The 61,123-nt window shown below is 42.9% G+C and overlaps 1 protein-coding gene across 1 annotated transcript; it reads left to right on the top strand.

Annotated features, from left to right (window-relative positions):
* The first annotated feature begins 740 nt into the window (after window positions 1-740).
* LOC138371774 (calponin homology domain-containing protein DDB_G0272472-like) lies at window positions 741-34,397 on the top strand. The gene is made up of 7 exons (XM_069336796.1): window positions 741-795; window positions 2,139-2,252; window positions 2,335-2,727; window positions 3,072-3,259; window positions 3,695-3,989; window positions 12,259-12,402; window positions 34,249-34,397. The coding sequence occupies exons 1-7, from the start codon at window positions 741-743 to the stop codon at window positions 34,395-34,397; spliced, it is 1,338 nt and encodes a 445-aa protein (XP_069192897.1).
* Window positions 34,398-61,123: the final 26,726 nt, after the last annotated feature.

The raw sequence follows: 61,123 nt of genomic DNA, 5'->3' as shown, positions 1-61,123 counted from the left end.
TTGGTAAAATGCTATGCCCAAGATTACTATCCGAGTGCCGGCGGTGGGGTGGTTCAAATAGCCTCGGCTATCACCTCATTTTGTCCGGTCGTGATGGTCAAGTGGATTAAGGCGTCTTGTACATACCAGTTGCGTGGCATCTGGGAGTATGGGTTCGAGTCACTTCTAGGGTGTGAGTTTTCAGTTGCATATTGTCCTGGGGACCATTCAGGCTTGTTCGCATTTGTGTTCCTCACGTGTGCCCCAAAGAATGAGGTGATTTGGTAAAATGCTATGCCCAAGATTACTATCCGAGTGCCGGCGGTGGGGTGGTTCAAATAGCCTCGGCTATCACCTCATTTTGTCCGGTCGTGATGGTCAAGTGGATTAAGGCGTCTTGTACATACCAGTTGCGTGGCATCTGGGAGTATGGGTTCGAGTCACTTCTGGGGTGTGAGTTTTCAGTTATATATATATATATATATATATATATATATATATATATATATATTTATATATATATATATATATATATATATATATATATATATATATATATATATATATATTTATTTATTTATTGTGACAATAATCTCCTTGAAGAGAGATTTGGCCTGCTCTTTCCTACATCATGGTACTTCAGTACATCTACAACATCTAGATACTACAATCAAGAGTAATATATATTTAGTAGAATACGTTTCTACAAAGGGTATACGTACCCTACACTCGCTCTCTACCTCCCCCTACTCGCTGTCGCCATGCCACCTGCGTCGATTACCAAACTACCTCTTCCAGCCAACACGCTTCCCATTGGTGAGTCGGTGACTCCACTCGACTTCACCGCTATCTGCATAGCCGATGACTAAGCATGCACAAGCATTTGGATTTAGAATATGCTGTTCTCTCAAGGCTGATACATCTATCTAGTATACGCTCTGTGTAATAGTAGAGGTTTTCAGCCAGCCAATATTCTCAGCACCTTTTAATTCATTTTTTGTCTTGTTCATTGTAGAGTAACGTAACCATTGCTTTATTTTATAGTATTTTTTGACTTTGTAATTTTGTTTACTCGCACTGTACATAGCCAAGGGATTATGTTTGTTCATATTTGTTCTCAAGTCAATTAAAGTTTCATTGTTCATACGATTTGTTTTGCGTGTTTTCCCTTTTACTTGACCACAGGAGGCAACAGCCATGCAGTCAAATTTTTTTCTCTTTTTCTTTTTTTTGTAAATGTGATTGGCATTGACACCAGCCATTAGGGAAAATGCCGTACACCTACAATTTTTTCCATCACATTTAATGGGGGCCTGTCCTAGGAGCCTCACCAAATATTTGGTTTGATACAGTTGGTTTTCAATATTTTCATAACTTGTAATATTTATGTGGTGCTGTATATTTTGTGCATTCCGAGGGTAACATATTGTGAGTGTTGGATAACTGTGGATTATGTGGTAACTGGAGGCCTCAGTCACGCTCTTAATTGATCGTTCATCCCTCAGTATTATTACTCGTGTATTCCCCCTTTTTCGTCCCTAGGAGACGAAACTTTAGTTTGTCTTCGGGCCACGTACCCTATCTTCTGCAATCAGACCGAAGGAGGATAAAGAGGGCCATATTTCCTCTAGCACGGACTACGCTATTGAGTTGGGACCTCAACAGCAGTTCTCGTCACCAGTTGACACTCGCACCCCTACACGTCGGTCAGAGTTTATGATATTTACTCAGGTAGGGAATTGGGTTTCTTTTTCAGAGCACTAAGAACACTAATTCTGTAAGTATCATCTAGTTAAGTAGGAAACCCCTTGCTTCTGTCCTATAGAGATCCGGCAAGGTATCCATAAAATTCTTGGACTACCCTTTCCCTTTTGAAACAATCAAAAGTTTCATTTGTTTTCGAAACTATCAGTTTCATTTATTTAGTAGGATTTTCGTGCCCTTATTCGCGTATATTGAGTGCCGGGTACAAGATTTCCTGCGATCTTGATCGAATTATCACTTAACATCTAATATTAACGTTAATTGTTTTAACAATAACGATTGAATTTCCACAGGATAGTCACCAGTTACCATTTCATCCTGTTACTGACATTTATAATATCACAGGTATATTCGCTATACATTTATTTGCTATCTCAAAATGTTTCGTCTCTCAGCATTTCTTAGTGATCCAGCAAGTGAAGTAGGGAACTTTATTCATGCCAAGAGGACAGAATTACAAACTCTAGCACTTGAGTATCAACTAGATGTTCCCCATGGAGCCAACAAAAGTGAATTGCACAACATTTTCCTGGACCACCTTTTAGATGAAGGAATTATCGACTGATTCTCACGAGAACTATTCTATTGCAGATCGGCAAGCTCTGGCAGCTATGAAATTAAAGCTAGAACTAGCGAAAGTAGAACGAGAACGCCAAAAAGAAGCTTTTCAACTCGCTAATGCCGAACGTGAACAACAGAAAGAAGCTCTCCAGATAAAGAAAGACGAGGCTTCCCTAAGGAAGGAAGAACAGGCACGTGAGGCTGCCCTAAAGAAACGTGATGCTGCCCTACAGCGTGAGCGTAAGAGGGAACAGCTTGAAGCAAGAAAACGTCACCTGGAGATGCAACGTGAGCACGATAAGAAGCAAGCCGATAGTGTTCTAGAATACCGTAGACGAGAACTCGACTTGGAAATTACACACCACACTCAGCGCCAACAAGCTACAGCCAGTCTTCCAGTAAGCTTCATTGTCTGCCAAGCAAGTAAGTTAATGCCACCATTCGTTGAGACAGAGATAGATGTGTTTTTACTACTTTTGAGGCTCTAGCTAAAAGACTTAGCTGGCCTGAAGATCAATAGTCTATACTTCTCAGAGTGCATCTAACAGGTAGAGCTGCGATTACTCTCGGTACCTTAGCGTCTGAATATGACTACCAGAACCTATAGCAAGCAGTTTTAGACGCCTACCCTCTCTCCACCAAAAGCTACAGACGAAAATTCCGTGATTATCTAAAGGCAAGTGCTACCACCTATTTAGAATTTGCCAATAATAAGAAAAGATATTTCATGAAATGGCTTGAAGCAGCCCATGTTTCTACATTTTCAGACCTTGTCAACCTTATTCTAATCGAAGAATTCTTTCGACGTATTCCTGCTTCCATCCGTCTTCACTTAGCGGATAAGGAGGAAACCGACTACATCAGATGTGCGAAGTCAGCTGACACCTACAGCCTTATACACAGGTTGACAACTGACACATCTTCCAGTAAGAAATCTTGGCCTGATTATGACAATGTGAGTACCCATCAAGCAACTTCTCAATTATATTGTAAGTATTGCAAGCTCTATGGACATACCATAGATAAATATGGAAAAGCCCAATACAAAGGCTACAGTGAAACTCCTAAACCCAAACCGACTACTACTAAGTCCGATAAGCCTATGATGAATGTTGGTGTTCCTGTTAATGATCTTTCTCTCTTCAGCAAACACCTATACCCTGGAACTGTCTCTGCCAACAGTACAGATCCGGAGGGATGTTCTAAAGTGAAGATCTCGAGGGACACGGCTGCTCTTCAGTCTATCATTTTGAAATCGGCTGTGCCTAACATCACCTACACCGGGGAGATGGTCCTTATCACTGACCTCACTGCTACCACTCCGTATCCACTCGCCAGAGTCCACCTGGATTGTCCTTTCGTACAAGGTGAAGTCCAAGTCGCCATCCAGGAAAAGCCTTTTCCCATGAAAGGGGTACAACTTCCTCTGGGCAACGACTTGACCGAAGATCTGGAACCTTCCAACATGATCATCATGGACAAACCCCAGGTATGTGACTCGGTCGTGGAAAACTCCATCTTGAAGTATGTTCCAGCAGAGGTCCAAGAAAATGATGAAGTCTCTCCTCCGGTTTTGGTGACAACCCGTGTGCAAGCTGCCCGCCCACAACCAGCTGACTCTACTGCAACAGCTGTCCCTCAAGACCATCAGAATCTACCACCGAATCTTACTATGTTGGAGTTCCGTTAGTTACAGAGAGAGGATGCTTCATTAACAACATTATTCTTCCAGGCCGAGACTCAACCTGATAGTATTCCTGGGTTCTTCCTAGATAACCAATTGCTCTACCGGAGGTACGGGCCCAGTAAACTAACGGAGGATGACGATTGGGCTAATGTCGACCAACTAGTAGTTCCCACCAGCCTACGGCCCGATATTCTACACCTGGCCCATGGAGCACTTTCTCACTATGGTTTTAATAAAACCTATCACGGAATCAGACAAGACTACTACTGGCCAGGTATGATTAAAGATGTAAAAATTTATGTACAACAGTGTCATACATGTCAGATGGCAGGAAAACCAAACACCCCGATTCCCAAGGCTCCTATGATTCCTATGCCAATGCCTTCGGAACCTTTTCACAGACTCATCATAGACTGTGTTGGTCCTTTACCCTGGACCAGGTCTGGCAACGTATATATACTAACCATCCTGTGTCCAACCACCAGATTCCCCATAGCAGTTTCTGTAAAGAACATTACGGCTGCTACGGTGGTGAAACAACTATTGAAGATCTTTACCCAATATGGATTTCCTCGGGAGATTCAAAGTAACTGTGGCACTAACTTCACCAGTGACCTCTTCAAGAAGACACTGGAAGAATTCAACATCACTCAGGTATTGTCCAGCCCCTGTCATCCTGCTTCACAGGGTTCTCTTGAACGTAGTCATCAAACGATAAAATCATTCCTTAAAAAATTTTGCAATGAAACCATGAAAGACTGGGATAAACAACTTGACATCATCATGTGCATTTTCAGAAGTCTCCCAAATGAGTCTCTAGGAGTGCCTCCTTATGAGATGCTCTACGGACGTAAGTGCCGTACTCCTCTTAAAGCTTTTAAAGACTCTCTACGCAGTGCCACCTTCAGTGACCCTCAGTATGTGACTCAGTTTCTTCAAAACTTAAAGCACATTCTAGAGAGAGTACGTAAATTTGCCAATGATAATTTATTGAAAGCTCAAGATAGGATGAAGACTCATTTTGACAAACGCAGCAAAATCAGGAAATTTAAACCAGGAGACTTCATATATTTTGGCATATTTTCCGATCCCAGGTTCTCCATTGCAAAATAAGTTTTCAGGACCCTACCGCATCAAGGAGTGCAGAAACAACCATAACTACGTTCTTGAGACTCCAGATAGGCGGCGGAGGACCCAGTTGTGCCACGTCAATCTTTTGAAGGAGTATAAAGGTATACCCCCCACTGTGCTAATATCTCTCTACACTTTTAAAGATCAATACCTCCACAGGGAGACCTTCCCTGCTTCTCCTCCCGAAAGCACTAACTCTGAGTCGGTGCCTTCCAACTCGGAAATCCTTACTGATCTTCCTAAATATTTACAGGACTGTAATAGTGCTCCTCTCATCAAAGTTCTTAAAGAACATCAGAAGTTGTTCAGCGATGATCCCCAGGAGTGTAATGTGGTTCAGCACGACATTCAGCTGCTTCCTGATACCCGGCCGATTCGTCAACCCTTCTACCGTATCAGCCCGTACAAAAAGGAAGTTATGCATGCTGAAATACAGTACCTTCTGGATCATGGGCTGGCCACCCCTTGTGAGTCCCCTTGGACCTCACCCTGCATCTTGGTGCCAAAACCTCACGGTAAAGTACGACTATGTACCGACTATAGGAAACTAAACCTAGTGACCGTCAAGGATGCTTACCGTTTACCTCGTATAGATGATATCCTTGACGCAGTAGGTAATGCTAATTATTTGTCCCAAATTGATTTATTAAAGGGCTATTACCAAATCAGCCTGAGAGTGAGCTAAGGAAATATCTGCCTTCACCACTCCTTTTGGCCTGTACAGATATGAACGCCTTCCTTTTGGACTGTGTAACGCCCCAGCCACCTTCCAGCGAGCTGTCAACCGCGTCATCTACGGCCTAGATCACACTTACGCCTACTTGGATGACATCATTGTGGCAACTAACACCTGGAGCGAACATCTGCTCCAGCTGCCACGATTGTTCTCCAAGCTCCTGACAGCTGACCATACCATCAACTTGGGCAAGTCCACCTTTGCTAAAGGTAAAGTGCGTTATCTTGGTCATGTGATAGGGAGTGGCAGCATAGCTCCTTTAACCATTCTAACTCAGGCCATTCAGCATTACCCACAACCTACAACCAGGAAGCAGCTCCTGCGCTTCCTTGGCCTTGCATCTTACTATCGTAGGTTTGTGAAAATTTTTAGTATGGTAGGGACACCATTGATTAATATGACCAGCCCCAAGCAACGGTATCAATGGACCATTCACCAGACCGTTGGCTGTTACTTCTTTTAGGGGTCTGATGGTGTAGTGGGTTAAAGCGTACTAGTTATGGCAGCTACTGGAAGGTAGTTGTGCTTTCTGGGTTCGAGGCCCACTGATGGGTGTTGTCCAAAGATTGTTAATCTTCACTTGTGGTTTAAGCAAGTATGGGCTCATACACACATATATATATATATATATATATATATATATATATATATATATATATATATATATATATATATATATATATATATATATATATATATATATATATATATTGTGACGGTAAAGTGTTGGAGTGTTAATGTTCGGCTGTTTCAATAGCTGGGGGCAGGGCCTCGTCACATTACAGAAAAAAAAGAAGATCGTTTGCCCGTTTGTCTGTGGTAAGGTAATGGGAAGACACACAAAACATAAAGTATAAACAATGAAATTTTAATTACTCTAGAAAACAAGATATGAATAAAGACAATCTCTTGGCTTACGTAAAATTCAAAACAAGTCAACAAACAAAACAACATGAATAATTAATGGCAGTGAAATTTACTCTAAGACAAAAGGGAAAGTAATAGTAATAGTAATATAAATCAGGTGCTGAGAATACTGGCTTCAAGCTGCCACCTCTCTTAGTACACGACAGCCAGAGCTTTGTCTACTAGCGAGAGATGTCAACTCCATGGAGCACAGAGATATTCTGAGGAGTACGGCGTGTGCTGGACCAGACGTCGACTCAGGTAGTGGCGTGAGTGCAGGTGCGGCGACACACCAGCCAATCAGGAACAGGCAGGCGGAGAATTAGTAGTTTCCTGGTTTGACGGCGGGCGGGAGCCGGTGTGTCTGTTGGTGCAAGGTACGCATTGCTTCCTGGGCAAAACGTTTGGCGATACTGGTGGATGTATCTTCAATATAGTATCTTGTACTTGAATGACGTAAATGTTGTAGGGAAGAGTAGGCTCAATCTCTCTTGAAAGAGATTATCGTCACAACTCTCCCCCGAAGCCTGCGGTTCTGGAAGAAGTTACGTCTTCATGTGGTAGAGTGATAGTTGGAGTTGCTTTTACTTCATAGACTCTGGAGAGGGCGTCGGCTATGATGTTGTCAGAACCCTTAATATAGCAGATCTCCAGGTTGAAATCTTGCAGATATAAAGCCCATCGTAGAAGACGTTGGTTATTGAATTGGGTTTGATGTAAGAAGCGGAGAGGATTGTGGTCTGAGTAGATGGTGGTAGACCTAGCACCTTGTAGGTATGGAGCAAAGTGCTGGAGATTCAGGACGATGGAGAGTAGAGTAGCTCCTTCTCGATAGTGCTGTAGTTCCTCTGGTGGGGTTTCAACTTGTAGCTGTAGTAGCTGACAGGTAGAACCTCCTCGCCTCGTTGCTGAATCAGGACACCCCCGATGCCGGTACCACTGGCGTCGACATGAAGGATGAAAGGCTTGGTGATATCTGGCGAGGCGAGAATAGGATTAGAACAGAGGAGGAATTTGAGTTGTTCGAAAGCAACGGTTTGCTGAATGGTCCAATTATACCGTTGCTTGGGACTGGTTAAAGTGATTAATGGTGTTGCTACCGTACTAAAATTCTTCACAAACCTACGGTAGTAGGAGGCAAGACCAAGGAAGCGCAGGAGCTGCTTCCTGGTGTTAGGCTGTGGATAATACTTGATGGCTTGAGTGTGTGTATTTAACGGAGCTAGGCTGCCACTTCCTATTACATGACTCAGATAACGCACTTTACTTTTGGCAAATTGTGGACTTGCCCAGGTTGCTGGTGAGGCCGGCTGTCAGGAACTTGGCGAACAGTCGTTGTAGCTGGAGCAGATGTTCGCTCCAGGTGTTGGATGCTACAACGATATCATCCAAATAGGCGTAGGTGTTACCCAAGCCCTGGATGACGCGGTTGACAGCTCTCTGAAAGGTGGCCGGGGCATTACATAGTCCAAAAGGAAGGCGTTCATACCTGAAAAGTCCAAAGGGAGTGATAAAGGCAGATATTTCTTTGGCTCGCTCTGTTAAACACACTTGGTAATACCCCTTGAGCAAGTCCACTTGGGACAAGTACTAGGCATTACCAATGGCGTCAAGGATGTCATCTATCCGTGGCAAGGGGTATGCATCCTTCACAGTCACATTATTTAATTTACGGTAGTCCGTGCACAGGCTAACCTTACCTTGGGGTTTTGGCACCAAGATACAGGGTGAGGCCCAGGGGGCCTCACAAGGTGTAGCCAGTCCATGATCCAGGAGGTACTGCACCTCAGCACGCATGACTTCCTTCTTGCTAGGGCTGATTTGGTAGAAGGGTTGACGAACCGGCCGGGTGTCAGGGAGCAGTTGGATGTCGTGCTGAGTTACATTACACTCCTGTGGATCATCTCGGAACAACTCCTGATGCTCCTTGAAGATCTTGATGAGAGGTGCACTATGATTGTCCTGAAAATAATTATGAAGATCAGTTAGGATTTCCGAATTGGAAAGCGCTGACTCAGTGTCAGTGCTTTCGGGAGGAGAAGCAGGGAAGGTCTCACTGTGGATGTATGGCTCTTTAAAGAAAGAATATGTTATTAATACAGTGGGAGGAGTACCGTTAAATAGCTTCAGGAGGTTGACGTGGCACAACTGGGTCTTCCGCCGCCTATCTGGAGTCTCTAGAACGTAGTTGTGGTTGTTTCTGCACTCCTTGATGCGGTAGGGTCCTGAAAACCTGTTTTGCAAAGGAGAACCTGGGATAGGGAAATAGGCAAGCACGAAGTCTCCCGATTTAAATTTCCTTACTTTGCTGGTCTGGTCGTAATGAATCTTCATCCTCTGTGCTTTCAATAGATTATCCTTGGCAAAGTTATGTACCCTCTCTATAATGTGTTGCAGGTTTTGAAGAAACTGGGGCACATTCTGATGCTCACTGAAGGTGGCATCACGTAGAGAGTCTTTAAAAGCTTTGAGAGGAGACCGGCACTTACGTCCGTAGAGCATCTCGTAAGGAGATACTCCTAGAGACTCATTGGGAAGACTTCTATAGATGCACATTATCAAATCAATTTGCTTATCCCAATCCTTAGAGGTTTCATTGCAAAACTTCTTCAGGAGTGCTTTAATAGTCTGATGACTACGCTCAAAAGAACCCTGTGAAAAGAGAAAGATCATTAACATGAACACCAACATTCATCACAGGCTTACCGGACTTAGGAGGAGTCAGTTTGGGTTTAGTGGATTCAGTATTTCCTTTGTATTGAGACCTACCACATTTATCTATGGTATGTCAATATGATTATATATAATTATATGATTACAGGCCCCCATGAAATGTAACGCTTTACCGTCACATTTCATGGGGGCCTGTCCACGGAGCTTCACTCAGGTACTGGTACCAGATCGTAAATTTGTGGTAAACGTACTTGGCTTTGGTAAAGTAGCTTTTCACCATTTTCAATATTCAATTTTATTTTCATATGGTGTTGTGTGTATTGTGCATTCCGAGAATAGCATATGGTGAAGGTGAGACAACTTTGGATTTCGCGGTGACTGTAGGCCTCAGTCATTCTCTTAATTGGTCATCTCTCCCTCCGTGTTATTACTCGTGTTTACCATCTTTTGTCCCTAGGATATTTCTCATATTTTCGGCAGATCATCATATACCAGATGAACTTAAAGTAGCAGACATAGCCCCTCTACACAAGGGAGGGAGCAAAGCATTGGCAAAAAATTATAGACCAGTTGCACTAACATCGCACATCATAAAAGTATTTGAGAGAGTGATTAGGAGTCAGGTCACCAATTTCATGGAGACCAATAACCTTCACAACCCAGTTCAACATGGATTTCGAGCGGGAAGATCGTGCCTCTCACAGCTACTTGAGCACTACGACAAAGTCACTGAGGCATTAGAAGAGAAACAGAATGCTGATGTGATATACACGGACTTCGCAAAGGCTTTCGATAAATGTGACCATGGTGTGATAGCACACAAAATGAAGTCAATGGGAATAACCGGTAAAGTAGGACGCTGGATACTCAGTTTTCTGTCAAACAGGACTCAGCGAGTAACTGTCAACCATATAAAATCTAGTCCAAGTGCAGTGAAAAGCTCTGTACCTCAGGGTACAGTCCTTGCACCACTGCTTTTCCTTATTCTCATATCAGATATAGACAAAAATACAAGTCATAGCATCGTATCATCCTTTGCAGATGACACAAAAATCAGTATGAAAATTACCTCGGCTGAGGACATTGAAAAACTTCAAGCTGATATTAATAAAGTTTTCGACTGGGCATCAGAAAATAACATGATGTTTAACAGTGATAAATTCCAGGTACTCAGGTACCGTAAAAATGAGGACCTTAAACATAATACAGAGTACAAAACACAATCAAATGTACCCATAGTAGGAAAACATCATGTAAAGGATTTGGGAATAATAATGTCTGACGACCTAACGTTTAAGGAGCATAACCAAGCAAATATTGCGACAGCCAGAAAAATGATAGGATGGATTACGAGAACTTTCAAATCCAGGGATCCCATCACAATGGTTGTACTCTTCAAGTCACTTGTGTTGTCCCGTCTTGAGTACTGCTCAGTACTCACTTCCCCCTTCAGAGCAGGAGAGATTGCTGAAATAGAGGGAATACAGAGAACATTTACGGCACGCATAGACGCAATAAAGCACCTAAATTATTGGGATCGTCTCAAAGCCCTCCAAATGTACTCACTAGAAAGAAGACGAGAGAGATATCAAATAATATACACTTGGAAGATACTGGAGGGCCAAGTACCAAATCTACACAGTAAAATAACAACGTATTGGAGTGAACGACATGGAAGAAAATGTAGAATAGAACCAGTGAAGAGCAGAGGTGCCATAGGCACAATCAGAGAACACTGTATAAACATCAGAGGTCCGCGGTTGTTCAACGTCCTCCCAGCAAGCATAAGAAATATATCCGGAACAACCGTGGACATTTTCAAGAGGAAACTAGATTTATTCCTCCAAGGAGTGCCGGACCAACCGGGCTGTGGTGGGTATGTGGGCCTGCGGGCCGCTCCAAGCAACAGCCTGGTGGACCAAACTCTCACAAGTCGAGCCTGGCCTCGGGCCGGGCTTGGGAGTAGAACTCCCAGAACCCCATCAACCAGGTATCAACCAGGTATATTGGTACCCTGGTACTGTGGTCTGTCCACGGGTCAAGTGCACCTAATCTTCTGCAATCCGACGGTAGGTGGATAAAGAGGGCCATAGTTCCTCTCGCACGAACTTTAGTTGCTGAATTGGGACCTCAGCAGTAGTTCTCGTCACCAGTTGACACCTCGCACCCCTACACGTCGGTCAGAGATGATGATATTTACATTGGTAGGGAATTAGCCATCTTTTTCAGAGCACAAAAGTTCGCTAATTCTGTAAGTATCATATTTCATTTCAGTGGAAAAAACTTGCTTATGTCCTATAGAGACTCGGAAAGGTATGCCTACATTCTTGGACTACCTAATTCACTTTTGAGGCAATTAACTGTTTCATTTGTTTTAGAAACTCAGTTTCGCTTATTTAGTAGGATTTTCTTGCCCTTATCCTCTTACATTGAGTACCGGGTACAAGATTTCCTGCGACCTTGATTTATTAATCATTTACCATCTTGAAATTAACATTAATTGTTAACGATTCCACAGGATAGGTACCAGTTGCCACGTTGTCCTGTTTCTGACATTCACCATATCACAACAGTATATTCGTTGTGCATTTATTTGCTAATTTCACCATGTTTCGTCTCCAAGCTTTCCGTGCAGATCCAGCAGGTGAAATAGGGACCGTAAGTCGTGCCAAGAGGACTGAATTACAAACTCTTGCACATGAGTATCAACTAGAAGTTCCCTACCAAGCCAACAAAAATGAACTACATAACCTGTTACTGGATCATCTCTTAGAGGAAGGTAAGATTGACTCTGAAACTCACGAAACTTACTTTATTTCAGATAAAGCTGATTTGGCAGCTCTGAAACTCAAACTAGAGCTTGCCAAGATCGAACGCGAACAACAAAAAGAAGCTCTACAACTGAGGAAAGAGGAAGCCGCCTTGATGAAAGAAGAACAGGAACGTGAAATCCCTCTCAAGGAACGTGAGATTGCAAATACTCCGTGAACGTGAGCGAATACAGCGTGAAACAAAACAACGCCAATTGGAGATGCAACGCGAGCATGACAAACAACAAGCAGCTCTGGCTATGGAATGTCGTCAACAAGAATTCGCGTTGGAAACTACACACCTCGCTCAACGCCAGCAAGCTACCGCCAATCTTCCTGTCAGTTTCAATATCTCACATGCAAGTAAGTTAATGCCACCATTCGTAGAGACAGAAGTTGATGTATTTTTCACCACCTTTGAGACCCTTGCTAATCAACTTAGTTGGCCTGCCGACCAATGGGCAACCCTTCTCAGAGTACATCTTACAGGTAGAGCTGCAGTTACACTCAGTACTTTGGTGTCTGAGAATGACTACTAGACTCTGAAACAAGCAGTGTTGGACGCCTACCTTCTCTCCACCGAAAGCTATCGAAGAAAATTCCGTGACCACCTGAAGGCAAATACCACTACCTTTCTCAAATTTGCTAATACCAAAAGGAGATATTTTATGAAATGGCTGGAAGCAGCACATGTCTCTACTTTTGCAGAACTCGTCAACCTCATGCTAGTTGAAGAATTCTTGAGGCGTGTGCCTCCTCCTGTCCGTTTATATTTAGCAAATAAAGAAGAAACCGACTACCTAAAGTGTGCTAAGTCGGCTGACACTTACAGCCTCATCCACCGGCTGACACCAGAACCATCTTCCAGTAAGAAGTCTTGGTACAGTTACGAGAAAGTGAGTACCGATCAAGCTGGCTCGCAATTGTACTGTAAGTATTGTAGACTCTATGGACATACCATAGATAAATGTGGTAAGTCTCAATACAAAGGAAATACTGATTCAACTAAACCCAAACAGACTCCTAAGTCCGGTAAGCCTGTGATGAATGTTGGTGTTCATGTTAATGATCTTTCTCTTTTCAGTAAACACCTGTATACTGGAACTGTCTCTACCAACGGTTCAGATCCGGAGGGACGTTTCAAACTGAAGATCTTGAGGGACACAGCGGCTCTTCAATCAATTATTTTGAAATCAGCTGTGCCCCATATCGCCTACACCGGAGAAACCGTCTTCATCACTGACCTCACTGCTACCACTCCTTATCCTCTCCCCAGAGTTCACCTGGATTGTCCCTTCGTGACCGGAGAAGTCCAAGTCGCCATCAGGGAAAAGTCTTTTCCCATGCCTGGAGGGCAACTTCTCCTGGGCAACGACTTGGCAGAAGACCTGCAACCGACCAACCTGATCATCATGGACAAACCCCAGGTGTGTACCTCTGTAATGGATAATCCCATCTTTGAGTATGTTCCAGCAAAAGTTCAAGAGAGTGATGAAGATTCTCCTCCGGTTTTAGTGACCACCCGTGCACAAGCTGCACGATCACAGCCAGCTGACTCTACTGCTTCCGCTGTCCCTCAAGACCCTCAGAAACTACCCCCGAATCTGACCAAGATGGAGTTCCGTAAGTTACAGAGGGAAGATCTTACCGTGACACCATTATTTTACCAGGCTGAGACTCAACCTGACAGTATTCCTGGGTTCTTCCTAGAGAACGAGTTGCTCTACCGCAGATATAGACCCAGTAAACTGAAGGAGGAGGACGATTTGCCCGTTTGTCTGTGGTAAGGTAATGGGAAGACACACAAAGTATAAACAATGAAATTTTAATTAATCTAGAAAACAAGATATGAATAAAGACAATCTCTTGGCTTACGTAAAATTCAAAACAAGTCAACAAACAAAACAACATGAATAATTAATGGCAGTGAAATTTACTCTAAGACAAAAGTGCAAGTAATAGTAATATTAATATAAATTAGGTGCTGAGAATACTGGCTTCAAGCTGCCACCTCCCTTAGTACACGACAGCCAGAGCTTTGTCTACTAGCGAGAGATGTCAACTCCATTGAGCACAGAGATATTCTGAGGAGTACGGCGTGTGCTGGCCCAGACATCGACTCAGGTAGTGGCGTGAGTGCAGGTGCGGCGACACACCAGCCAATCAGGAACAGGCAGGCGGAGAATGAGTAGTTTGCTGGTTTGACGGCGGGCGGGAGCCGGTGTGTCTGGTGGTGCAAGGTGCGCTTTGCTTTCTGGGCAAAACGTTTGGCGATACTGGTGGACGTATCTTCAATATAGTATCTTGTACTTGAATGACGTAAATGTTGTAGGGAAGAGCAGGCTCAATCTCTCTTGAAAGAGATTATCGTCACAACTCTCCCCTGAAGCCTGCGGTTCTGGAAGAAGTTACGTCTTCGTGTGGTAGAGTGATAGTTGGAGTTGCTTTTACTTCATAGACTCTGGAGAGGGCGTCGGCTATGATGTTGTCAGAACCCTTAATATAGCAGATCTCCAGGTTGAAATCTTGCAGATATAAAGCCCATCGTAGAAGACGTTGGTTATTGAATTGGGTTTGATGTAAGAAGCGGAGAGGATTGTGGTCTGAGTAGATGGTGGTAGACCTAGCACCTTGTAGGTATGGAGCAAAGTGCTGGAGATTCAGGACGATGGAGAGTAGCTCCTTCTCGATAGTGCTGTAGTTCCTCTGGTGGGGTTTCAACTTGTAGCTGTAGTAGCTGACACTGTGGGACATTTGGGGCTTGAATCTAATTATTTAAATATTAATATAGTAAATTAAATTACGAAGGACCACCCGCTTTTAAAGTAAAGAGGGAAACTGTGAAATTATGATCATTAGATAATTCCTTGATGAACCAGTAACTATGGATAAGATACTAGAGAATATGATCATAGAAATAATTAATGGGCTGTATAATTAAATGAATCAAACCTCAAACACCTACATTGGGGGGGGGTTATTACTGGAACTCAGTACGTCCAGGAACTAGTGTGGTTCGTTCACTAATCCAATGTATAATAATCTAATCCTATGAATACTTATGAAATCATTATCGTTATCATTAATGGGAACATAGATTATGAACATAATAATAATAATCATAATAAACACATGTTAATCCAATAAACAGAGTTCTGCATGTAAAAGAGTACAGATAATAATTTAGAGGAATACAAAGGAATCTTAGCTTAATGACGATTCCTTAGAAGTTAGTCACGACGCTTCCTCTGATTCTCCTGGACTCGGCATGGAACACTAGGAGTTAATTAACATGAGAAAGGACAGCACGGAGAATTCTTCTCACACGCTGCAAAATAAATGTTTACAGTAGCAACAAATTAAACTACTGGATTTCTATGCTCAATAAATTAATATTAATGATAAATGAAGGATAATGACCTGTGATTTATTGTTGTTATACGTCGTCACGTCAAGCTACCCAGCTATAAGTCTACACCCTATCAGATGCATCAAATAAGGATAAGATACTTAGCTAATATGGGCACTGTGTAAGTTTAGGCTTGCCGAAATTCGCGTCCCAGGCTCTGGCTTAGTCTATCCTGGATAATGACGCGCTTCACTGGCCGGTCACGTGGAGTCACAAAGAACCAAAATTTAACAGGTTCCGTGAATGACACTGACACCAGGTGAAGGTATTGTCTGCAAGGCTCTTCACGCCTCACAGTGGCGACTTTCTTCTGGAGAATGGATAGCGTTTACCCTGATGACTGGGTAATGGCGTCTCCTCGTGAGCAACACGTGAACAGGTCCGCTCGGGAGCGTTTCAGCACGTGCACTGGCGTCTTCTCCCGCACCGCTCCGCGTCCCGCGTTTATTAACCAAATTATCATTATGGATATTATCATTTCTCGCGGTTGTGCTTGAAATGCTCGGGTTAGGACGGGTTTATTATTTTGAAGAGTTAAATATTATTATTTGCCAGTGCTTTGATAGTAAACGTATAATGGAGAAGAATTAATGTCTCTCCATGGCATTCACGCGTGACGTTAATTTTTGTTACTAGATAACTGCTATAACTTTAAACGCTCTATTCGGCTTTAGTTGGAGGTCAGTTTATCTGTAATTAATTATCACACAGAACACCGTTTGTTATAGAGAATCGAATTCAATTCTCAGGCACATTGGATATAAATGTGTTTATTACAATGAAATCTGACGCAATACTGGCGTCGGGTGACGTAAGAATTCTAGCCTATTGTACAGATGTAATTATTAGTACATGTGAATTCTACGTTGTGTTAATTTTACTTACTACAATGATTAGTAGAATTAGTAATAATTAATGAGAAGACAACAGTGTTGTATTCAGTGTTGGAAATTTCCAACATAACTCCGGGGGGAGGATTCTAGGGTCGTAGTGTACTGTGGAGTACTGACCTATCCCGAAGTTGGTATTAATATTAGTATATTAGTATGTTAATATGTTAGTATGTTAGTACACACATAACGAACGTCCCGTATTTATCAAGGACTTACAAGAAACTTAAGTCTTGCTAATTTCATGTCAAATGAAACATGTTATTTACAGCCTACACAATAATTAAAGATTTTAAATCACACAATTTAAACAACAGAATCTACTGTGATGTGAATATCCTGGGTCATAGTGACTTGTAATGGTTTGTTACGTGATATCACACCGCAGTATCATCATAGTTATCTAAATTGGATGTAATAGGAATTACTCTTGTTCAGAGTTGTAATAGGCTTGCAAATTCCGCCTACATTGTTGAGCAGCAGCTCTAGTGGGGCGGTTGCTCGGAGGATCAGAATTACTGTCCTCGGAAATTACTGGGGAAGCTGGATCTGGCTGATATTCTCGCTCAGCCAATTCAAGAGGAACCAGCTTCTCTAAAGTTTTTAGAGTAGTGTTGCCTCGGCATAAAACTTTCACTACTCTTAGGACACCTTGATGATCTGGATGAATGGCAACAATTTTGCCTATGGGCCACTCTGACCTTGGTCCATCACTGCAATTAGTACTAGGTCCCCTGGTTTTAATTGCACTTTATTGTAAGGACTCGAAGCTCCGTAGTGGTACTCTCGTAGAGCTGTGAGGTACTCTCGAGTCCACACCTCATTCCACCTGTTAATAACTCTGGAGAGATGCTGGTAGCTTTCCACCAAGTCTCCTCTGGTCACATGTGACGGGTCTACAGGGTCCTCTTCGGCTAAAGGGATGAGAGGGCTCAGTAGACCTCCATGGATCAAGTGTGAGGGACTCAGAGGTTCTCTCTGGGTGATATCATCAGACAGGTAGGTTATTGGGCGGTTATTGACTCGCGCCTCGATTTCCACAACAATAGTTTGGAGTTCGGAGTAACTGACCTTTTGTCTGTGTAGAGTTTTCCTTAGACACTTCTTGACTGTGCCTACCATTTGCTCATAGAACCCACCTTGCCAAGGGGCTCTCGGTGCTATGAATTTCCAGTGACATTGTCGTCTCTGTAGAACCGACTGTACTTCTGGGTGGTTCCAGACTTCTCGCAAACAAGTTTCTCCTGCCACAAAATTGGAACCATTGTCCGATATCATTAATTTGGGACAAGATCGGCGAGCAGCAAATCTTCGGAAAGCCTGGATGAAGGCTTCAGCACTCATATCTGAAGTGACTTCTAAATGTACGCCTCTGGTTGTAGCACACGTAAAGAGACAAATGTATGCCTTCACTGGTATATTATCTGGGTTACCAGTGAGAAGTAAGGCTCCTGTGTAATCAACACCAGTGGTTTCGAAAGGACGAAGATGAACCACTCTCTCTTCTGGGAGTGGTGGAGGTCCTGGGTAAGGACATACTCTAGCGTCGTATCTCTTACAGATTACACAAGATTTAATAATTGACTTAACTGTCTGACGACCTTGAGGAAGCCAGTACTTTTGTCTAAGGTCGGTGAGAGTATCTAACACTCCACCATGTAAAGTACCATATTGATGGTGATGTAAAACAAGAAGTTTAGTGATGATGTGGTGACGAGGTAGAAGAATTTTATTCTTTGTGTCCAAGTCAATTTTTGCATGAAGCAAACGTCCTCCACATCTTAGTATATTATGAGTGTTGGCATCATACCAGATACCTAGAGACTTAGTTAACTTATCTGGAAGATTTTCATATTCGCTTCCATGTCTCTTGTTGTGCACGTTTGATCCAGTAGAGGATGGGATTGGGAAACTTATGTCGAATTCCTATCTTAGCAAGAAAATCAAACACATGTGCAGTCACTCTTAATAATTTGCTTAAGTTAGAATAATGGTGAGGATCAATGGCTAATGTTCGTTGAGGTTCTGGTTCTTTCATGGGAGTGGTGATATTGGTCACTATGACTTGTGGCTTTTGTTTGGGCCACTGACCACCAACAAGCCATGAAGGTCCATTGAACCACAGCGAAGACTTGACAAGTTGTTTTAATGTTAACCCTCGAGATAAATAATCTGCAGGATTGTCCTTAGTAGGAACATGTCTGAATTTATATCCAGCAGATAACTCATGAATCTCCCTAACACGATTACTGACGTAGGGAGTTTTGTTGTTGTTGTTTCTTACCCATTGTAAGACTGCCTCATTGTCTGACCACACTACAATCTCACCAAAGTGGATATTATTGAGTGTCTTTGGCAGGCAATGAACCAATCTTACTCCCACCAGCAATGCAGTCAACTCCATTTGAGGCAAAGATCTCTTCTTAATGGGAGCAACTCTTGCTTTAGATGTGAGCAAAATTGATTGTGCACTATTAACTAAATAGGCTACTGCGCCATATGCTTTGCCAGAGGCATCGCAGAAAACGTGTAAAGTGGTGGGTAAGTTTGGTCCTGAAGCATTACGAGGAAATTTCAAAACGCCTAACTGATTAAAATCCGTTGAGAGTATTTGCCATTTAGCTTGTAACTCACTTGGTAACGGATCATCCCATCCCATATGTTTCTGCCAGCACTCCTGCATTAGGAGTTTGCCCCTTATTAATATAGGACTAAGTTGGCCTAAAGGGTCAAATGGTTGACTGACAAACGAGAGCAGTGTTCTCATGGTAAGGGTTGAATTATCGGTTTGTACTGACTTGACATTCATCTCGTCAGTACTGGTGTTCCATTCCACGCCTAGAACCTTTAATTGACTGGGTACCTGATAACCTGGAAATTCTTTCTCGATTACCTGGTTGAGCAGTTCATTATTTGAGGCCCATGACTGTAGTGGCATATTGGCTCCTAATAGTTCACGGTTAGCCTCATGGTAGATTTCTACCAGATCAGCTTGATCAGTAGTTGTCCCTTGGAAATTGTCGACATACAAGTTGTCGCTAATGTCTGCCTTATAGGGGCTGTTTGATTTCCTCAAATGTGTGTCAAATGTTGCTTGCAAAAGAAACGGTGAGGACGTAGCTCCAAATAATACTGAGGCAAAACGATAGGTGATTACTTCACTGCTAGGATCCAGTGGATCCTTAATCCAGAGGAATTTGGTGTAGTTACGATCTTCCTCCTGCAAACCTACTCGGAGAAAGGCTTTGCTGATATCAGCTGTATAGGCGAAAATACCTGTGCGAAATCATAACAGCACATCATGTAGCCTTTGTGTTAGGCTAGATCCCGTTTGGAGACATTCATTTAAGGACACACTGCTTGGCTTTACTTTAGCACTACAGTTAAAGACAATACGAATAGGTGTTGTCAATGAGTCTTTCACCACCGCGTGATGAGGTAAATAATGACCTATCTTTCGGTCATCGTTATCAACAACTTCAATAAATTTACTGTTCAGTTGTTGTTGGATGAGTTGATGATACATGTTCAGTTTGTCTGGCTGCTTCTGTAGACGTGTTAATTGAGACTGCAATTGTGAGGCTGCCATAAAATAATTTACTGGAAGTTGTGGATGATCCAACTTCCATGGGAGTCTTACCCAATATTGTTTATTTTCATAGACAACTGTATCCAGGTATTGCTGGTAAGTCCACGCATCATCAGGACTTGGTTGTTCAGGGATAATGCCTAAAGTGTCTAAGTCCCACAGACGATATATTGGTGGGTCAGACTCAATATCCTCAGATATTTCCCTGAAACGTAGGGGTGACTGTTCCAAGCCTAGTCACGCCACTATTATGTTATTAGATTGTTGGTTTGTGGACGCTGGACCTTGTCTGAAAAGCACCGGTCCTGTAAGCAATTTGCCTCCTGCGGACGACAACAAATTCATTCCGTGTTGTCTAGTGCATCCAGTTATAAACTTGTAATAATGATTCGCGCCTATAAGTATTCCAACATCTGTGAGGCAGTCAGAATTTATTTTATAATCTGCTAGCCTCACGCGGTTTCGTCTAAGATGTCTCGCAGTGCGAGCTAATCCTGTGACCTGCAGGTCTGTAGGAAGTTTACTACTACCGCTTGTATTGGACTAGTAGAAGATCCGAGTCTTACTAATACTTTAACTACCTTGTAGTCACGAGGTCCACTATTTGACAAGAAACCAGAAATATTTAACCTCACACCTTTGGCAGGTTTTAAATTTAACTCATCTACCAACTGTTGTGTAATGAAGGTTTTCTGTGAACCTTGGTCAAAAAGATCTCTAGTGTTAATTCTAGATCTTCGGTTTATTAGTCTAAGTTGAGCTGTAGGCAGAGAAGTATTATTGCCTCACTCAGTAGCAAGTACATTTACTTCTTGATGCACTTTGCAATATTGCACTGCGGTAGAATTCGTAGAATTCTCCCCAGTGGTCATGGTTGGTGTAGAAGATTTTCTACATAAGGCATAGTGGGGTACACCTTGGTTACATCTGTTGCAGGAACGTAGCTGCACTGCACATTTCTTGGGATCATGAGAGCCCATGCACTTGTGCAATTCTTGTAACCTTTTAACCCTAACAGTATAAGTAGGATAAACAGAGCATTGATAAGTGGTGTGTCCCTGATTGCAGAACAGACACCTTCTCTGGTTAATAGACTTAGTCTCTTTAGTAGACAAGTCATTGGTTATCTCAGAAGGAGACACCGAATATGTACCTACATTTCCACTTCTTTTCCCAGTGGATGTAGTAGTTTTGGATTTATATTTATTAGACTTATTTAAAGTCATTTTTGGTTTGACTGAAGTGTCAACTTGAGCTGAGTTACGATGGGAGTTAGTAGAGGAGTTTGAAACTTTCTCCCCGTCTTGGTTGGCTCTTTGTCTCTCGACTAAGGTATGAAGACCTTCTGTGATCTCTTTCAAAGTCAGAAAGGTCTTATTGTACATAGTACACAACTTATCTAAAGTTTCTCCTGGCAACTTTCGCCTAACAACTACTTTAGTCATCCATTCAGCTGACTGAATTTGGACTTTAAGGCTTAAGGCCTTGAGTAAAGACTCTAACTCTAGTCTGAAATTTTGGAGAGACTCTGTGGAATTATTAGCAGAAGGTAAATCTAGCAATTTTTGAACTAAGACAGTAACAGTTCTCTCCGTGTTATCGTAGTTAGTTTTGAGCAATTGAACAGCTGATGTGTACCCATCACTGGTCAGTGTTATATTAGAGATCACTTTCAAGGCTTCATTTCGTAACAGGCCTTGTAAATAAGTGAATTTGGTGGTTTGAGGAACGTTAGCTTTAGAGTCTACCGCATCTACGGATTTACTCCAGAAATCGTCCCAACTTTCTGTATCTAATCCTGAAAATGTAGGTAAGTCTAAAGTAGGTAGACGAACCTCTGGTAGTTGATTATTGAAGTGAGACCCCGTGTTACTGGCATTGGATCCAGATTGTTTTGCTAATTTAGATAATTATATCTCGAGTCTCCTCTTCGTACTGGGAGATACCGTCTACAATTTGACTTACTTCATCAGGATCGGTTTCTACAGTATTTATTAGAGCAATATAAGACTGACTTGTAGACTTGACTTGATCAAATTTCAGATCAGCTACTCTAACTGATGTCTCTAAGTGATAAGAGTCAATGGGAATATCTTTAGATAAGTTCTCAGCCTTGTTAATTAATCTGGTCAAATGACCTTTAAGGCCAATGTAGGTTCTCCTTAATTGCTCAGGAGTAGCCATGTTGGGCTTGGGTCCAAACTTCATGGGATTAGTATATGTATCACTAATGAAGCTTGGGTACTTGTTCATTAGTAGACAAGTAACATTAAATGTAGCCTAATTTAAAGTGGCTAATTAATACTTTACCTCACTTGAGGTTAAATGTACCTACCTAACAACAAGTAGCTAGATATTTTGTGCACTGTCTGAACTTCACCATTAGTTCTCGTCCGGTTAGCTCTTCTATATCACCATCAGAGTTAATGGAGATTATCCAGCAATACACAAAATAGACACACAAAATAATGAATACAAGAGAAATATTATGAAGACACTCCAATCAGAGTTATCTCAAAGTTTAATCCCACCCTGGATAGGGTCAGCACAAATAGTATAATACATACACTACTGACTAACTTAATTCTAGTCGTGATAATTCCTAATTAAGAACTATAAATTTATTTAGTCTGGGTTTGTACCAATTTCAGCACAATCTCAGCCTAAATTCTACCTAATAATATTGGTAAAGATTATTGTGGTGCAGTAAGGTGAATATAATTGTGCTGTATTTTTGGGTTTTTTGTTTTTATAAGAGTGCACTTACACACACAAGTGAAAACATATAAAGGTTATGAGCTGTTCCTCCTGGTGACCTAAAGATTCATACTTCTGTATGAGGTATAGGTCTAAGTGTTGTGGGTAATTAACTGTGTCCCACTAAAGCTACCTTATACATGAGGTGAAAGTAGCAATGTGTTAGTGTGATTTAGACTAACTGATGTGTTACACTGTTAGTTGACACAATTAATTAAATAGTTAGTCTAGCTTATATCACACAAGGATTAGTTATTAATGATTAATATTTGTAATTATAAATTTAATGCCTATCCGGTTCGATAAGGACCATAATGTGGGACATTTGGGGCTTGAATCTAATTATTTAAATATTAATATAGTAAACTAAATTACGAAGGATCACCCGCTTTTAAAGTAAAGAGGGAAACTGTGAGATTATGATCATTAGATAATTCCTAGATGAACCAGTAACTATGGATAAGATACTACAGAATATGATCATAGAAATAATTAATGGGCTGTATAATTAAATGAATCAAACCTCAAACACCTACATTGGGGGGTTATTACTGGAACTCAGTACGTCCAGGAACTAGTGTGGTTCGTTCACTAATCCAATGTATAATAATCTAATCCTATGAATACTTATGAAATCATTATCGTTATCATTAATGGGAACATAGATTATGAACATAATAATAATAATCATAATAAACACATGTTAATCCAATAAACAGAGTTCTGCATGTAAAAGAGTACAGATAATAATTTAGAGGAATACAAAAGAATCTTAGCTTAATGACGATTCCTTAGAAGTTAGTCACGACGCTTCCTCTGATTCTCCTGGACTCGGCATGGAACACTAGGAGTTGATTAACATGAGAAAGGACAGCTCGGAGAATTCTTCTCACACGCTGCAAAATAAATGTTTACAGTAGCAACAAATTAAACTACTGGATTTCTATGCTCAATAAATTAATATTAATGATAAATGAAGGATAATGACCTGTGATTTATTGTTGTTATACGTCGTCACGACAAGCTACCCAGCTATAAGTCTACACCCTATCAGATGCATCAAATAAGGATAAGATACTTAGCTAATATGGGCACTGTGTAAGTTTAGGCTTGCCGAAATTCGCGTCCCAGGCTCTGGCTTAGCCTATCCTGGATAATGACGCGCTTCACTGGCCGGTCACGTGGAGTCACAAAGAACCAAAATTTAACAGGTTCCGTGAATGACACTGACACCAGGTGAAGGTATTGTCTGCAAGGCTCTTCACGCCTCACAGTGGCGACTTTCTTCTGGAGAATGGATAGCGTTTACCCTGATGACTGGGTAATGGCGTCTCCTCGTGAGCAACACGTGAACAGGTCCGCTCGGGAGCGTTTCAGCACGTGCACTGGCGTCTTCTCCCGCACCGCTCCGCGTCCCGCGTTTATTAACCAAATTATCATTATGGATATTATCATTTCTCGCGGTTGTGCTTGAAATGCTCGGGTTAGGACGGGTTTATTATTTGGAAGAGTTAAATATTATTATTTGCCAGTGCTTTGATAGTAAACGTATAATGGAGAAGAATTAATGTCTCTCCATGGCATTCACGCGTGACGTTAATTTTGGTTACTAGATAACTGCTATAACTTTAAATGCTCTATTCGGCTTTAGTTGGAGGTCAGTTTATCTGTAATTAATTATCACACAGAACACCGTTTGTTATAGAGAATCGAATTCAATTCTCAGGCACATTGGATATAAATGTGTTTATTACAATGAAATCTGACGCAATACTGGCGTCGGGTGACGTAAGAATTCTAGCCTATTGTACAGATGTAATTATTAGTACATGTGAATTCTACGTTGTGTTAATTTTACTTACTACAATGATTAGTAGAATTAGTAATAATTAATGAGAAGACAACAATGTTGTATTCAGTGTTGAAAATTTCCAACAGACAGGTAGAACCTCCTCGCCTCGTTGCTGCATCAGGACACCCCCCGATGCCGGTACCACTGGCGTCGACATGAAGGATGAAAGGCTTGTTGATATCTGGCGAGGCGAGAATAGGATTAGAACAGAGGAGGAATTTGAGTTGTTCGACAGCAACGGTTTGCTGAATGGTCCAATTATACCGTTGCTTGGGACTGGTTAAAGTGATTAATGGTGTTGCTACCGTACTAAAATTCTTCACAAACCTATAGTAGTAGGAGGCAAGACCAAGGAAGCGCAGGAGCTGCTTCCTGGTGTCAGGCTGTGGATAATACTTGATGGCTTGAGTGTGTGTATTTAACGGAGCTAGGCTGCCACTCCCTATTACATGACTCAGATAACGCACTTTACCTTTGGCAAATGTGGACTTGCCCAGGTTGCTGGTGAGGCCGGCTGTCAGGAACTTGGCGAACAGTCGTTGTAGCTGGAGCAGATGTTCGCTCTAGGTGTTGGATGCTGCAACGATATCATCCAAATAGGCGTAGGTGTTATCCAAGCCCTGGATGACGCGGTTGACAGCTCTCTGAAAGGTGGCCGGGGCATTACATAGTCCAAAAGGAAGGCGTTAATACCTGAAAAGTCCAAAGGGAGTGATAAAGGCAGATATTTCTTTGGCTCGCTCTGTTAAACACACTTGGTAATACCCCCCCCCCCCCCTCCCCGCTCAGCTCGTTGTCGCCGTGTGGGGGCTTCGTGGGCGGCTGCTGGAGTGTGATGCTCCTTAGGACAGTCCTCTGTCCTTTTCTAGCCTTGTGCTCCTGCTGCCGTCCTCTCCAATTCTGCTGGGCACCTTTTCCTTTTCCTTCTGTTTCGTTTTTCTCCCCCCTCTTCTCCTATCTGCTTGCCGTTTCCTGCCGACCTTTTGCTCGTTCTGGTTCTTCCATGGACTTCTTCTATTTTGACGCCCGGGTGCTTGAGGAGGCATACTCATGCACCCGTAGAACTGCAGTACCCGACGTCGAGAGCGAGGGGAACCTTTTATTGTCAATCCCCTCTTCGTCACTGAACCCGATCTCGACGGACTGTCGGTTTCTTAAGGTGGCGTTTGTGGGGCGTATACTCACGACGCACCCCTAGGAGGCCCCGACAAGATCGGCGATAGCTTCTTGTTGGGTGTCCTGCCTCTAATTGTGGCTCCATGGTGGGTGTGGGGGCACATTCGTGAGTGAATTCTTAATTTCGTCAAGATGATAACCCCTGTTTCGGCTGCTTCTGGCTTACCTTTTCAGGCTCGTGGGGTGGGCGACCAAGCCCCCGAGTCGGTCCGTATTGGAAGACCGGGCTCTGTAGCCTCCGCTGCATTGGGCCCCGACCTTGCTCCTCCTTTGGCCTCTCTGACTCCTTCCCCTGGCTCCCCTCCCTCCTCTGTGGTTGGGTCGAGCCCCAAGCCCCCAGTGGCGACTACCTCGTTCCCTGGCGCGGCTCCTTCTCTAGTTGTAACTACTGCGCCTTTTAACCCCTCTCTCTCTGGGGGTTCTCACCGCCGTCCTCGTCACGGCCGCCCTCGCTCGATTCCTTCCAGTTCTGCTACCTATCAAGCCTTGTTTGGTCCCGCTTCGTGGGCCAAATATTTTTATCTCCTCCCTCTTGATTCTGCGCCTCCTGACGATTTCTCCCTTCATCGACATCTCATTGATTCCGTGGATGCCTCCATTACTTTCAACCCCACTCGTCTCGGTACACGTGTCGTTGCTGCTCCTTCTCAGGATGCTGCTTCCCGCTTGGCTGCCTTATCCTGCCTTGGCGAGACCCCCGTTCGGGTCTCGAAGAACGCTCAATTGAATGCCAGTGTTGGCACTATTTTGCTCCCGCCCCATGTTGCAACCGGTGTTCGGGACCTGCGCGACTGCCACGACGATATTCGCCATATCCTCGCTGCCCAGGGCCATTCTATTCTCCAGGTGGACACGTTTACTCGTCCCCCTCGTGGTAGTCGCCGTCAACCCCTCCGGGTTGTGAAGATTACCTTTGATGGTAGGACCCTTCCACCCTCTGTCATTCTTGCTGGTGCCAGGTGCTCTGTCCAGGAGTACATTCCTTCTCCTCGGCTCTGCAACAAGTGCTGGAGGTTTGGGCATGGTGCCCTCCGCTGCTCCGGGACTGTCTCTCTCTGTCCTTTGTGTGGTGGCGAGGGTCACTCTAAGTCGGAGTGCACTTCTCCCCAGGCTCGTTGCCTCAACTGCGGTGAGGCCCATCCTACCTTCTCCCGTGCGTGTGTCCATTACAAGCTTGAGGCAGCCGTCCTCAACCTGAAGCACCGGGAGCGTTTATCTTTTCCTGAGGCGAGGCGCCAGGTTCGCCGGCTCCCGCCTTATGCTAATATCTCTTATGCTCGCGTGTTGCGCTCTTCCTCTCCTCGTCCTTCCCGCCTTCCTCAGACTCACAACCGTTTCCGGGCCTTGGACCCTGATGCGCCCACTGCCCCCTCCTCTGTTCCTTTGGGTTCTCTCCCGAAGGATCCTCCTCCTGGTCCTCTGTCTGGGGTTCCCCTTCCTTCTACCCGGTCTGTCGTGTCTTCTGTGTCTTCTTCCTCGTCCCCCTCCGATCCTCCTTCCCATCCTCTTCCTCCATCTATTGGCTCTCCCCACCGCCTGTCGGTGCGGGCGGATGTCCATCGCTCTCCTAACGGCCGTCGTGTGTGCTCTCGTTCGGCTTCTCCTGTTGAGACACTGGAATCCGTTGCCCGGTACGTAGTTGCTGGGACACCGGTCTCTTTAAGTCAGAAGCGTAAGCCTGGCTCCTCTCCTTCCTCTTCCCCGGCGGGTAAGAAGGCTTCGCTTTCTTCCTCAGCTCCTCCTTCTGGCTCTGTTGCTCCTTCCCCTCCCGTTTCAGTGCTTGCGCCCCCTGTTCCTGCTATGGAGGTTTCTTTGGCCCCTGCTTCCCTTTCGGTTGCTGCTCTTGCTGGGGTGCGCTCCCCTCTTTCTACTCCCCCTCCTCCTGCTGCTGTCCTTGACGGCTCCTCTCCGTTGTCTCCTCCTCTTCCTCCTCCTCCTCCAGACCCTGCCCGCCCACCTCTGCTCTGTTCTCCCGTTTCCTTCCCTCCGTCTTTGCTCAGTTTACCCATGCCCCCTAACCCTGACTTTGCTGACCCTGATATTCTTTAACGTGCTCTGTTGGTCTTTCGCCTTTGTTTCTTCCTTGTTCTCTGTTTTTGTCCTTTCTCTTCTCGTCGTTGTCCATTCTTCAATGGAACGTTCGAGGTTATTACGCCAATTTCCTTGAACTCCAACTTCTGATTTCGCGGTTTTCGCCCCTTTGTGTCTGTCTCCAGGAGCCAATGCTTGGTGCTCGTCCTGGTCGTTTTCGTGGCTATTCCTTTCTCTCCCCCCCCCCCAGCCATTGCTGGGGCTTCTAATTCTTCTGCTCTTTTGATTCGGGCTGATGTTCACTTTGTTCCTTTACTTTTTCCTTCGCCTCTCCATTGTTCTGCTGCTCGTATCTTTGTGGGGAAATGGTACACAGTTTGTTCCATTTATCTCCCCCCGAGTGTCCCGCTCTCTCTTCCTGATTTGAAACACCTCCTGGACTCCTTGCCGGAGCCTGTGCTCCTGCTGGGTGACTTCAATTGTCGTCATTCTCTTTGGGGTGCCGTTCTGACGAATACCCGGGGTCGCCTCCTTGAGCCGTTTCTCCTCTCTTCTTCCCTGTCTCTTCTGAATTCTGGTGAGCCCACTCATTTGGACTCTCGGACTCGCACCCTTTCTTGTCTTGATCTTTCTCTCTGCTCTTCTTCTCTTTACTTAGATTTCACGTGGCAGGTTCTTGATGACCTCCATGGAAGTGATTATTTCCCCATCCTTGTTTCCTTTTTCTCTTTTCGCCCTTCCCTCTCTTTCCCTAGGTGGCAGTTTGCTAAGGCAGACTGGACCCTATTTACCCTCAGTGCTGCTCTCCCTGACCTCTCCCTTCTGCCTCTCTCTCGCGCTCTCCTCCTTTTTCATGACACTGTCTTCAACGCTGCCCTCCGCTCTATTCCTCGCTCTTCCTCTCGGGGTCCACGGAAGTGCGTTCCCTGGTGGAATGCGGACTGTGCTCGGGCTGTCCGCTGTAAGCGTGCAGCCTGGAAGAGGCACCGCCGTAGGCAGATGACCGATTCTTTTCTTTTCTTTCGGAAAGCGAGTGCGGTGGCCCGTAGGGCCATCCGTACGGCTAAACGTGAATGTTGGGCATCTTATGTCTCAACAATTACGTCCGAGACCCCTCTGGCCCAGATCTGGAAGCGTATCCGCAAGATAGCGGGTAAGTTCGTTCCCGATGTTTCACCGGTCCTTCACCTCCATGATACTCTTGTGGCGGACCCGTTGCAGGTCGCTTCGGAACTGGGTTCCCATTTTTCTTCTGTTAGCTCTGGTCTTCATCTTCCCCAATCTTTCCTTCTTCGTAAACCTGTCCTTGAGTCTCGTCCTTTAGATTTCTGCACTCATCTTCAGCTTCCCTATAATGATCCCTTCTCTCTCTCTGAACTTCGTTCTGCCCTGGCCCTCTGCGGTTCTACGGCGGCGGGCTCCGATGGTATTCATTATGAGATGCTTCGCCATCTCCCTCCGAGCACGTCTCAGTATTTACTGAGTCTGTATAATCGGATCTGGGAGTCGTCGTCAGTGCCTGAGGACTGGCTCGATGCCGTTGTCCTCCCTGTTCGCAAACCGGGGTCTCTGGGTACTTCCCCTAAGGACTTTCGCCCTATTGCTCTCACAAGTTGTGTCTGCAAACTCTTTGAACGTATGGTTAACGTTCGTCTGATGTGGTTCCTGGAACACCATCACCTCCTCTCCCCTTCTCAATTTGGTTTCCGCAAGTGCCGCAGCACGACAGATGTCCTGGTGAACTTGGAGGTCTATATTCGTACTGCTTTTGCTGCGAAGACCTCCGTTGTTGCCGTCCTTTTTGACCTAGAAAAGGCTTACGACACCACTTGGCGTTATCATATCCTATCTCAACTTCATTCTTTTGGCCTTCGTGGTCATCTCCCTCTCTTTCTCCGCAGCTTCCTCTCTCGTCGTTCCTTTCGGGTGCGCCTTGGTACCGCTCTCTCTCCCTCTTTTCAGCAATACGAAGGTGTGCCCCAGGGTAGTGTTCTGAGCACTACTCTTTTTCTTGTTGCCCTCAATGGTCTTCTTTCCTCTCTTCCTTCTGGTGTCTTCTCCGCTCTCTATGTCGATGATCTTACCCTTTGTTGTCAGGGTGATGATTCGCCTCTCCTTCAACGCCGGCTTCAACTTGCAATTGATGCCGTGTCGTCTTGGGCCACAGGTCATGGCTTCAAGTTCTCTACTTCTAAGACTTGTGCCATGACTTTTACGCGGAAACGGGTTGTTCTTCGTCCCTCTTTGTCACTTTATGGTCATCCCCTTGAATACAAAGATTCCGCGAAGCTTTTGGGGTTATTCCTTGACACTCGTTTGTCTTGGTCTCCCCATATCTCTTACCTCCGTGTTGAGTGCTCTAAGGCCCTTACCCTCCTTCGGGTCTTGTCCCATACTTCTTGGGGGGCAGATAGGCGCACTCTCCTTGCTTTACATTCCTCTCTCGTCCTGTCTAAGCTCGATTATGGTTGCCCTGCTTACTCGTCTGCTTCTCCTTCTACTCTTCGCCGTCTTGATGCTTTGCACCATACTGGGTTGCGCCTCAGTTCTGGTGCCTTTCGTTCGACTCCCATCCTTAGCTTGTATGTTGACACTGGCTTCCTGTCTCTCCAGGACCGCCGTGATCGCTACTGTCTTCGCTATCTTGCGCGGTCCTTGCAACATCCTTCCTCTCGCCTCTATCGTGCTTTAACTTTTACCCCTCCTGCGGTTCCTGTTCCTCTTCACCACCTCCCTCTTTCTGTCCGGTTATCTCGCCTACAGGATTCTCTCTCCGTTCGTATTTCTGATGTTTCTCCTCGTGTTGTTCCTTCTTTGCCCCCGTGGAGGGTCCCTCTTCCGCGGTTTTGTACTTCCTTGACCCGTATCACTAAAGCTTTTACCCCTCCTACGGTTCTAAAACGCCTTTTCCTCGAGCACTTTTCTTCTCACTTCCGCTCCGTTTCTGTCTTCACCGATGGGTCTAAGTCAGCGGACGGTGTTGGCTACTCTGTTGTTTTTCCTGATCGCACTTATATGTGTCGCTTGCCTCCGGAGACTAGCATCTTTACAGCAGAACTTTATGCTATTCTCTATGCTCTTCGTCTCCTGCTTTCTCGTTGTCAGTCTTCCTTTGTGGTTGTTGTTGACTCTCGTAGTGCCCTCATGGCTCTCGGGTCCTTTAATCCGGTTCATCCAGTAGTTGTCGAGATCCAGCATTGGCTGTTTCTCGTTCACAGTAAATTTAAGTCGGTTGAGTTTTGTTGGGTTCCCAGCCATATTGGTGTGTCTTTAAATGAGCGTGCGGATGCTGCCGCTAAGGAAGCTGTCCGCTCTTGTCCCATCTCTCGTAAAGGCATACCGTATTCCGACTTTTACCCAGTTATCCATTCCTCAGTTCTTACCCGTTGGCAGGCTTCTTGGTTGTCTGTTACTGGTAACAAGCTACGTACTCTTAAATGTTGTGTTTCCTCGTGGCCGTCCTCCTTCCACCGTAACCGGCGGTGGGAAACAGCTCTGGCGAGGTTGCGTATTGGCCATACTCGCTTAACCCATGGTCACTTGATGGAGCGCCGCCCTGCTCCTTATTGTCCTAGTTGCATTGTCCCTCTTACGGTCGTGCATGTCCTTCTTGAATGTCCTGACTTCCAGGACGAGCGTGTGTCTTGCTTTCCGACCGCCCCTCGCGGTCACCTGTCCCTCGATAGAATTCTTGGTGACTCGGATACTTTTGATATCGTTCGCCTTATGCGTTTTTGTTCTCGTATTGGCATCCTTGGTGATATTTAGCGCCCTCTGATTATTTTGCGTATTTGATGGTGCTACATAGCCTTCCCGGTTTGGTGCCTTCTTTTGATAATTACTTACTTACTTACTTGGTAATACCCCTTGAGCAAGTCCACTTGGGACAAGTACTAGGCATTACCAATGGCGTCAAGGATGTCATCTATCCGTGGCAAGGGGTATGCATCCTTCACAGTCACATTATTTAATTTACGGTAGTCCGTGCACAGGCTAACCTTACCTTGGGGTTTTGGCACCAAGATACAGGTGAGGCCCAGGGGGCCTCACAAGGTGTAGCCAGTCCATGATCCAGGAGGTACTGCACCTCAGCACGCATGACTTCCTTCTTGCTAGGGCTGATTTGGTAGAAGGGTTGACGAACCGGCCGGGTGTCAGGGAGCAGTTGGATGTCGTGCTGAGTTACATTACACTCCTGTGGATCATCTCGGAACAACTCCTGATGCTCCTTGAAGATCTTGATGAGAGGTGCACTATGATTGTCCTGAAAATAATTATGAAGATCAGTTAGGATTTCTGAATTGGAAAGCGCTGACTCAGTGTCAGTGCTTTCGGGAGGACAAGCAGGCAAGGTCTCACTGTGGATGTATGGCTCTTTAAAGAAAGAATATGTTATTAATACAGTGGGAGGAGTACCGTTATATAGCTTCAGGAGGTTGACGTGGCACAACTGGGTCTTCCGCCGCCTATCTGGAGTCTCTAGAACGTAGTTGTGGTTGTTTCTGCACTCCTTGATGCGGTAGGGTCCTGAAAACCTGTTTTGCAAAGGAGAACCTGGGATAGGGAAATAGGCAAGCACGAAGTCTCCCGATTTAAATTTCCTTACTTTGCTGGTCTGGTCGTAATGAATCTTCATCCTCTGTGCTTTCAATAGATTATCCTTGGCAAAGTTATGTACCCTCTCTAGAATGTGTTGCAGGTTTTGAAGAAACTGGGGCACATTCTGATGCTCACTGAAGGTGGCATCACGTAGAGAGTCTTTAAAAGCTTTGAGAGGAGTACGGCACTTACGTCCGTAGAGCATCTCGTAAGGAGATACTCCTAGAGACTCATTGGGAAGACTTCTATAGATGCACATTATGAAATCAATTTGCTTATCCCAATCCTTAGAGGTTTCATTGCAAAACTTCTTCAGGAGTGCTTTAATAGTCTGATGACTACGCTCAAAAGAACCCTGTGAAAAGAGAAAGATCATTAACATGAACACCAACATTCATCACAGGCTTACCGGACTTAGGAGGAGTCAGTTTGGGTTTAGTGGATTCAGTATTTCCTTTGTATTGAGACTTACTACATTTATCTATGGTATGTCAATATGATTATATATAATTATATGATTACAGGCCCCCATGAAATGTAACGCTTTACCGTCACATTTCATGGGGGCCTGTCCACGGAGCTTCACTCAGGTACTGGTACCAGATCGTAAATTTGTGGTAAGCGTACTTGGCTTTGGTAAAGTAGCTTTTCACTATATTCAATGTTCAATTTTATTTTCATATGGTACTGTGTGTATTGTGCATTCCGAGAATAGCATATGGTGAAGGTGAGACAACTTTGGAATACGTGGTGACTGTAGGCCTCAGTCATTCTCTTAATTGGTCATCTCTCCCTCCGTGTTATTACTCGTGTTTACCATCTTTTATCCCTAGGATATTTCTCATATTTTCGGCAGATCATCATATTGGTACCCTGGTACTGTGGTCTGTCCCCGGGTCAAGTGCACCTAATCTTCTGCAAATCGACGGTAGGTGGATAAAGAGGGCCATAGTTCCTCTCGCACGAACTTTAGTTGCTGAATTGGGACCTCAGCAGCAGTTCTCGTCACCAGTTGACACCTCGCACCCCTACACGTCGGTCAGAGATGATGATATTTACATTGGTAGGGAATTAGCCATCTTTTTCAGAGCACAAAAGTTCGCTAATTCTGTAAGTATCATATTTCATTTCAGAGGGAAAAACTTGCTTATGTCCTATAGAGACTCGGCAAGGTATGCCTACATTCTTGGACTACCTAATTCACTTTTGAGGCAATTAACTGTTTCATTTGTTTTAGAAACTCAGTTTCGCTTATTTAGTAGGATTTTCTTGTCCTTATGCTCTTACATTGAGTACCGGGTACAAGAATTCCTGCGACCTTGATATATTAATTATTTACCATCTTCAAATTAGCATTAATTGTTAACGATTCCACAGGATAGGTACCAGTTGCCACGTTGTCCTGTTTCTGACATTCACCATATCACAACAGTATATTCGTTGTGCATTTATTTGCTAATTTCACCATGTTTCGTCTCCAAGCTTTCCGTGCAGATCCAGCAGGTGAAATAGGGACCTTAAGTCGTGCCAAGAGGACTGAATTACAAACTCTTGCACATGAGTATCAACTAGAAGTTCCCTACCAAGCCAACAAAAATGAACTACATAACCTGTTACTGGATCATCTCTTAGAGGAAGGTAAGATTGACTCTGAAACTCACGAAACTTACTTTATTGCAGATAAACCTGATTTGGCAGCTCTGAAACTGAAACTAGAGCTTGCCAAGATCGAACGCGAACAACAAAAAGAAGCTCTACAACTGAGGAAAGAGGAAGCCGCCTTGATGAAAGAAGAACAGGAACGTGAAATCCCTCTCAAGGAACGTGAGATTGCAAATACTCCGTGAACGTGAGCGAATACAGCGTGAAACAAAACAACGCCAATTGGAGATGCAACGCGAGCATGACAAACAACAAGCAGCTCTGGCTATGGAATGTCGTCAACAAGAATTCGCGTTGGAAACTACACACCTCGCTCAACGCCAGCAAGCTACCGCTAATCTTCCTGTCAGTTTCAATATCTCACATGCTAGTAAGTTAATGCCACCATTCGTAGAGACAGAAGTTGATGTATTTTTCACCACCTTTGAGACTCTTGCTAATCAACTTAGTTGGCCTGCCGACTAATGGGCAACCCTTCTCAGAGTACATCTTACAGGTAGAGCTGCAGTTACACTCAGTACTTTGGCGTCTGAGAATGACTACCAGACTCTGAAAGAAGACAATATATATGTCGTACCTAGTAGCCAGAACGCACTTCTCGGACTACTATGCAAGGCCCGATTTGCCTAATAAGCCAAGTTTTCATGAATTAATTGTTTTTCGACTACCTAACCTACCTAACCTAACCTAACTTTTTCGGCTACCTAACCTAACGTAACCTATAAAGATAGGTTAGGTTAGGTAGGGTTGGTTAGGTTAGGTAGGGTTGGTTAGGTTAGGTAGGGTTGGTTAGGTTCGGTCATATATCTACGTTAATTTTAATGTTAATATAATGTACATCATATATCTAACTCCAATAAAAAAAAATTGACCTCATACATAATGAAATGGGTAGCTTTATCATTTCATAAGAAAAAAAATAGATAAAATATATTATTTCAGGAAAACTTGGCTTATTAGGCAAATTGGGCCTTGCATAATAGGCCGAGAAGTGCATTCTGGCTACTTGGTACGACATATATATATATATATATATTATATATATATATATATATATATATATATATATATATATATATATATATATATATATATATATATATATATATATAATATTGTCACAGTAATCTCTCTAGGAAGAGATTCGGCCTGCTTCATCATCACCTATTCTATCATACCACGTGTATATATTCAAGAACTGCAACCACATGAGGAACAACAATACCTCTCAAAACGTCTAGACAGTAACATTAGTCTACCTCTCCCACGGCCTTTCACCCTCCTCGCTTCTGGTGACGCCTCAGGATCATGCCACCTCTAAAACAAGCAGTTAACGAGCCGGCGCATAGTTATAGAAGTTACCATATGGACGGCCGTCGTTCTATATATATAGGGCTACCTAGCCCACCACGATTCAGATTACTTATGAGTGCTCTACTGAGTAGACCTATTGCCATATCTCGGTGTGGTAACAGGTTTATGCAGTCTAACTCATAGTATTCTAGCACCATATTTTTTAATTGCACATTAACGTAACATAAATTTAATTGTTTGTCTGTCTTGTTTGCTTCGCACTTTTTGTATCAAGCCAAGTTTGGATAATATTTTTTGGTTTAGTAATTTATTTATGGTCATTATTAATAAGTAAAGTATTTTTCAAAGTTTTTTTCTGTTGTGCTTTATCTGTGCTGTGTCACACTGTGAAGGTAAACAGCAGTCTAATTATTTTTTTTTACTTTTTTTTTTGGAGTTGCTCCTGAGCTGCCGTGCAGTGAGGACGTGTCGCCTGATCGCTCCGGTAGTTTGGGGTGGTTGCCGTTTTCGCCGGCAGGGGGTGTGGGTGTCTCTACCCTCCCTGCTGTTCCTGGTGGTGTGGGCGTGGCGCTTTTACGATGGGCGGCCATCTTCCCCCTGTCGTGAGGGTAAACTACATCGGATTGGAGTTTACTGGCCGTGCTGGTTACCCGCTGGTGGACGTGGTATTGAGTGACATGCTTCGTGTCCCCGTTGGGGACGTATATGGCATTGAGCTGGTAACTGCTCACCGTGTTATTATCAAGTTTGTGGGTGAGGCGGTGTACCGTGCTTTCTTACGGAGGTACGAGGGACGTACTTTGCAGCTACAGGACGGCACCGGGTCTGTGGCCATTTCAGACCGTAGTAGTGCTGTGACGTATATCAGTGTTCATGGCGCCCCCATGGAGTTTCTTGAGACTCTCCTCCGGCGATTCTTCCAGAGGTATGGCTCCGTCATCAGTGTGCGGATGAACTCAATGTCGTCTGGCACGTATTCGGGTGTGAAGACCAACATTCGGACCCTCGGGATGCGACTGAGGTCGGACATACCATGCTCTGTCCGGCTGTTGGGGTACTGCGTGCGTGTGTTTTATGCCCGGCAACCCCGTACTTGCTTCCGGTGTGGCTTGTTGGGGCATCAGGCTGCCGGGTGTACTGCTGATCCGGTCGCTCCTGTGAACTTGTTCCGTGAGGAGGATTTCCCGCCTCTCCCTCTGGAGGAGGACTCCGGGGGTGAGGAGGTGAGCGTCCCTTTCGCTGCTGAGGCTCCCCCAGGGTCACACGACGTTCCCCCGGTTGTCGCAGACCCTCCTCCGGGTGTTGCGGTGCCGTCGGATGTTCCTCCTGACCATGTCTCTGGCCCTGCCGTTCCCATGGACCTTCCTGGTGATCACTGTGGAGCGTCGCCGTCGGCTTCCTCGTCTTCGGTTGTGGACCCTGGCCCTGCGTCCTCCCCTCGGGTTCCTCCTGTGCTGGGTGCTGGGGTGGCTGCGGAGCCTCCTACTGTGTGTGGTCCGGTTCCCCCTGTGGTAGAGGCTGCTGCCGTTCTGCGACGGGCGTCGGTTCGCCCGGTTCGTGAGGCCCGTGGTTCTGGGTCCGCCTCCGGCTGTGAGGATGTGCGGCCAGTGCCCAAGCGTTCCAGGCGTTCTTCTACTGCTTGGGCTAACGCGGAGGACTACGACGCAGGTGGAGCTTCGGGAGATGATGTGGCGACTCCGGGTGCTTCGCGCTCTACGACGCTGGTGGTGGCTGACGTCCATATGTCTGCTGTTGACGATGTTTGTACCTATGATTTACCTCCTGTTCTTTCTCCTGCAGAAGGTTCTCCGCAGTGGGGGGTGGTCGCTCCTACTGACGTGGATGGTGAGAGTTCTGGTGCGCGCCGAGGCATCAAGCTGGTACTGAAGAAGGATGCCAAGCGTGGGGGGTCCCGGCAGGAACAACGTCCGGTGGTTGACGAGGAGCGCTGTGAGGCGGCCGAGGAGGCTCCCAGTGCGCTGCCCATTGCCCGGCCTCGTGGGAAGGAGCCCCTCCCTCTCGTCTTGGCCTCCGGAGTGGCGCATGATGCGCAGCATCCTTTGCAGTTTGACATTATTGACCGCGTGCATCCTGTTCCGTGGTGCCCTTCTTCCATCTGGGTACAGCGGGCTCGGTGTTTTGTTGTGGGTGTGCCGGAGTTAATGCCTGATCCTCGTGCTGTTAATACTGTACCTGTTCCGGATGACGTCATGTTACTGTGGGAGGTGTATTGTGTTTGATTCCCGGCGGCGGTGTGGCCGGATAAGTATGAACACTTTGAGTAGTCTGTGTGCTTGCTGAGACCTGTGGTTAGTTGCAATGTGGTGTACCTATTGTGCGCCCTTCAGGCCAGTGTTGTTTTTTTGTTGTATTTATCATATTTCCGTTACCCTTCTGTCCGGCGTTGTGTTTCATTGTGTTTATGCTCCTTATTGTGTTTTTGTTGTCGGCCCTTCGGGCCAGTATTTAGTGTATTTGTGTTACTTTGTATTAACTTGCTTTGTGCTTCTGTATTTTTTTGTTGTCTGATTGTTTGTTATTAGTTTATTATTTTATTGTATTTATTAGCATGTTCGCATGTAAAAATCAAAATAAAAAAAAAAACTTTTTTTGCTTTTTGTTTGTATGATTGGCATTCCATCTGCTCTAAAGAGACTGCACGAACATCAATTTTTCTCGTCGTATAAATTGGGGCCCAGTCCGGGAGCTTCACTCCGGTAATGCTTCTAGACTCTTCACTTAAAAGTTGTGGTTATTGTACTTGGCTTTATTACATGTTTAACTATTCAGAACTTTTATTTTTTTAATAATTTTAATGGTGCTTTATACCGTTTGCTTTCCAGATGTAGCATTACTTGTTTGTTGGATGATTTTGGATTTCGTAGTGTCTTGTGGCCACAATCATACTCGTGATTAGTTGTTCCATAATCTTTGCTATATCCTGTGATTTCCACCTTATTCTCGTCCCTACAGGAGATTTCTCATTCACCGCAGATCACCCCCTTTGGTACTCTCGTACTTTTGTCTGTCTCCGGGTTAAGTACCCCCACGTCTTTGCAACCCGAACGTATTAGGATATAGAGGGCCAAAGTTCCTCTCGCATGGACTATGCTGTAATGTTGGGACCCCTACAAGCTGTTCTCAATCATTAATTGACACTTCGCACCCCTACACGTCGGTCAGAGATATGGTACTAACACAGGTAGGGAGTTAACATTCTTTTCCAGAGCACAGATTTTTTTAATTCTGTAACTACTATCTAGTTTAGTAGGAATCCTCTTATATTTGTTCTCGTCATTTAGAGACAAGGTAAAAAATACCTACATATTTTTGGACTACCTTCGAGACAATTGTCTCACAATTAAAGTAGGATCCCTCTTGACCTTCTCCTCGTCATATAGAGTACCAGGTACAAGATTCCCTACGTCCTTGAAACACTTAGTTTCAATTTTGATCTCAGTATCAATTCCAATTCACTTAACAAAGTTAATTGTTGTAACTTTGACTATAAAGTTTAAACAGGATAGTTTATTGTTGCTACGTCATCTTGTCACTCTGGCAGTTCATATTTCGGTACATCCACGTGGGTATTCTCTTACATATATTTGCTATCATTCACCATGTTTCGTCTTTCCACATTCAGACAGAATCCAAACGATGAAGTGTGCACACTACATCGTGCCACCAAGGCGGAGATGCTGACTCTAGTAAATGAGTACCACCTTACGGCGCCACATGGAGCCTCTAAAACTGATTTACACAACCTCATATTGGATCATCTAGTAGATAATGATGTTATTACACCTGAATCTCATGAACATTACTTAATTGCAGACAAGAACGACTTGGCAGCCATAAAATTGAAGCTAGAACTTGCTAACGTTGATCGCGAACATCTGAAGGAACAAGCTGCCCTTGAGAAGGAAATCCTCCAAAGGAAGGAACGTGAAGCCACCCGTCAGAAGAAAGCCCTTCAACTGAAGGAACGTGAAGCTGCCCAACAACATGAGCGTAAGAAGGAAGCCCTTCAACTGAAGGAAAATGAAGCTGTATAACGTAAGCGTGAGAAAGAACAAGCTGCCCTTCAACGTGAGCAGGATGAATTCCAACGAGAGCGTGATCAGGAAAGGCTCGAGTTAAGAGAACGTGAACTTAAGATACAATGTGAACACGAGAAGAAACAATCCGCCATGTCTCTAGACCACCGTAAAAAAGAGCTTGACATAAAAACTACACACCACACTCGGTGCCAGACAGCAGAAGCTAACATTCCGGTACGCTTTAACTTTTCTCATGCAAATAAGTTAATGCCATCATTTGTTGAGGCAGAAGTAGATGTATTTTTTACTTCATTTGAGGCTATGGCTACTACTCTTAGCTGCCCTCAGGATTAGTGGTGTGTGCTTCTCAGGTTTCATTTAACAGGTAGAGCTGCCGTGACTCTCAGTACTATGGCGTCCGAAACCGATAACAAGGTATTGAAACAGGCAGATCTCGATGCCTACCTCCTCTCCATCGAGACCTACAGACGTAAGTTCTGGGATTACCTTAAAACAAGTGCTACCACTTACCTAGAGTTTGCAAATAACAAAAAACTATATTTTATGAAGTGGCTGGAAGCCGCAAAAGTCTCCACCTTTACAGATCTCGTCAACTTCATTCTGGTGGAAGAATTCCTCAAGCGTGTACCTAATCCCATACGTCTCTACCTAGCCGACAAGGAAGAAACAGACCTTACTAGATGTGCCCAGTTGGCGGACTAGTACAGTCTTATTCACAGAGTACCATCCGACACGCCATCTAGTAAGACTTCCTGGTTTAGTCCTGAAAAGGTGAGTACCAGTAATGTGAACCCCTCGTTGTATTGCAATTGTTGCAATGACTGTGGGCATACCATAGAAAAGTGTACCAATCCTCACTGTAAGGTCAGCAATGAGACTAAGCCCAAATCACCTGCTCCTAAAATTCATAAGAGTCCTAAGCCTGTGATGAATATTTTTGTTTCATCCACTGATCTCTCTCTTCAACAGACACTTGTACTCCGGAACTGTCTCTACCAGCAGATTCGGAGGAAAGGTTCAAAGTGAAGATCTTGAGGGACACAGCTGCTCTACAGTCTATTCTTCTGAAGTCAGCTGTACCCAACGTCACCTACACCGGAGAAACTGTCCTCTTCACGGACCTAACTGCTACTACTCCATATCCACTTGCTCGAGTTCGCCTGGATTGTCCCTTTATGCAAGATGAAGTCCAAGTCGCCATCCGCGAAAAGCCTTTTCCCATGTCAGGAAATCAACTTCTCCTAGGCAACAACTTGGCAGAAGGTCAACAACCTATGAATCTAATTATCATCGACAAACTCCCAGGTATGTGACTCCGCACTGGAAAATCCTATTTTGCAGTTTGTTAAAGAATAGGTCGAAGCAACTGATGATTCAGATGACGTTTCCTCCTCCTGTTATGGTGACGAAGCTGGCCACAGCTGTTCGCCCAAAACCAGCTGCTGCAGCTGTTCCTCAAGATTCTCAGGGCCTCCCACCGAATCTCACTATGCTGGAGTTCTGTAAGTTGCAGAGAGAGGATCCCTTCTTAACATCTTTATTCTTACAGGCTGAGACACAACCTAACTCTATCCCTGGTTTCTTTGTAGAAAGCAAATTATTGTACCGGCTTTATAGAACCAGGAAATTGAAGGAGGACGACGAACGGGCCAACATCAATCAACTGGTAATTCCCAACATCCAACGATCAGATATCTTGCGTCTGGTCCATGGTTCTCGCTCTCACTATGGCTTGTAAAAGACCTACAAAGCCCTTAAACAGGACTACTACTGGCCAGGTATGATTCGAGATATCAAACATTTTGTCACGAATTGTCACATGTCTCAGATGATAGATCAGCCGAACGCTCCTCTATGAAAGGCATCCCTCATACAGGTACCAGTATCTTCTGAGCCGTTCACCCGTACCATCAACTATGACGAGTCTCTGTCCCAGACAAGCTCAGGTAATGTTCCCTCTATGTACTATCCCGTATTCTACCATCAGGTATTCTACAGCAGTTTCCATCCAGAACAGTATGGCTGCTAACATTGTGAAGCACTTCGGGAAGCAGTGCCCGCAGTACGGACATCTCCAGGAAAGTCAGAGCAAGTCTGATACCATCTCCTCCAACAACCTGAGTAAGACAACCAACGTCTCCAAGGTATTGTCTAATCCTTCTCGATGTATTTGGCCTGACTACAATGGTTCTAGATTCTCGACCTACTCCATCACCAGGAAAGATCCTTCTCAGTACAAACAAAATCCAAGTAAACGTGCTCCTCCAGACAACTTTATTAGCCCTCAGCTAAAATATTATAAGACAAGCTTACCTTCCATTGCATTTGAAAGGCGTAAATCCTTGTCTTGTACTAACTGCATTCTCGCCCTATCAGGTATTAGAAAACCTTCAGTCTTCCTCCTTGGCGATAGGAACACCATCATACCGCCGCGAGATGGGATCATGAACTCTAGCTACAGTCATCAGAGAGGAAGCACTCAACATCCTGCCCGACGTGCAACACAACGAACCATCCAATCTACTAGGTTACAACTTCAGCCTCTCCTCGAACTTCAACATTCTTCGGTCCCTCCATCAGGATCAGTTTTTTAATCTTCGCTGAGTCCTGCATCACCAAGTGAACATCATATGTCACAATCTCCTTCGGTTCCTACTGCTAGCCCAGTTCTGCCAACAGCGCTTGCTACGTTGGGCCTTGCATCAGATGAACCATTTCACCATCTCCATGAATCACCACTCTCGCTGATCCATTCAGCAGGTTGGATTCATACTTCACCGAGTCTTGCAGTGCTACCTCAACATCTTCAAGCACCATCCTCTCTGGTTTCTGTGGCAGGCCCAGTTCTCCAACCAACGTCTGCTACGCTGGGCACTGTATCTGCAGAACTTCAACATTACTATCTACTTTATCAAGGACGCGGACAACGTAGTCGCTGACGCGCTTTCCAGAGTCCACAAGGTGGAACATTCCACTCTTACTATTCTACACTCTGCTGCAGTCTAATAGGCCATAGAAGCAGGATTCAGGGGAGAGCTGTCACGGTAATCTCTCTATGAAGAAATATTTTTTTCTTTTGTGCTTTATCCTACAGTTGTCGCATTGTGAAGATAAACAGCACTCTAATTCTTTTTTTAACTTTTTTTTTTGCATTTTGTTTGTTTATATGATTGGCATTCCATCTGCTCTAGAGAGACTGCACGAACATCATTTGTTCTTGTCATATATATATATATATATACATATATATATATATATATATATATATATATATATATATGACAAGAATATATATAAATATATATATGTATATATATATGTATATATATAAATATATATATGTATATATATATGTATATATATAAATATATATAAATATATATAAATAAATATAAATAAATATATATATATATATATATATATATATATATATATATATATATATATATATATATATATATATATATATATATATATATATATATCTTTCAAAAAGCATGTTTTTTTTCCCCATCGCAGACGTGACATCTATATAGTATGTATATAAAAACCCACTCGAATGCAAATGGACCGTTGTGTGAACATTTCAAAGTAATTGGTGAAGAACTTTCGGAGATTAGCGATCTAGAACAAACCAACATTTACATTTTTATTTATATAGATACATGTGACAAAGTCAGACCACGGAGGAAAAATGAAACAGGAATTTCCTTAAGTACTTTCGTATATTAAATACATCTTCAGAAGGTGTATTTAATATACGAAAGTACTTAAGGAAATTCCTGTTTCATTTTTCCTCCGTGGTCTGACTTTGTCACATTCTTAATCACGTGTTTATTTTCGTGATATACACACATATAGATACATATAAAAGTTGTGAAGGTACCACCTCCGGTGCAAATGTGGGGACCCATTGCCTCGGAGAAGAAAATAAGGAGTATTCAGAGATGCCCTTGTGGATTCTCACTGAATTCTTTAATATTTTCTTCTCCTACCACCCATATTCTTTTGAATATACACATTGTTTCGAACCCGACTACATCGTCGGAGTATGGAGTAGCGACGTCAGCGCCATCTGTGAGTCTGGTCTCTAATCCCACAGTATCGGAGGTCAAATTTACGACACCATCTAGTGGCGACAGCCTAATTCCTGTAAATGGCTCAAGATTCCTGCCTTGGTTAACAAGTGAGGTCATAGTGGATGACCTCTGGTGATCTGGTGATTACCAACCAGCACCATCATTTGTAGCTACGAGTAGCTACGAGTCAATGCCCGCGTGAGTAAGTGTTGCTTCCTGGTTTCACCAGTACCCTATAACTGATGACGTGTCTGTGTCCACAGAGGTGACATGGGGCAGCAGTGGTACTGAGGACGGCAGTCTACCTTGGGCAGCCTAAATTCTCCCAACTAATTCCCGCCTGACGACTAAGTGAGCCGCCGCTGACCAGGAACAGTGTAGTTTCTGCTAGTGGAGTAGCATTGGAAGAATTCGGTGAATCTCGAGACTGGCTAAGGGAAGAGACGACCGACAGTGAGGTGCCTGTTGAAGAGCGTTGCTAGCCCGTCGCTAGAGGCTCCTGCCAGGAGTGTGATACCTTTGTTTTTGTCTGTATAGTGGTCCCAATCAGCGCGTGGCTGAGTTTCTCTGCCAGCACATGGCTGGAGAGTGGTTGTGGGCAGAGAGGCACCTCATGATACTGTCGATAGGCTGGCCCTCGGCAAAAGTAGACTCGCCAGTATGTCCAGTACTGTGGACAGTAAGGTTGGGAACGGTACTGTGTGTTGGGGAAACATGGAGATTGACGAAGGCTGCATTGTGTTAGCGTCGTGGAGTGCTCAGTGTTCTATGTGAAAGCGACACCTGTATACATCTAAGTGTACTAATATTTCATTTTTGTCTTTATTTAAGGTGATAGGAATATATAGATAAAGGAATCAGTGTTGTGTTAATCCCCCCCCCTTTTATTTATTGCATTACCTATCTAACTCCTTGAAAGTCTCTACCGACTTGGGGTCAGATACTATTTCTTAGGTTCAACCATGAAGAACCCGGTTACGACTCATAGTGGTCGTAACATACATATATGTTTGTTTTATTTAAACTTTGTTACAAAAATGGAGTACAAAGATGATTATCATAAGTTGTCGAGTTCCTCCAGCTCCTCAGATAGCGGGCAGGAAACCTGACATTATATATATATATATTATTAAATATGACCGAAAAAGTAAGATTAATAATTCTAACACGAATTTTCTCAATCTTTCGTACATTTCTTCTTATGATGTCTTCGACGAAACCATTGGAGAAGCCGTTGTTGACTAGGACCTGCCTTACCCTACAGAGTTCTTCGTCGACTTGCTTCCATTCTAAGCTGCGGCTGAGAGCACGGTCGACATATGCGTTAACAACACTCCTCTTGTAACGCATATGTCTCTGTGGTCTCTGTAACGCATATGTCGACCGTGCTCTCAGCCACAGCTCAGAATGGAAGCAAGTCGACGAAGAACTCTGTAGGGTAAGGCAGGTCCTAGTCAACAACGGCTTCTCCAATGGTTTCGTCGAAGACATCATAAGAAGGAAAGTGAAAAGCCATGCAACCTCTGAAGAGACAACTAACACAACACCTATACCCCCTATTAGACTATTTTACAGGAACTTCTTTTCCACAGCTCATAAAATGGAGGAAAGGGTCCTGAAAGATATTGTTAATAGAAACGTTATCCCTACAGACAAAAATCAGAGGATACAACTGACGATTTACTATAAAGCCAGAAAAACGGCCAGCCTACTCATGAGAAACTCTCCAGACACAAAACAGAACGCTTTAAAAGAGACTAACGTCGTCTATGCCTTCAAATGCCCTCTTGGGGACTGTAAGCTCAAAAAAACCCAGTATATAGGCAAGACAACAACATCTCTTTCTAGGCGTTTAACGATGCATAAGCAACAGGGCTCCATTAAGGAACATATAATCTCTTCCCACAACCAAACCATCGCCAGAGAAATCCTAGTAAACAACACAGAAATCATCGATAGATACAGCGATAGCAGGCGGCTTGACGTTTGTGAGGCACTACACATCAAGAAGTCAACACCAGCAATCAACAGCCAATTATTGCACAACTATATTCTACCCACCTCAAGACTCCGCTCCAATATAGAAGCATCAAGAAATATGGACCAATAGGCTTTCTACAAACACTTCTATTCAATACCCATTGTTTCGTGTTCTGTCTTGTGTTGATGAAATTAATACCCTATTAATGCCACCCCTTGTTCTATCTTGTGTTGATGAAATTAATACCCTATTAATGCCACCTCTTGTTCTGTCTTGTGTTGATTAATGCCACATCACCCCTTCCACCTCACTCAAATGTAGATATAAAATCGGAGATGCGTAAGTTCTATTCAGTTGTGTATTTGTAAACTAAAGTCTTTGAAAATGTAATAAGTTTTACGAAACGCGCTCGTGTCGCGTCAGACTAGAAATAAAAATGAATTTTGGAGAATTGATTTTTGATTTACCTCCAACAGTGAAAAGAAATGTACGAAAGATTGAGAAAATTCGTGTTAGAATTATTAATCTTACTTTTTCGGTCATATTTAGTAATATATGTCTACAGGAAAGACTGCTACCAAAATATACTAATATATATATATATATATATATATATATATATATATATATATATATATATATATATATATATATATATATATAATATAATATAATATAATATAATATAATATAATATGATATACTATGGAAATATTCGTATGTTCAAAATCGCCAATCTCCGAAAGTTCTTCACCGATTGCTTTGAAATTTTCACACAACGTTCCATTCGCATCCGGCCAGGTTTTTATATACATACTATATAGATGTCACGTCTGTGACGGATAAAAAACATGTTTTTTTCTGAAAAACTGTGTTTTTCATGTGTTTTTCCATGTAAAGGAAATCGTTGAAATTTCTTTACCGATTGTTTTGAAATTTTGGCACAACGTTGCATTCGAATAGGCGCGTCTTTTCATACCTTCTATATCGATGCCACCCCTGTGACAGATAAAAACATGCGTTTTTGAAAAACAGCGCCATCTGTTGCACATAATAGCAACATGCACGGTATACTAAATATGTCACGAATTCCCTTTCAATGTTTCCGATTGCATTGATATATTTTATTTTCATAGATTTAGATATTTAGTTTTTTTATTGAATTATTATGTGTGACATTGTGTTGTAATTCAGCTGTGTTGTTTACCATACCATTCATTTCGTATGTATAAGTATAGATACCACACCTGTGACAGGTAAAACTATGCTTTTCTTGAAAAACAGCGCCATCTGTCACTGAGAAGGGTGTCGACGAAATATATGCAGACTTTGTTATGCAAGCCCCTTGGGAATTTCCTACAGCAAACTTTAAGATTATGAATATTGAAGGAAAAAAGAACCAGACAAATCCTCATCTGCTACGTAATATTGCACAGATGTATATAGGAGCAAACATGGCATCCGACAGCTTTACTTACTTCACAGATGGATCAGTAGACCAGCAGGGATAAGACACTGGAGCTGCAGTTAAAGCAGGAAACTTTGAAAATAGTTGGAAGCTCTCAAATGGGTGTTCGACTTTACAAACAGAGATGCTAGCCATTCAAAAGGCTTTGGATCATGCTCTTGCTGAACACCGACAACATGTTATCATACATACAGATTCGAGAACCGCCATTGAAACCTTGCAACAAGAACACATATGTGGTAACATACATCTGATCACAAATATCATATCATTAATGCAAACTCTGAAACGACAAGGCCGACGGGTACTTATCAACTAGGTGCCAAGTCATGTGGGAGTAATAGGAAATGACATTGCAGACGAAGCTGCAAAACTTGCAACTAAGAGAAGAAATGTAGACATTTACATACCACAGACCCTATCACAGATTAAGAAAGTAATTAGAAACAGAGCAATGCAAAAGATGTACAGTGACCACAACACAGCAGTAGCAACATCAGGATTTGCGGGTTGGTACAAGAATTCAACCAACTATGAACCAACTAGATTGATAAAAGGGAACAGTAGAGCAACAGAAGTACACTTACATCGCATCAGGCTTGGATACCCATGTGCATGGGAAATAGGCTTACAGGTTCTTGAAGATGAGAGGAAATGTTAGCACTGTGGCGAAATGCCCGACAGACCACTAGAACATTATCTAACACAGTACACAGTTACAAACCCATTAAGATTTCAACTTAGATTCATCAGAGCAGAAGACGTTGTGTTATGATCGCAGGTAGCCGAAAAACGAGTTATTATTAAAATTATTCTATCAAGCCTGACCTGACTAGAAGGTCTAGGAAATATAGAGGTGATAACACAGATGTAAAATAGCTGGTTGGATTTAATAAACAATTTGAGATTATGGGCAGTGAATAAGAAAATAGATAAATGATTGGTTAGGAGATGTGGATAATTTGCTGGAGGTGTGAGGCTCGCTTCTGAAGGGCTTTGACATCACGTGAGTGCCGGACATCACAGGGGAGAGCTGTGCTCCGTTTGAGCTCCTGTCAGAAAGGAACCCCTAGTGATATATCTCGAAGAGAGGAGAAGTGTGCAGACGTTTCCTCTGTGGAATGGAGCTGGGAACGTGGTGGTCTCAAGTCCTGGATGGCGAGGAGCGTTTATTAAGCCGCCCAGAGACATTATCGTGGGCCGTGGGAGTGCCCTGACCAGACTCCGTCAGAGGGAGGAGCGCCCTCGACCAGACAATCTGTGGTAAGCACGATTTTGAGCCAGTCTATAGCGATTACTTGTAGTTGGTCGTGTGCCCAGCGACAGTAACAATGTTTATTGATAAGTTAGACATGTTTTCATAAGGCAGAAGGCCTAAAACAAGAGAGTGGAAAAGGAGGAACGTCCTGGAGGACGGACCAATCCGTCTCCTCTGAGCGCTGACAAGTGACTGAGGGAGCCCAGCTCCTGACGGCGGAGGACCCTCCCAGAGTGAGTGAGGACCGCCGGGCAAGGCAGAGCATGGACTTGCCCAAAATGAGGGAGTCCACTCTCACAGCATGTAGAGAGCAGATAGATGTTGGAGGCAAACATATTGTGTGGTTATTTTTGTTTATGTGTTAAAGGGGGAAACATTTTATTGGAGTGTCGATGGGTTGCAGGTTTGTCTTTGGGGAAGAAGTTGCTGAGAACTTCGAAGCCAGCACAGAGGGAATAGTTGATGAGACTCCAAGATAGTGGAGGAAAGGACCTCGAGCTGTGAGGAGAGCAGTGAAGAGGAGTGTCACGTGCTTCTGTAGAGGTGGGGAAGCACCATAGTTGCTCGAGGAAACTTCATGGTGTAGCAGCTAGGAGAGCTGTGGAGGACCCTAGCAAAAGTGGTGAAGCACCGTAGTTGGTCAAGGAAGACTTCATGGTGTAGCAGCCAAGAAGTGCTGCAGAGGATCCTGGTGGTTAAACCCAGAAGAACCTGAAGAGATCAGGGTAGTGAACTTCCAGATGTGGAAGGGAAGTTCTAAATGATTACTTGTAGGGAGGTGAATGAGTGTTTGGTTGTCATTAGCGTGCAAGACGTAGTGAAAGGTGAGTGATTGTTTGCCATTCTTGTGCCGAGGAGTATTTATACTGAAGTTTAGAGTTACAGACGTAGGCTGGATTACCTACAGATGTATGTGTTCTAGGACTAATAGGGTGATCGATTGATCATTGTTGTGTATCAAGGAACATTTATACTGATATATGTTATTGCATTCATACGCTGATTTTCCTTGTACATGTTTTTTAGATATATATTCTCTTGCTGATAGTGCAACATTGTATTATAAGACTTGATCTACTTGAGGAGGTTGATAGCATCAGGTGGTGAATCAGAAGATAGTATACCACTTGATAAGCTGATGATAGAGTTCTGATGGTGTTGGAGTGCAACCTGACTGAAATAGTATAGAGTGTAGGATTCATTATTATTATATGTGTTTATGTATTGTGTATGTGCTTTATCCAGTAAACGTATTCAAATTTGCTGGTGTTTGCCCTTGTCCTAGTGAGGCTTCCCATGAAATAGTAAAGAAGGGGAGAGAGAGAGAGAGAAAGAACCAAGAACCACTGCTGTGGACAGGGTAGGACGGAAAACTAATAAGTTAGAGGGGATTGAGGAGATCATATCACAAAAGGAGAGAGTGGGGGAGTCACAACGGCTCAAGCGGGTGTGTGCACGTGACAACGAGGCTAAGTATTGGAGCCGCATCCCCTAAACGTGTGACGTTGCAACCCGTTCTCGCACTTGCTTACAGTCAATATTGGTTTATTTAATAAGTGCATATGTGACATACTAATTGATTGTGAATATTTTAGTTTACCTTGAAAAACTTCATAGAAAACACCGACCTCACCTAACCTTCTTAGTATGTTAAGATAAGCATCTTATTGCTTCTTATTTACAATTATTACTTAACCTTTCAATGGTATAGGTTTAGTAATAATTGTAATTAAGCACTCCACCGAGTTGTCGGTTGGGTTGTCTGTAAAGAAGGATCAACAACAAGACAACACCACCAACCCACAATATAATAGTTGTTAAACACATATGGCAAAATCTTGCTGAAGCGACCAAACGCGTCATAAATACTTATACTCCACTCAAGTAAAACAGAAACAAGCAACACTTAGTAGGCCAGCCAGAGGCTTAGGGCCCCCGCAGGAGTATCCCTGGAAAAAAAACGCCATCTGTTGCATGTAAGAGCAATACACATGCTATACTAAATATGTTACAATTCCATTTCAGCGTTTCTGATTGCATTAATGATAGAAATTTTCATAGACCTTGATTTATTTTCATTTTGATTTAATTATTTTGTGTGAATTGCGTTGGAATTGAGTTGTGTTGTTTATCATACCGTTCATTTCGTGAGTATAGTTTTTCATATTTTCATTTCATTTTTTAACTGTTTTTTTTTATTTCATTGATGGGAACATAAGATCGCTTGATATTCCCAATTTTCTGATGGGAATATCAGACCATTTGGGAAGGCATTGGACCAGGGAGTGGAAAATGGTGGATAACGAGGGGACGGAAGTGAGAGATGTTAGGGAGGACGAGGGGACAAGGGAGGGGGTAATGATGGGAAAGGACAAAGGGACGGGGTGAGTTTGGGTTGGCAGGGACGAGGGGATGGGGAATGGAGAAGGGTGGGGAGGACAAAGGGACAGGGAAGTGGGGCATGGTGGGAAGGAAGAGACGGATGGTGGAGTGGGGAATGGTGGGGAGGACGAGGGGACGGTGAAGTTGGGAATGGTTTTGAGGGCGATAAAACGGGTGAGGGGGGAGTGGTGGGTAGGACTGGGGGACAGGGAAGGTTGCTGTGGCAACCTTCCCTGTATATTTTTATATACAGGGAATATATGTATATACTATATACAATATATATATATATATATATATATATATATATATATATATATATATAATATATATGTATATATATATACATATATATATTATATACAATATATATATATATATATATATATATATATATATATATATATATATATATATATATATATATATATATGTCGTACCTAATAGCCAGAACGCACTTCTCAGCCTACTATTCAAGGCCCGATTTGCCTAATAAGCCAAGTTTTCATGAATTAATGTTTTTTCGTCTTCCTAACCTACCTAACCTAACCTAACATAGCTTTTTTTGGCTACCTAACCTAACCTTACCTATAAATATAGGTTAGGTTAGGTTAGGTAGGGTTGGTTAGGTTCGGTCATATATCTACGTTAATTTTAACTCCAATAAAAAAAAATTGACCTCATACATAGAGAAAAGGGTTGCTTTATCATTTCATAAGAAAAAAATTATAGTAAATATATTAATTCAGGAAAACTTGGCTTATTAGGCAAATCGGGCCTTGAATAGTAGGCTGAGAAGTGAGTTCTGGCTACTAGGTACGACTGTGGGAACCGACCTGTGAGATTTATATTTATTTAATTTATATGAATATATATAGAATTTATATTTACGTTAATTTATATACTTCGATAGAAATTTGTATAATGATAAGTGGACTGTATTTCTGCAATAATCTCATAATCTCACAAATCGATCCTCTACACATTAGGGGGGGGGTTATTAAATTAATATATATGCAGCCAATCAAACTACAGAATTAACTACATACATTGAAGAGGTTCCTTATCTTATAGTACAGCAGGCTAGTCCACCAGGTATAACTAGGGTGTAGACACCAAATTATCCTCTTTGAGGTAGCTTCCATCACCCAGTAACTGGTGCACAAACATGCTTCCTCGTCTTGACCTGTTAAAAGGGCGCTAGCTGTGAAGCCAGAAACCTATATATGACAAGCTATATCAGAGAAAACACTATACAGTACATGGAACAATAAAGACCTGGCTTAATTACCTTTAGTATGAGGCGTTTTCGCGTTCTAACCGGAAAACCCTACCCAATGACATTAATGGCCACTAATGATAGATAATGGGTTTCGGAAAGAACACTTAACTTGAATTTGTAGACAGCGTGTTGATAATGGTACACTTTTAGTTTCCATAGCACTACGTCCAAGTAAATTTAACAGGAGCCGAATTTGCTCCCGTGTGAGCCTCTGGTCTAGTCTCAGCAATGGCTGCATCTAACACTCCATACTATTGACGCCTGGCCGACATTGTCCAGATATGATAGGAGCCAAATTTGCTCCACACGTCTCGGAGGTGACGCAACAATGGCTGCCCCCCTTCCTCCCTCTGACGCCTGGCTTACATTGTCCACATGTCAGAAAGTGATAGAAGGGTCACATTTACTCTACTTTAATATTGATAATTAAGTTAATTTATATAAGATGTTTTTCTAATGGTAAAGTCCAAAGACTAATGTATTTAAGAATAATTCCCACCATAATAGGTGGAGAATATAATAGTATGTGGTGATGATATCCCGTTTTCTATAGACGGTAATTCCACTACAAGTTACGTTTTCTATGGGTAACTTGTTGGTAATACAGCTATTATCTGTATGATTATTAAATGGTGTCGGATTTTCCGACATAATTCCCCAGGGGGCTGCTCACGGGTCGAAGTCCTAATTAGAACAGACGAACACCAATACTCCTCCTTCGGATTATTAGTTTAATTTGATGTTAGTAGTTAGTAATCGCACATTTGTGTGTCTGTTCGTACAGGACGGATGTCCCGTACTAGAGTTGCAGGGGTTAGAAGTCTAATGCGATTTCATTTCCCTGTCAACTCTTGAAAGGCTAATATTCAAGCCTAATTACATATTATTTAACCCAGAAGACTGAATGTGATCAAGTACTACAGTCAAGTATGATTCAGGGACTGCAGTGAGATCAGTGACATTAGATATAACTTGAAGTTTGTTCAGGTAACTAGTCACTGATATATAAACACTGAGGCCCATGGAATACATCTTGATTAAATAATAAATGTATCAAATCAGTCATCAGATTTATTGGGGTTTAATTTAGTTAATTGATTCAGAAGATTGAATAGCTCATCATTAAAGTAAAGTATGGTTCTGGGACTGCAGTGGGATCAGTGACATTGGTCGCAGTGACTTGTAGCTGTTTTAGGCTACTGTTCACTGATTTGCCACTGAGGCCTCATGAACTCATCTTCAGCTTTAAATGATGATACTAACATCAACCTCTGTTGCTATAGTCAGCTGTAATCTCCTTAGTATAATGCTACTGGAGAAATATAATCAGCTGACAAATTTAGATTTCTACTGGTATTGTTTATCTGCAGGCATAGGTCTCCTCAGGCTTGATACTGGTCCTGAGAGTAATTTACCTCCTGCAGAATTTAACATGGTTATACCCTGATATTTAGTAGGGCTACCGATGAATCGATGGCAATAGTCTGTCCCTACAAGGAGACCGAAGTCGTTGAGGTGATCAGACTTAATATTATCTGCCAATTTTATTCCTCTATTTCTCAGGAATTTGGCTGTTGCTCTCAGACCTTGAACTTGTAGGTCTACTGGTATTTTGTCCACCACAATGGCTTGTACTCGACAGACGTACCTGCCTAAACGTACTGATGGTTGTACCACCTGGTAGACTTGAGGTCCTGCATCTGTTACAAACCCTGAGATGTTCAATGACGTCTGGGCTACAGGCCTTAATTGTAATTCATCTGCCAACCTTTTAGTGATGTATGTTCTCTGGGATCCTTGGTCAAACAACCCTCGGGTATGGACCTTGGCCCTCTTATTCAGGATGGTAATTTGGGCAGTAGGCAAAGTCGTATTACCTTTAGACTTTGCCGATTGGACACTCTTTGTTTGTTGCACCTTGCAGTACTGTACTGTGGTGGGAATGCTATCTTCCACCTTGGGGTTTGGAGACGTTGTTTTGGTGTCTCTGCACAATGCTGCATGGTGCTGACCTTTGTTACACCTATTACAGGTGTGTAATTGGGTATCACAGTCGATGATGTTATGTTTCCTGAGGCACCTCGTGCAATGTTGCAAATCTTTGAGTCGCTCAACACGGGCGTCACTATCAGGAAAATTAGAGCAGTGGTATATTGAATGTTTCTCATTGCAGAACAAACATGTTCCATAGCTTCCAGTACCCTTTGGTGTCACGTTCTTGGGTGACACAGTAACTATAGGCTTGGAGGGTCCCACTGCATATACGCCCACACTGCCACTGTTCCACTTTGGTGTTGAATTATATTGTCTAGATTGATTTGGAGTACCTATGGTACTCTGTGGTTTACTATTATTGGTTTCTGAGGGTTTACTTGGTGGTTTTAATTTGTCATGTGTTCGTAATTGATGAACTACTGACTTTAAACCTTCAGATATTTCATTCATGGATAAGATACTTTTATTGTAATGAGCACTCATTTGTCTCAATATGTCCCTAGGTATTTTCTCCTGGACAATTATTTTCAAGACCCACTCAGCCCCGTTTGTATCTGCTGTCAGGCTGAGGGCATTGATCAATGATTCTACCTCCAGCTTGAAGACTTGGAGTGAATCAGCTGAAGCCTCCGGTGGGGGTAAATGCAACAGCTCATGAACTAAATGTGATGTTCTTACTTCTGGATCAGCATAATTATCCTTGAGGAGTTTTACTGCCAGATCATAGCCGTCATTAGTTAATCTCAGATGGGATACTACTGTTTTAGCCTCACCTGATAATTGGCCTTGCAAATAAGAGAATTTACTACTCTTTGGTAAAGATTGTTTTGAGTCTACAAGGTCAACGAATTTGTTCCAAAATTCGTCCCAATCTTCCTCATCTTTTCCTGAGAAAGTGGGTAAATTAATTGGAGGGAGTCGAGCTTCTGCTTGACTCGTATTAGATGCAACTGTTGTTGTTGTTGCTGTTGCCTTGTTCTGGGCAATTAATTTGACATAAGGCTGTAACGTGGCCTGAGTGTGATCTTCATAATTCGCAAGATCAACCATAATGTCGTCTATTTCTGTTTCTGATAAATTGGTGTTGGCAAGTTCAGCCACATATGTTGCTATTTGACATTTGATTTGCTCAAATTTACCTGCAGCTGCTTGATAATAGCTTTCCAGGTCAGCATAATCAACTTGAGATTGTTGTGACAAATCTTCACATTTCTTGATCTGTCTTGTTAAGTGGCCTTTAAGACCTGCAAGGGTTCTTTTCATTATCCATACTGGCTCGTTGGTGAAGCCTTGTGGGACTTGTACTTGGGCTGCTCATAATACTGAACAAGCACTGATGGTAGCCTAGGGTCAAATTCTGCACTCACTAGGCAATAATCCTACCTCTACTAGAGGTTAGCACTTAAAATTAATACACATTATATATATACAATCATACACACTAATGATTTGAGTGATAAACCAGTGTCACTGGAAGTACCTTTAGGTTAGCTCTTCTATATCACCCTAGGATGGTAGAGACACTAATTAATCACTCAAAGGTGTAATGATCATAAGTAAATTATTATATATACAACTCAACTCGAGTTGATAAAAATTACACCCAAAATAGGGTCTGGACCATTCATTAATGGGGATAGGTTGTTGAATATAGTACAACTGACTATGGTAATAATGGGACTAGGATGAACGATAATAGTTCAACTAGTCAATGGTTTTATCCTACCCTGTTGTGGGTTGGCAATTAGTAAATATTATACTGTGATCACTAGTGCAATATATATTAAATAATTCTCTATTTTGGAGAAATAATATACACAATTATTGATAATAGCCTCTTAATTAGCCTCTATGAAACTTCTAATATTATCTAGAAGTATTAAATATTATTAGTGACCTCGCGAAATAAAGTCCACAAAATTCGTAGATAATCTCTCGCGAAATGTAACTCCACGAAATCCGTGAACAATCTTGCGAGGACACAGCCACTAATTTGGCTGGCTTCTATATTAGCGCTGTCATTTCACGAAATAACACGCCACCAAATATCTGTGGGTGTGCATGAAACCGCTGACGAAGCTGAACTCGGCTGAGGGAGGCTCCTGAGCTCCCTCGAGGCTACGCTGCCGTCTTGACTGCTGGCTTTGTTTAAATAACACTGCACTAGTATATTTAATGAATCCACTGGTTAACTGGTTCATCCGGTACTAAGATGACCAAATGTGGGTTCAAAGGACCGAATATTCCGGTTCCGAAGGTCCAAATAATTCGGTTTCGAAGGACCAAATAATGTGGGAACCGATTTGTGAGATTTATATTTATTTAATTTATATGAATATATATAGAATTTATATTTACGTTAATTAATATACTTCGATAGCAATTTGTATAATGATAAGTGGACTGTATTTCTGCAATAATCTCATAATCTCACAAATCGATCCTCTACACATTAGGGGGGGGTTATTAAATTAATATATATGCAGCCAATCAAACTACAGAATTAACTACATACATTGAAGAGGTTCCTTATCTTATAGTACAGCAGGCTAGTCCACCAGGTATAACTAGGGTGTAGACACCAAATTATCCTCTTTGAGGTAGCTTCCATCACCCAGTAACTGGTGCACAAACATGCTTCCTCGTCTTGACCTGTTAAAAGGGCGCTAGCTGTGAAGCCAGAAACCTATATATGACAAGCTATATCAGAGAAAACACTATACAGTACATGGAACAATAAAGACCTGGCTTAATTACCTTTAGTATGAGGCGTTTTCGCGTTCTAACCGGCTAACCCTACTCAATGACATTAATGGCCACTAATGATAGATAATGGGTTTCGGAAAGAACACTTAACTTGAATTTGTAGACAGCGTGTTGATAATGGTACACTTTTAGTTTCCATAACACTACGTCCAAGTAAATTTAACAGGAGCCGAATTTGCTCCCGTGTGAGCCTCTGGTCTAGTCTCAACAATGGCTGCATCTAACACTCCATACTATTGACGCCTGGCCGACATTGTCCAGATATGATAGGAGCCAAATTTGCTCCACACGTCTCGGAGGTGACGCAACAATGGCTGCCCCCCCTTCCTCCCTCTGACGCCTAGCTTACATTGTCCACATGTCAGAAAGTGATAGAAGGGTCACATTTACTCTACTTTAATATTGATAATTAAATTAATTTATATAAGATGTTTTTCTGATGGTAAAGTCCAAAGACTAATGTATTTAAGAATAATTCCCACCATAATAGGTGGAGAATATAATAGTATGTGGTGATGATATCCCGTTTTCTATAGACGGTAATTCCACTACAAGTTACGTTTTCTATGGGTAACTTGTTGGTAATACAGCTATTATCTGTATGATTATTAAATGGTGTCGGATTTTCCGACAACGACATATATATATATATATATATATATATATATATATATATATATATATATATATATATATATATATATATATATATATATAAATATATATATATATATATATATATATATATATATATATATATATATATATATATATATATGTTTCATTGAATATGACCGCATATTCTGTATTTATTATTTTCTGGTTTAGGGCTTCTATCCCTCTAACTGTTTTCTTAGCATCAGGGCATAATTGAAATAGGAGTTCTCCAAAACTCATTTTCGTACTTTAAGGTGAAGAAAAGAAGTGATTTACTATAGAGTGTATTACACTTATTTGTATAATTTGCACGACGTTTCGAACCTCCATGGTTCATTCTCAAGTGAACAGATCTTACAATACTAGTTGATTTTATACCCGCATTAGGTCAGGTGATAATACAATGAAGGTGAAAACATTGGGGGATACATAAGGGATAAACATAGGGGCTGCAGAAGGCTTATTGGCCCATACGAGGCATCTCCTATCTAAACACAAAGATTAATCCAGTGTAATTGGCCTGTTATGTTGGACATTGTCTTCTGTGTTGGCATCGATATGTTCTTGTCTTGTCCTTACTCTCATGGTGGGTAGAGTAAATAGTTCCGTGATTTGGGTGTTCATGGTAGGTCGCTCTATTCTTATGTGAATTACATACATTGTAATTGTTATATAATTGTTATATAAATTCACATAAGAATAGAGCGACCTACCATGAACACCCAAATCACGGAACTATTTACTCTACCCACCATGAGAGTAAGGACAAGACAAGAACATATCGATGCCAACACAGAAGACAATGTCCAACATAACAGGCCAATTACACTGGATTAATCTTTGTGTTTAGATAGGAGATGCCTCGTATGGGCCAATAAGCCTTCTGCAGCCCCTATGTTTATCCCTTATGTATCCCCCAATGTTTTCACCTTCATTGTATTATCACCTGACCTAATGCGGGTATAAAATCAACTAGTATTGTAAGATCTGTTCACTTGAGAATGAACCATGGAGGTTCGAAACGTCGTGCAAATTATACAAATAAGTGTAATACACTCTATAGTAAATCACTTCTTTTCTTCACCTTAAAGTACGAAAATGAGTTTTGGAGAACTCCTATTTCAATTATGCCCTGATGCTAAGAAAACAGTTAGAGGGATAGAAGCCCTAAACCAGAAAATAATAAATACAGAATATGCGGTCATATTCAATGAAACATGTTTGAAAGAAAACCTGCTGCCAGTATACACCAATATATATATATATATATATATATATATATATATATATATATATATATATATATATATATATATATATATTTAGGTTGGTAAATAGTGATTGGTAAATTAGTGACAGACTGAACATCACTTGTATGGAATGTGTATCATTTTACTTACTGCAGCTCAGAACTATATATATAGCACAAGGAGAACAGTTAGGAGAGTACATCAGACAGCAAATTATGAGCTAAAGTTCTGCGGTGTGGTGTCATATTTTAATACTCCACTGTTATACACAACGATAAATGAAGGTCAAGCTCTGAACGTCAGTATTGGAGAGGCTATGTTTCTTGTATTTGACCTGGCCTTTACAAACACAATTCATATATGCCAAAATTTAATGTACGCGTGTCCCTGAATGCTTTCCCCACTTTGGCCAAAGTAAAACAACACAACACAGGTTGAAGTGATGCGGGTGGCCGCTGTATTGCTAGTGTTTAGTGGAAACTATACACTGAACGAGACCATGTGCCCGAAATGGTAGCTCGCTACCTCGAACTGCGAGTCGGAATATGGCTGGAAAATTGTCTCTCAGCGGAGCAAGGCGTGCCCATGAGATCCGACACACTCGTAGTGGTTGTCAGGGAAGACCCTTTCTGCATTGGAATGTTTGCTAATGCTCCTCTCCCGGTAACACTCACTCTTTCTTCCCACTCCGACTCTCAGAGTTTGATAATATGCTCTGAACTAAACTTCCCAAATCCTGAATATTCGCTTAATTATGTAGATAATGATGGGGGAAGCCCGGCGTCGTAACCATTTGCATCTGCAAGAGCACTTAGCATAATTACTATAAGGGACTTTTGCGTAAGATTTTCTCTATTTTCATTTTTATCGATAATATATATGAGTGGTTCTTGAACAATAACGTGGAGATAGTGTAAGGAAGGAGTCGTGCAGGAAGAGAGAGGCGTCCTCAGGTGATAGTCCTCATGATGAAGTGAAATCGTATTGTTATGGTCAAGAAACACACACATACACACACACACACTAACTATAATAGTTAGTCTTGGACATAAGTTAACAAACGGAAAGAACCTCAAGAAACACTATAAGGCTCAATCGGGTTCTAATTTGTGGCACCTAAGTGTGAAAAAAACACTACGCGCCTACACCGGACCACCCCCCCACCTTCTTTCAACCCCCCCTCCCTCTCACCATAGCATCTCCAACAGTACACACATCCTCGCATATCCCTCCCACACACCCTCACCATCCCCCCAGTAGCACAGCACCCCCTCTCCTTCTCTTTCATCTCCCTTTCACACATCCTCTCCTCTCTCACTCGCTCGCCTCTCTCCCTCCATCCATCCACCCCCTCCTATCCATCCACACATCTCCTCCTATCCATCCATCTCTACCCTATCTATCCTCCGTTCTCCCTCATTCATCTCCTCTCTCCCTTGTTCTCCCTCTCAACACCACTCCCTTGCTTTCCCTCACTCACTCCCACTCTCTCACGCCACCCCTCCACGGGTTTACCCCCCCCCCCGCCACCGTACCACCTCTCAAAATAAACACGCTCACATACACAGACACAAACACACCTAAAACACCGTCCCACCCGTCCAGTACACACACACACACACACACACACACACACACACACACACACACACACACACACACACACACACACACACACACACACACACACACACACACACACACACACACACACACACACACACACACACACACAGTCTTGGGTCACCCTTGATAGGAAGCAGACGTGTAGAGGCAGCGGTCCATGTATACCGAGGGAACAATAGGGTCAAGGGAGCGGTTGTACTGTGCATTGGGAATCAGGACAGTGTAAATCGAACAGTGGCATTGTAATGCGACACATTGACCACGTCTCGTGGTGAATTATCTTGGTAAATTTAGAGTAAATAGTTAGTGAAGATCGATTCCTTGAGGCAGCATCAGTCGCACCAGCCGGGACCCACGTGGAGACCTGAAGACCACCACAGGATTACCGACGACCCGCCGTGTATTCACCAAGAGAGCTTGCGAGGGGGGGGGGCTGGCTGGTAAGTGTCTCTCCTAAGTCTCCAACAGTGTGCAAGGTTTATATAATATCATATCATAAACACTAATGCATATCATTCAATAATTCAATCGTAAGTGGTAGTCAGGTAACAAGCACAGGAAATATGAGCTCACTGGAACCCAGATAAGCCGCTAATCCCCCCACTGTAATCTGAAGACAACACCTCACCCACCCACCCACAGCAACCATACACACGCACACACACTCCCGTGCACACACATGCATGCACACGTACACGAACGCACGCACACACACATACACGCATATATATATATATATATATATATATATATATATATATATATATATATATATATATATATATATATAAA

The sequence above is a fragment of the Procambarus clarkii genome, chromosome 36 (assembly GCF_040958095.1).
Source record: "Procambarus clarkii isolate CNS0578487 chromosome 36, FALCON_Pclarkii_2.0, whole genome shotgun sequence".
Classification (NCBI taxonomy): Eukaryota; Metazoa; Arthropoda; class Malacostraca; order Decapoda; family Cambaridae; genus Procambarus; species Procambarus clarkii.
Note: the sequence above shows the minus strand (reverse complement) of the source record. Positions and strands in the feature narration are given on the sequence as shown.

Excerpts from the sequence above, each read along its gene's own strand:
- LOC138371774 (XM_069336796.1), top strand. The coding sequence starts at position 741 with ATGCCACCTGCGTCGATTACCAAACTACCTCTTCCAGCCAACACGCTT. Across the intron at positions 2,253-2,334 it reads TCCCCATGGAGCCAACAAAA|ATCGGCAAGCTCTGGCAGCT; the intron begins GTGAATTGCACA and ends ATTCTATTGCAG. Across the intron at positions 2,728-3,071 it reads CTTCATTGTCTGCCAAGCAA|ACCTTGTCAACCTTATTCTA; the intron begins GTAAGTTAATGC and ends CTACATTTTCAG.